The sequence below is a fragment of the Strongylocentrotus purpuratus genome, unplaced genomic scaffold (genome assembly GCF_000002235.5).
Source record: "Strongylocentrotus purpuratus isolate Spur 01 unplaced genomic scaffold, Spur_5.0 spur5_scaffold_2, whole genome shotgun sequence".
In the NCBI taxonomy this organism is placed as follows: Eukaryota; Metazoa; Echinodermata; class Echinoidea; order Camarodonta; family Strongylocentrotidae; genus Strongylocentrotus; species Strongylocentrotus purpuratus.
In genome coordinates this window covers 11684336-11745283 of record NW_022145605.1, presented here as the reverse complement: position 1 = coordinate 11745283, position 60948 = coordinate 11684336, and the positions used below count along the sequence as shown (strand labels likewise).

Below are 60948 nucleotides of genomic sequence, written 5' to 3'. Positions count from 1 at the left end.
GAGTGTCTGTACATTATGCCCAAGGTTACTTCATCTCAGATCTCTCACAACCTGAAGCTGCAAGCAAAGGTAATCATGATGACTTGTAAATCAGGTAGTTGTGCTAAAAATCCATCTAATGACATTGTGGACTTTTAATAATAATAATAATAATAATAGCCTAATAGTCCACTCCAAATTTTATTAAACCAAAACGGAAATTATGTAATTATGAAATTATGAAATTATGAAATTATGTAAAGTACATTCAGCATGTTTGACCTTCTTTTCATAAATTAATAGGGTAGTGTCTAAAAACCCTTCCTATCTGATATGTGCCATTTGATGCCTATTTTGAGATACCGAGGACTTGTAAAAATATACCAATGAATCTCATGACTTATTATTACTAAAGTGATTTTTTTAATATTGTTGTATCTGAATTATTCATCTCTTTTTTAATTTATACATTAATGTATTAAAATCAACTGCAACTAAAGGGTGTGGTTATTACACTAGTACTATAAGTTGTGATCTGAGTAATGTTTAATTTGTAAGAATTAACATGATAAAACCACACATGTCACTGCAAAGTAGATCTATAACAAGATTTTGATCTGCATAGTGCGTTAACAAAAGTTTTTGAAGCGGTATTCCATGACATAAAATAAAGGCACATGATTATTGCATTGTAAAACCATCCATCTCCCATTCAAAGTTCATTAATTCCTTCATCCATCCATTGTGTAATCCTTATGTTTTAATCTTGAGTTGCTTAGAATAAATATATGTTCTTGCATAGTATGTTAAAAGAGTTTCTATAGTGCTTTACATTGAATAAAATAAATTGACATGATTATTATATTATATTGCAATCCACCATTCATTATTCACTCACTCACTCACTCACTCATTCATTCATCCATCTACTGTAAAAGTAGAAATACTTGCGGTACATTCATTTTCGCAGATTTTGCACTAATATCGGCAAACGCAAAGTTTAGAACTCATGAAAATATAAGCATGACTTTTTATGCATGTTCTGAACAGGCTGAATTGAGTGCAACACACATTTAAGAACCTGCGAATATGTTTCGAGGTCGCTCAGCACGAAAAATTAATCATGCAAAAATAACAGCGTTTACAGTATTCATTCACCCATTCAGCAATCAATCACTCTAGCATCCATTGCTCAATCTTTTCATTCAATCAGATATTGCCACTGTTCAAACAACCCAACTTGAAGCGCTCCAGACCCAACCACTGCCCTGCTGAGCTGAACGTTTCACCTAGAGAGTGTAAACGTAGACTTCCCCTGCAAGCCTCTCTGCGCCGTTACTTCGAGGTGCACTGACGACCAGATGAGGTTTCTAGAAGTAGAAACAAAAGTGTAAAGTTTCAACCGTATGCAAATTAATAATGTAATTATGAATTAATTTACTTGCACATTATCAAAATATCTGGATCTCAAAGATCTCATTAGCATAAACAAAATATTATCTGTGTTTCTTTTCGTTCACATCCTCCCACAATAAAGAAAGAAAGGAAAGAACAAAAACATACATGGACAGGTAATCAAAAAAATTATGTTTTGAGGTAAACAACTAAAAGAACACATTCCATCACTAATATCCATTACTGTCATGCTGTGGATACATGTACCGGTATTTTGATCTTTGGTGTAAATGGAAATCACTGAGACACTGAAGGCCTCTAATTTGAAATTACTTGGAAGTCAATTTTCTCTAAAAAAAACAAATCTACCTATTTGAAGCGGGACTGCACTACTTGAAGCTACTTGCGTCCTCTATATAGCAAACAGTGCCTAAGCGGTAATCGTTGGTACCCCATAGTCCCCTTTTTCTTATGTTTATTGAGAGCTGATATGATGAGATAACCACCTGTCAGTGACTACGCAGGGAGGTCTAATCCCTCCTGGCCAAACTAGTGCAGATAGGCTTTAAATAGAACCACATCTCACAGCAATTTGATAACATCAATTAAACATAAGAAAGAAAATGCAATATCATGGTTCTACTTTTGGCTATAACAAACATTTTAAACTAGGAATAAGAAAAATGTATGTGATCAGACAAGACATACCTCACTAAATCTCCATGTTGTCAATTTGGAACCGAATCGTGATCCACCCTGTAAAAGATAAAATGTAAAATAAGTTATGTCAATAATAAAATGATGTCAATATGAGCTTTTTGTTAAATTTCTGTAAAAATCCTGATTTTGATGAATTGATGGAAACCAATGTACATTCGGTATACTTTATTTTAATTGACAAAAAGATGTTTCACAAATTCAACTAAATCAATGCAAGTATATTTCAAACTAGCCAACAACATATCCTCTACTTGAAATAACATTGTAGACAAAAATTGTATCTTAATTCTCACAAATGTCCTCAGCGGTAAATAATAATTTTAAAAAATAGACATTTCGCAAAGTGGAAATGGATGGCCAAAAATAAAGACACAAAACCTGATGGTCTATCTTAATTCTGCTTTTCACAGACACTGAATTTGTTTTTTGGGCACTATATTTTATAATGACAAAGAGATGTGAGGAGGTAAATCTTTGCTTCAAAGATTAAAGAAACAAGAAAATGGAGAAGTGCATTCTTCAAATTGTGCACGCTAAGTCAAATCATCATCTTATTTGTCTTATTAGATCTATCAATCTAAAAGTGTTGAATAAGTGATAATCAACTTACTTCATTGCTTGATAATACGCTGTATGCCTGCAAAACAGAGAAAAATGTATAGAAATAGCATAACCTTACACAATAGCCATAAAACACAGATTATAATATAAATATTAGACTGGCATTGTTGTTAATAATAATTTTAACTGTTTCTTATAAGGGCACTTTATCAGTCAAAACGTGCCCAACCAGAGCACTTACAATCCGGACACTGGATTCTGTCACTGTTCTGCACTTTGCAGTGCACACTCTCCACTCCTTGGGAGCATTCCAGCCAGTTGCCCTTTCACGGACGCTCACATGTTAATCCAAATACATTGATGTCTGCATCCTATTGGTAAATGCATAAAATAAACATTACACCTTATCATGACAAATTTTGGCAAAAATCAAAAACAGTTTTAACTGTCCTTTACAGATTCCGGAAATATGTTCCTGAAAATGCATGATTTAATTAGACCTATTTCACCATGGAAACCTGGGTAGTGAGAAGGGGAATGTAAAACTCACCTTTTCTGTAGGGCACGGTTTGACGAGTGAGAGGAAGTCACATGACCGGGTCACATTGCCTGTTCCAAATGATGGACCACCCTGATAGACAAAGATGCTTCCCTCTTCAACTGCAAGGAATAATACACAGGTGACTCATAAGTTCATTAGGCTCCCCCAAAAATGATCTTGTAACGCAATTTGCGACCGACCCCAAAATCTTGAAATCTACGGTCAGCTTTGAAGAAAAAAAAAACTTTTTTTTTTTTTACCGAAAACAAATATTAATGCATAGATATCAGCCCAAAGAGGGAGAAGGACCAAAAAAAGTTTTTAAAAAAAAGAAGAAAATTCTGACCGACCGACCCATGTTTTGGCACCTAAAGGGCAATACAAAATCTTTTTTTTAGGCCTTATAAACTGTATGTGAGAGAGTGACCATTGCAAACTGAGAAGCATCCAATTCTAAACACAATAAACTTCTTTTCAAGAGGAATTGACAATTTGCTTTTTCAGAAGAACCATCCTCTGAATATATCAATTACACAAGATAAAGAATGTACTCCTTTAAACAGTATGGATTTTAAAGTTGTAGAATAAAAAAGACGGCTGGCACTTAACCTTTAGAAATATGCCTCTGCTTAATTTCCCATCAGTTATCAAATTATCGAACAAGAGAAATTTTCTCAAGCAAAATTCTTTAAAGATATCTGCTATACATTGCAGAAGGTGAACTATCAAGGTGATAGAACCCTAGGAATACTAGGAAAACTGTTCAAGAAAGTTGGATATAATATGTGGTGTTATCAAATATTGAATCATGTAGTGGACATCAAACATTATGTCAACTCTGGTTAATTTCTGTTAATTTACCTTTGAATAGTTCTTCACTGATGTCTTCAGTTCGAAATGGAGCACTGACAACCAAATCATCTGAATATTGAACATATGAATGAGAAAATCATAACATCTAAATATATTCAATGTCATTACAAAGCAAATATTCAACAGTTGATGACTATAATCTCAAATTTGTTCACATCTTCACGTTACAAAAAAAGAAGCTACTGGCAGACAAACTGGATTCTACATGTACCATGTCTCGGAAAGTGTACTAAAGAAAACACAATACTTTTAATGGATGCAAAAGAAACATATACTGCAAGCAAGCAAGCAGAAGAGGGAAGGAAATTGAATAAAAAAGGTCAAGAAGAAATAGGATTTAAAATAAAGGAATGCATTTTTGTTAGACATATGAAGCCTGAAATAGATTTCAGAGCATGGGATCCCAGATCTATACACCTGGGGGTGCTTCACAAAGATTCTAAGTCAAACTTAACTCTAAGTTGGATTTAAAAATTATGGAGAGTTATTTGTAGCCTGATAATGAAATATATTCAAAAGCAAAAATTCAAGTATTCTAAACTTTTCATAAATTCCACATCAAGAACATGAAACCTTCCATGATAATAGAAAATATGAATGGTTTGAATCAACATTTTGTGGCTTTTTAAATAACTTTAACAAAATATTTTCAAAGATGCTAACAGCTTTCCATAATTGTTAAGTCCAACTTAGAGATAAGTTCAACTTAGGATCTTTGTGAAACACCCCCCTGGAGTCTGGCATGGATGCAAGTCAAACAATTAGAATACAAAGTAAATGATCTATCTGCTTGTGTTGGGTATGCATTTACTTGTTCTCAAGGATAATATTTTTCCCCTTACCTATTCCATCTCCTGTCACATCCTGGAACATGAGCTCTCCTCCGTATCTCCCATACTGTCTGTCGCCCTCATACATTGCTATAGGACCCAGGGAAACATCCTCACGATGATCAAGATGAAGCCTTATCAGTCTGCTAGCAGTACTGGAACCGGATGGATGCAGAAGGGTGGAGGGAGAGCTGATGTCCAAGTTGTATAAAGTGACCCGTCCAGCATCGGTCAGCTTGACTGGCACATCGAGAATCTCCCCATCAACATCTGGTAAAAGATAACATGGAGTAGTGCTTTAGTACGACAAGTTTTTCAAAGAATTTTACGGCAGCCATTGATCATAATACAATTATCAGCATTTTGCAAACAGTTTTAAAATAGAGACTAAAAGTTACCTAATAAAAATAGAACATCAATTTGTTGACTTGATATACATGTACATTGTATATATGATAACCACGCAGACTTATACATTTACACGTAAAAGATTCCATATATCAAAAGTATAGTCGCTGCCGGCCTGGCTACACCATCAATAAAATATGGTAGATCTGTATTACAGTCACACGCTGATGCAAGTGATTGCACATGCTGTACAAAAACTATTCATCATACTAGATATAATCCTTTGAATGAGATCAATCAGCACAGTCAATTTTAAAGCCCCTCTGCACTTGTTTGGCCAGGAGGGATTAGACCTCCCTGCATGGTCACTGACAGGTGGTTATCTCATCAAATCAGCTCTCAATTAACATAAGAAAAAGGGGATCATGGGAGACCAATGGTCAGCGCTTAGGCATTGTTTGCTATTTTGAGGGCGCAAGTAGCTATAAGTAGTGCAGTGGGGCTTTAAAACTCTACCTTTTGTGTTTGATCCAACGGCCAGGACTAGACTGCCGTTCCCAAAGGGGTCCCCGACAGCGAATCCTGCTCCCAGCTTCTGGAAGGTATCTTGCCCCTTCAGCACAGCCAGGAGAACGGGGGAGGGCCCGGCAGAGAAGATGGAGAGGGCGCCAACACTCTGAATGTCATGGACCGTGTAAGAGCAGTTCGGACTAAGGAAAAGAAGTCCAGGACAAGAAAAATTAGAATCATTCAGAAATTCAAGATAGACATCTAGGATTGTAATTGTAATGAAGGTGTTTAGGAGGACATAAACATTAGCAGGACTAGGTAAAAATGAAGGGCACAAAGCTATGAACTGCATCAAAACAAAATCAAATTAAAAAAAAATGACAATCATTGTTCCAAAAAAAACAACTAATTATACAACATATGCAAGGACATCACTACAAGGTTCTTCATTTACAAGAAAAACAAATTCAGTAATAACTTTTTACTAATTAATTTCGGCATTCACAGGCTAAAATTATAGAGCTATATCGGGAGCTCAATAAAAATGGTTTAATAATAATAATAATAATAGCTAGTTCTTATATAGCACTTTTCAGGACCGAAGGCCCTCTCAAAGCGCTTTACAGATATATATATATATATATATAATTAAAAATTAATTGAATAATTTATTAAAGCTTAACCCTTTAATATCATACTCATACAGCATGAATGTAATGCGAAATGGATATGCACATTTCTTGTGAACTGGTATTTTGACTCACTTGACGCATAGGCGATATGTTGGCTGGGAAACAAGAAATAAGGGCTTATGACGTGGTGTTATGTGCATCAACATTTTATGGCCAAACCATCCATATTCCTGAAAGATAAAGATAAAACAAGATGTATAATTGTCTTTTGAATACAGTTGAATACAGTTGAATACATTTGAATAAACCTATTGATTTCAGAGAAGTCATGTGTAGGTATTCAGATTTCTTGGCTGCTTGTTAATTTCTAAATGCATGCACATGAACGTACAAAATCTAGAACTTGGGGCTGTTTTTACCCAAGAATCACATTTATTGTTCTTTGATAGCAGAGACCAGTGGCATATCATTCTATTGAGCATGTTTGATGAACATTATGTTTCGTAAATCTTGGCAGCCTCAACCATTTGCACAATCTTCAAACTTTAATTTCTTCTGATATGCTACATTTTCCACACGTCTTACGCATCACTTGACACTTAACACCCCTATTGATGGTAAATGTATCAACATTTCATGGATATTGTCCACACAGAGTGATGACGTTGAATGAGATTTTGTTTACATATACTTCCATTCTTTACAGATAGCTAACACATCCAATCGTTTTTTTTTATAGGTTTATTCAGCACTTACCTGATCTCCTTTGTATGTGTAATTCATATCCTTCTCAGTGAGGTGTACACCGACATAATCTGCACATGAAAGATACATGCACTTATTATAGTGCAAACTGATATGAATGTATACGCTATCTTTCCTCAGCTTCGCTTCAGAATTGCAGGCAGACACAATTACATTTTAAGTACTCGCTTTGGTTCATGATCACAGTAAACTAACAACTAAACTTTCAAGCGTAGACTCACTTTGGTGGTTTAGCCCTGCATAGAGGATAGACACCATACCGGCTTGAGGAAGACCACTGGCTGGAGCGTATGGTGACCCTATCAAGAGGTCAGGATGACCATCATAGTTGAAGTCTCCAGTAGATAATGACCAGCCAAAGTTGCAATACTTCAGCTACAATTTGGAACAGACAGGCAATTTTCACAGGCAACGTTTTGTTGTGCTGGTTGTTACAAATGTGGCACAAAGTGAACTCATATTTTGGCTATTAATAATAAATAATGAGAATGTACTGAAAATATAAACTGACAATGTATACTGTTCAGATAGTCTCTTCTAACAAGTTAACAGTACATACATGTCATATTGCATTCACTTTATCAGAAATATCCATAATGTGACACTTAAAATGAGTTAAAATGAGCTGGAACAAGACAGGCTCATTCATACATGCTGCAGTAGAACGTCAAGGTCAAAACAAAAAGAAATAGAGGTAAAAATGTACTTCACATCTGGGCCCTGTCTCATTGAACTTGATACCAATAACAAGTAACAATAAGTGTTAAAAGCTATTGAAATTGTGGCATTTGTTTGGTTGAGAGCAGATTTGTCACAGAGATTTAGCATTTGTTATTGATAACAAGTGTTATGAAACAGGGTCCTAATCATGCATAGAGAAGTGGGTATGGGTAGATACTTCATTGCTCACAGCAACCTTTTACTTTTCATATTCAGGTAATTTGATGTAGTGGGAAAATTAGCATTTCTTCTGATTTTCATTCCAGAATGATGGAAGTAAAGCCATCATCAAAGAAAGAGGATTATAACAACGGATGTTGAATTAGAAGTAAAACTCACCGTGCATGTGATCGTGACGTCTGGAGACAGAGATGACCAACCTGTCTTACTTCCATAGAATATGTACACTTCTCCCTAATAAACAGAAAGATACATTTTAAACATAGGCAATAAGAATGAAAGGAAGGATTTAAATGAATGAAACTGTTCTCCTTGTGTTAGAGAGTGGCTTAGAAATACTCTTAATATTTTGAACATTACTAGAAAAAGTTTATCATTGTGTGATACTGTGACATTTTTAGTACACATTATGTCCACATCTTTGTGCAGGGCTTTCTAGTGTTTGTGATCTTCAGCAAGATTCAGTCATTTCACCGTGTATTTCACGTTTTAAAAGCCTTTAACATACTGGTCTCCTACACAATCAATATTTGAGGATAATTTCTAGACATCCCAAAATGTAATTCAACTACAAACTTAGCAGATTATAAGTAAGGCATGGATATTTGAAAATCTAGAAGGAAAAAAACATCATGTGTTTGAGAAACTCTGCTTTTGAAGAGGGCATTGACCCTGTAACCATTCTCTGCAAATAATGAGAAGGGAATGTGATACAGGTCCTTGTTTCATACTTCAAGGGGGTGGGGTGGGGTGGGGTGGGTTGGGGGTGTGTCTTACATGGTATGTTAAGTTCATGGAGAGGGGAGGGAGGGGGGTGTGTCTTACATGGTATCCCATTAACGGTACACTGACAGGTTGGGGTGGGGAGGGGGAGGGGGATTCTTACATGGTATGTTAAGTTCCTGGATCCCACTGACGGTGCACTGACAGGTGGGGAGGGGGAGTGGGGAGAGGGGAGGGAGGGGGGGGGGGGGGTTGTGTCTTACATGGTATGTTAAGTTCCTGGATCCCACTGATGGTGCACTAACAGCAATGTCCATGATACCATCCAGATTGATGTCCAGGGCTGCTACATCAGTACCAAATTTATCTCCTTCCTGTGAAAATAAAAGTAACGATTTGAAATATCAGAGAAAACACAAAACAGTCAAGGAATACAAACTGAAAACATGTACATGCAGTGTAACTAAGAATCACACAAATATTACTATCAACACAATGAATCATGTGATTTTCTGAAGAATCTTCTGCCATTGGGAGAAATTACAATTCAAATATTTACAATTCACTTTTTTTCCTTCAAAATTTCATGTATGAGTACATGTGTCAGTACAAAAAAATGATTATAAAAATCTCCCCTTCTGATCCCATCTTTTAATTTCAGGATATAGAAATTAGTGGAAAAACAGAATACACTATGATAAGCCCTTAGTTATTGTCTGCTTCCAAATGAGGTGACAGTGTTCTCACTGCTCTCAGACCAACACTGGTTTACATCCTTTTTTTCGTGAAATTGTAATGTACCGAGTCTAGAGAATGCAGACTAATCCCTCTTTATTGCCGTCTGGATTAGTCTACACATGATAGGCTAGAGTTTCAAAGCCCATGCTATACTATTATACGTGTCATGATGTACCATAAACCGGGCTCGACACTAGCAAGCACCCAGGACACATGGGCACCCGAAATCTAGGTCCAATATGCACATATTCAGAATTTCCACCCAAGGCTCACTGCATATAAGCCCTCAAATTTCAGAACGAACCCCCAACAGAGAAAGTTATTGTGGAGCCACGCTATAAATCAGAGTGACCGTACCAGGTAAAGCTTCCCATCATAATACATTTTCCCCAGTACTTTTTTCTTGTTAATTGAAAATGTAGGTATACCGGTAAGCAAAAAAATATGAAAGAACATTGCTTTAGTAAAAGGATATATACACCTTACAAAGATAAATACCCCCGCCCCCCCCCCCAAAAAAAAAAACTTACGTTGAAACCTTGAAGAATGACATCAGCCTCCTTATCCAAGTCATGTGACCCATTATGTAAGACCTGGTTAGTTCCATAGATGACGTACACCCGTCCGGTCTGGGCCTGGCCTTCCTTGCCATATCCAGGCGCTCCTAAGATCAGGTCCTCGGTTTTGGTTCCGTAATGCTCTGATTTTGTCATGCTCCTGTTTTTGAATAGGTAGTCAAATGACATAAACGTGCTGTTAGAATAATCAACCATGCCTCGTTTCTTGCCCATACATCATCTTTAGTTAGTTCACTAAAAGATTTTGCATTTTGATGATTTATATTTAAACCAAGTAAGAATTTTCATGTACTTAAGTTATGTCATAAACGTAGTCACAGTAGCTTAATTTAATTCCAATTGCAATATTCATAGCCATAGAACAAGAAATGATATGGATTTTCATTTGCCACATACGCGTACACATTTTTTTCAAAAACCTGTAATGTACCAAGGACCAAGCATTTGGAATTCTCTTCCCTGAATTAAATCAAGAACAACAGATACGAGATCATAAATCTGCTTACTGTCCAAGCCTTGCGTAAGGATCTCCGACATGGAAGGTTGATGTTGGTCTCTCATCCTTTCCTGAAAGAGATTTGATTCTCCTTTCCTTTTCTCTGACTCTCTCACTGATGGTCTGCAGCTGTTCCTGTCATAATTAAAACCCAAATCCATGATTTTATTTTCAAATATAAAAAGTGCCTTGCCTCAATATGACTTCAATGATCTCAGATAGATACAGTACCAAAAACTACCTATTTAATGATCAGGACCGCCAAATAGGTTACTACCTTTCAATAATGAATAAGATAAACTCTACCAAATGTGGAGATTTCAATGAAATTATACAAATGCACTTCTGAGTAATAAACTAAAACAAGGAGTTACTGATGGCGATGCATGTACACTGTTATCTAATCTATGATTACTGGTTCAAGCAAGATCAATTGACATAATAACTATTTAACACAATTAATTCAGAAGTTGGTATATCACCCTGAACAAAGACATTTTTTGAATAAGTCGAACATTAGCTTTGTTACACAAATAGAACAAGAGCCTTTCTTGATGAGAATCAATCACAATTTAATCAATCAATCGTAATCTTACAATCCACTATCTGCTACGAACAGATTTGTGATTGAAATCACTCTCAATCAACTTGCGATCACTATTTTTTAAATATTTTTTTAAAATTTGTTTTATTGATCATTCATAATCACATTTGTACAAACAATCAAAAGAGAAATTACAGTTAAAACAAAAAACAAAAAGAGAAAAAACAAAAACAAGAACACAGCAGCAATACATTATACCAGAGCGATCGCTATTGTTTATAAGATGGAGCCCATTATACCTTGACCGAATCGGCAGGTGACAGATAAACCCCTCTGGTTGACGAAGTGACCTTTACGTCCTGCTTGTCCAAGCCATGGAGGTTGATCTTGCTCCGGAGACCTTGCAGTGGTGTCTTCCTTCTCCCTGGTGGCAGGGGCTTGGTGGATGCCGTAATCCGGGAGCAGTTGATGTAGATGGGGTTATTGGGTACATCACAAACACTGTAGATAGGACAGCACAGGTAATATAAGGCCATCCAGGATTTTACACACATTAAATATCATCATCATTCCAAATTTCCAAATTTTAGTTCTTTGAAGAAGAAAATCATTCAATATTACAAAGACGAGAGATATATTCATTCTATATTTGGTATGTATAACAAATTTTATACTAAATAGCAGTCAATGCAACATCTGTTTGTATGAACAACAAGGAGAGAAATGTTAAAGTGTTTTGTTTTATTTGAGTTAAAGAAAGACTTCATTTCATTGATTTGTAAAATGTTTTGTTTGACTCAATAAAATAGCCTTTGAAAGGTTAAAATATTTATCCAAAAAAAAAAAATGTTTGTTGTTGATGTTACTATACTGCAAGACTGGCGATGTCTTCCTCTTTACATAAGTTGGGAGTTGTGCACAATTAGACAGCAGCAGGTTGCGCCACTAGCAAGATCTTGAGCCCTCATCACCCCCCCCCCATCCCTTCTCTGTCTTTAAAATACCTGGTAATGCATATACATGATCATAAGAAATTTATCAAATGAGAACATAGAAAAATAGGTCTACATCAGAGTATAGTTTTCTCACAGTGTTGTAATGTCTATAACTACAGATAATCAGAGCTACCAACCAGTACAGATTTCCCCAAAATTGGTACGGAAATTAACGATCATTACAGCAGTACGGAATGTTGTCTAAAATTACAGATTTTGGGTTGGGTTTTTTGGCGTAAATATGATTTATCATAGCGAGTTCTGTGCAGTATGGCAGCCATCCAACACTCGCTGAAAAAGATGGAAAATTATCTTAATATAAACCAAATTTTCATGGAAAACTGATGTGTTGTGATAACCTAAAAATCAACATTCATCAACTTTGCGTGAGTAAAATCAGCGCAGTGTTGGCGTGCCGTTTTTTTAAGATCCATAGCACCGCATAGGAAATTACTGATTTATTCCCCAAATTACTGATCTTGAGCCTTGTGATTACTGATTTTCTGTTTTAGAGGTGGCAGTTCTAAAACCCAACTGGATCACAGACAAATACCAAAATCTGCTGCATACTATCTGTGACTCACTCAGTTCCGTTCTCCAGCATATCAATGGTATCATGCCACAATCTCTGACTCCACGATGCCATGTCATCTACACCCCCAAGGAAATAGGACTCAAACTCCTCCACCATGAAAGGCGACTTAGAAGAGTAGTCCATGTAGAGCTACGGCAAACAAGAAAGGAAGATGTGTCAATAGTATCTTAAAGGGATTAGGTATCTTTATCTCAGATTCTGAATTGAAATCCTGGATTAAGCTCATGCTGCAATGATAACTATAAACCTTTTGGTCAGGCAGGAACCCCATGAATTTTACAAACCGATCGTCTGTCTGAATATCAAGATATTTATGATTTGAAATCGAAATTTCAAAACCATTTTCCTAACATTTTTATAACATTACAGTCTATTGGGGAAAATGAGTATGGTAAAACCGGTCACTCAAAGATTTCTACTTTTGAGGCACTTCATGATCATTTTGAAGCGCAAATCTTTTAGGGCTTCAATATTACACCATATCACAGACACTGATAACACATAGGGTAATGCATCTCAGATTTAACATTGTTAATCGATGCCTTAATTTAAAAATCAATCCATTTTTTTAGCCTGCATAGTTTGGAATAAGACATTATTCTTTATATTATCGAATCCAATCCAGGAATTTATTAAGCGCTGATATCTAGTTGCCTATGCGCTGCGGCCTTATCGCCTGCAAATACGGTAGAACTATGGTATGCATCTGAAGAGTCTATAATAAGAAATTGAACACATGATTGAAAAATAGTAAATTTATTACCTTGGAAAGTGCCAACTTTTCTCCTAACCTGTATAATGGGTATAGATAACAACATAAGTCATTTACAAACAAAATATTAAATGTCGGCACGTTGCATTTTGTACAAGGCATTCATGCATAAAAAAGTGATAAATGTTACCAATATTATTATTTGCACAAGAATACTACAAAAATTAATCTTCTAGTAGAAATGTAGGATCTATATTTATTTTGTATTTGCTTCACTGCATTGCTATAAAATGATTTAGATTTTACTAATCTCCAATCTCCCGCTTGGAAATCTATTTTCATCGATAATAATTTTGTGTATATTTATATGTACTATCTATATTGATTTTAGCTTCACTGCATTGCTCTTAAATGATTTAGTCTTTACTAATCAACAATTTACAGCTTGCAAAAGAAAAATGGTGAATAATCCCTAAGCATATCAAATATAGAAAATGAAAAACTGATGACAGTTCTGCATCAAATCATATGATTGGTTATGTGTAATCACGATGAACAAGTCACACTTCATTCGGGCGAGATTTAACCCCTTCCTTGCCTTGTTCAACTAAAGCAACAAGCAAGGGATTGCTACAGTTGACTTCAGTCACACTGTCAAACCTTGTGGCATTCTACAATTTCGATCCAAGGTGATTAAAGAATTAAAAGAAAGCCATTTTTACCTGGCAAGGAACAAAATTGCTGTGCATTCTACGATGACATCCTCTTGCAATATGACTGTGTTGTTGTAATATATCTTATATATTTCATACAAGTCCTTGACTGGAACATACCTGTATGTTTAGAAAGATAATGATGTTCTTATAACCGGAAGTATATGGTTTAATGGCAACCTACTAGCAAAGTTCTTCTTACTCTACCATGAAACAACGACAGAGACTACAGCATTTTTCTGAATCTTAGGTAAAGTTAAGAAATGAAAGAAATATAAAAAAGAATATGAATTTCAAATTTTAAAACATGAACAGAAGGTTTAGTTTGCATAGTTTACACACAAAATCTTTTCAAACAAAATGTCCTGAAATAGTTCAAATAACGTAAAATACACGATCTCTTGTGCATCAATATTATAATTTTGTAATTCTATATTAATTCCTTGAAATGCTAGAGCGCCGCAGTGGCTGCCTTGCTCAAGCCAGGGTAATAATCGGGGCAGCGTCAGGAGCATCACAACGTGACGGACATGTGCGCTATATAAGAAGCCACCATTATTATTATTATTATTATTTAGCTATTATGGGGCTTATATATCTCTTTAAAGGTAATACAAAGTTTTGGTATGGGGTTATGAATTTGGTTCAAATGAACATAATGGAAGCATATGCGATTTTACAATATTCAATGATCATTGTCGCGATTGGAATCGAGTCTAAAGTGATGACATTGTAAAAATTAAACTATTTAAGTATATAGCTCCCTCTCAACACTGATATTACTTTAGCTTTAAAACAATGTTTCCTGCTACAAATTTGTATAATTCAAATTTCTTGAAAGCAGAAGTGTTTTAGGGGCTAAATTTTCTAGTGCTTATAGTACATCGACAAGGGCATTCAAATATATCAACATTTTAAAGAATTACTATCCATTCAATTTTCAAAATTTCCAAAAACTTTGCATTACCTTAAAAGAAATCTTACCAGTTTGTCAAAGTATCAATGTACTGTAAATCCAGTTCTGCTTCAGATAAAACATCTCCTCCTGCAAAAGATAGAGAAAAAATATATGTTCGCTGTCTACATTCCTTTTATTTGGATTTTTGAAGACTATCACCATCAATCATAAAAAGTCCAAAACAAAATGTTGTGAAATATATGCAAGATGTTGTCACTCCAATTTACAACAACAAAAAAACAGATAATCTCCAGCAGAATGGAAGAAACCGACTTGAAGCATCTCTTTGATACTGCGAATTACAAAATAAAAGTAGAACTACCACCTTAAATAATGACCCCCCCCCCCCTAAAAAATATTCATACTATAGATGACATAAGCTGTCAACAGAAATCAGAGGGGAAAAAAGGAGAAAAATGGGGATTCACAAAATTCATGGAGATCAAGAGTAAAACGTTCAACTGCGATCTGGAAGAAGATCACCTTTTGCAGACGTAAAATCAGGTCAAATGTGGTTTCCCTAGCATTAAAAAAAAAAAAAAAATTAATAGCACTCTGCATTCAAGGAATAGATCCTACACCTGGGTCAAGGGTGGTAAATGTAGATTAATGACTTGCCAAAGGACATTGGTGCTATGGCAGGGATTGAAAACTAACCTTCATCACCTACACTGTGGGCATCAGGGAAAGAACCAAAAAAGTTGATCTGGAATGAAAGTTGAGAAAGCAATGCTGAAGTATAAAATGACAAATTTCAATCACTCTAGAGCATACGTTTAACCAAGATATAAATAAATCAGCAATATTCAGGAGGATGTCACAAACAGGGGTCTAATCGCTTATGCAAACAAAACTCCCTTATTTTTAATTCTTACTCTTAATTATATACTTTCCCTGATGGACTTTCTAAAGCTCTAGGATGACAATTTAGACCTTTTCCTATTTAAAAATCTTCAATGAACAGTAGTTGCAGTCACTGCGGCACTGAACATGCCAATCATTCAGTGGACATATGCTGTTTGGTCACAAGACAAAATACAATCTACTGATTTCTTTCTTCTAGGAAACATAAAATTCCATGATTTTTCCCTGATTTATTTATCCCCGATTTCCGGACAAGAAAAAAAAAGTGGACCCTTCGTCCAGGTTGTTCTGATTTATAGCTGCAGGGGTAAAAGTAAAAGTGAACGGGGGAAGAAAAAAATAATAAAAAATCAGGAAACCAATTTAAATCAGGTAACTATCAGGCCTGAGCTGGGAACCCTGACAGAGATTGTACTTCTTCATGGTCTTACATCTCCCATTGTTGTGAGGAATCCCTGGTCAATGCCCAAGCTGTGCCAGGATACATCAGCTACCTGGTGAGAAGCAAACCCCAACAAGAACACCACAAGCTTCTTGGCGTCCTACACAGGTGAGGGATATACATGTACAGAATGTCATTAGAAAGAAATCAAAATCATGTGCAGAGGGATAACATCAATCTGTGGTTCAATGTTCACACTGAGCACTACTGCAATCAGTGATGTACATTATGCATAATGCAGTATATTGTCCAGCCTCACATAGGATTTTTTTTTTAAATAATAAATACAATTGTGTTTAGTCTGCTCTTTATCAAACAAACTAATATTGAGGTCTTCCTTTCTTGTGCACAGCAAATCCTCCAGGTATAATCTGTTCAATTGACTTACAGGCTCTGCTTCATGCGGCATCAAGATTATCCTCATCTTCACATACACTAGAAATGCAACAATGAGCCTTATTAGTTATTGCAACAAAAACTTTTAGGATTTTCCTTTTCATCCTCTTGTGAGGAGATTAATTTGTGGATTCATGTACAAGTCATGCACCTGTCGACCAAAATGTACAAACTGCTGCAGTCCCATTAATTTCTGAGAGATTATGGCTTGTATGTGGACTATGACTATGTCAAGCAACTCTTGAAGTCTGATTCATTTTGTTAGAGAATTTGGCCTTTCTTTGTCCAAATGGGCTTTTAAGTGATGCATTAATTAAGAAGGCGCAAATAAATAAAGCATGTGTGTCCAGCTCTTTGTCACCACAAGAAAAAGATTACTTTTTGTTTTATTAGATTGGATTGGACAGGTACATTAACAGGATTGAAGCCTGTATTCCTAAGGGGCGTTTCACAATCGTCCTAAAGTTGGACTTAACTCTATGGCAAGCCGTTCACGCCACTGTTTGCTCTTGCCATTTACTGGCATTGGTCTCTACAGGGATGTACAAATCATGGTTACAAATCTACAGAATTTACATTTTTTGATAATTCATTATTGAAGGAAAATATATTATCTGAAGATCATAATGGTGAGAGCAAACAGTGGCATGAACGGCCTGCCACAGTTAAGTCCAACTTAAAGTCGATCTTAATCTTTGTAAAACACTCTCCCGCAATGGCTGATTAACAGGTCCATGCTTAGGGTCTTGGAGTGTTGTTGATCTCACCTGACTCCATGGCTGTGGGTAGTGATCCCTGATATACTGGATGGTGGTGGTCAGGAAAGGGGCCCAGTGGGTGTCCTCCGATACACTGTGGAACTTGCCTGTGTAGATACAAAGGTGATTCAAAGGCAGTGAAATAGCAAGAGTAACAACCATATAATGAAGGACCAATGTAGAGCAATCCAGTGACATAGACATGCATTCAGATCTATGGAATGGAGGGGGGGGGGGGGTGCTGAAAAGATATCCTTCCAGTTCTCTAACGAAACGAATTGGTGTGTCTAGACCACTGATGAGTTCATCTTTAAAGCATTACAAAAAATCTTTAGGCAATCGGGGGAGCACTGTGGTATATTGATCGCTATGCCTCTCTCTCGAGCATATAATAGGTCCAGAGTTTAATCCTTGCCCGGTGCTAACATCCTCAGACAAGGTGTTTTGTACACACACATTGTTGCTGTCTTGATCCAGGTGTATCCAGCTGCTACCCAACAGATTCTTGAGCACGTTGAACATCATTCACTGTTGCCGCTCAATCAATCAGCATACCGAAAATTTCACAGTACTGAAACAGCACTTCTTAGGATAAAAAGTGATCTTCTTATGTCAATGGACAACCAGAAAATAAGTCTGCTGCTTCTCCTTGATATGAGCAGTGCTTTCGACACAATAGATCACTCATTTTTACTGAAAACTCTAAGAAGCCATTTTAGGGTTGATGGCAAGGTTATCGAATGGATTGAATCTTACTTGTCAGATAGAAAACAGAAAATTGAAATTGATAACGTTGTCTCTGATGTATTCAATGTGCCTTTTGGCGTTCCTCAAGGGTCGCGATTAGGCCCTCTGTTGTTTACCTTGTATACAAGCAGACTCCTTACAAATATCCATACAGAGTTTCCTAGTATTAGTTGTCACTGCTACGCAGACGACACCCAACTATACCTATCTTTCTGTCCTAACACACCGGCTGAAGATCATTGTATTTCTGAATTAGAATCATGTGTTGTTCATATTAAGATTTGGATGTTGCAAAACAAGTTGATGTTAAATGATAACAAAACAGAACTTTTGGTCATTGGTACTCCACGCCAGGTTTCTAAATTTAGGTCGCGTAGTGTATCAGTTGGTGACTCAACCATAACCCCATCTGATACTGTTAGAAACTTGGGTGTGTATTTTGATACCCACCTGAATATGGATTCACATATCACTAAAATATGCAAATCAGCCTATTTCATGATTTATAATTTGAGACGCATTCGAAAATACTTTGATCAGGACAGCATGAAAACTATCATGCATGCATGTGTTACTAGTAAACTAGATTACTGTAATAGTTTATTGTATGGATTGCCAGACTCACAAATTTCCAAGTTGCAGCGGGTCCAAAATACATGTGCACGACTAATTTGCAGCCTCCCAAAATTCTCTCGAATAACCCCACTTCTTAAGGAACTACATTGGTTGCCAATTCGCCAGAGAATTACATTTAAAATTTTAATGATAGTCTACAAAGCTCTAAATGGTCAAACTCCTAATTACGTTACTGAATTGTTGCACATCAAGTCTCAAACCCATGGTCGTAACCTTCGTAGTACACAAGACATATTTATGTTGCAAATACCCCCATATAAAACCAAAGTAACCCTCGGGGACCGGTCATTTCTCTGTGCTGCCCCTAGATTATGGAATAAATTACCACTAGAAATAAGGAAAGCCCCATCACTAGATAATTTTAAATCAAAACTGAAAACTCACTTGTTCATATAGTATGTATAGCACAGCATTTACGAGCTCTTGCAGCGCAATAGAATATATTCACATAGTTATTGCGCTTTACAAATGAATATTATTATTATTATTATCAAATGGGTACCTAACCATACTAGGGATACAAAAATATAAAAAAATGTTTGATTATTATTATTATTATTATACCGGTAATAATAATTGCAGGGCCCTTAAGGGGAAGGGTTGAATACTAATGAGGCTATCTTGGGTAATCAACTTTTTAACTATCATGAATTTAAAATGCTGCTTTTGTGGAGATTTGGAGGGGGACAAAAAAAGTGCAATTGAGCTTCCATCACGTGAAGGCTAAAACAAGTATTCAATGATGAAAAAGAGTAATCAGTATTTCATGATATATGGGAATATCCCTCTGTGGATAAAACAAAATGAATGTATAGATGTCAATTTATAATTCAAGGGGGGATTATAGAGAGGAGGAATATCTTACCTCCTTGGCAAATAGTATCATAGTAGGCATCTGGGTAAGGGTTGCCAGCTTGGAAGGCATCTTGATTGTCTAAAATCAGCTGAAGAGACGTAGTTAAACAAGAACAATAAAAAGATAATGCAATATAACTGAGGAGTGTCTTAATCAGCTGCAATTCATTTTATCTGGGATAAAAACAATAACAAATCACCCCCAAAAAGGAATAATTACTCAATTAGCTGGAAACAAGGACCAAAATGATAAAATGTATATATATATATATATATATATATATATATATATATATGTAAACAGGTAAGAAGTGCCTACTCTATTTTACAAGATGATCACAAATGAGGACTTTATCATTCCAATGTTCAGCAATCATGCCTTCAAATACAGTACTAATCTCTTGACCTCTGACTGAAGTACTGCATGAATTTGTTTACTTAGACTTTGCCTCATGATCAAGAGTGCCTTCACCTCCAAAGTTATTGCAGTATATCATGTGAAATTATCTGAGCTCTTTTCTGCTTCAGTCGACTTCTGAAATACTCAGCTGACTGCTTTAGTCAACGTTTGTCACACATTCAGATTCATGAAACATTATGCACATAAGGCAATACATGGAGTCAGCTCCAGACAAATAAAGCAAAGTGCAACAATGTTGATCTATGAAGTCATGATCATGCAGTTGTAATTTTCTTTCATCTGTCAACATTTAAGTTAAACATATTTTTTGTTAACTACAGTACAGGGTTTGTACAACAGAATTCTTTATTTTTTTAATCAATTCTTTTCTTCAATTTTGTAAATAGCACACTCATAAAAGAATTGTTTTGAACTAAAAAGAATCCCCATGGCAATATTTTGAAACAAGAGGAATGAGATGAACAGAGAATGGGAAGACACCTCATACAAACTTAGCTGCTGTAGTATTTGTAATTAACAATTTATATAAAAATTAACAACTTCCTTATAATACATTGTAAATGCAAGAAAATACTGTACATGCTTCGTTCTTGGGGAATGCTAAGCATCTACTTTGCACCCCCATCTCATTCCATGCACCTTTGAAATGTCTGTGTATCTCTGACATAATTTCTGACAAAGATGAAGAAATTGATGTCTAAAATGTTGATGGCTATTTTTTTATATGTCTGTTTGGAGCTAGATGGACATAATTAGCTCATTTACTTTAACACAGAGTTAACAGCTTTCTGGCTCAGAACAGACTAGATAACATGGTTGGCCTACCTGCTTGTAATCGATGCTTCCTCTTGTATCCCTGAAATATTGTGTTGCTCTGTGGGCTGAAATGCAAAATTATGATGGTTATAGTTTAATTCTTATCTTCATCTCCCGAGTCTACTCTCAAGTCTCAACTTAAGAAGAGATGAAATGAAGAGGAGATGAATTAAAGATCAAGAAGTGTTTAACATGAGATAGATCGAGAGTTATATCTATACTGACACTGTACATGTAGATCAACCTAGACAAAAAAAAATTCTTTGCTTGATCAAAAGGTGTCGTCCATTAAGTGACACATATATATATATATATATATATATATATATATATATATAGGATAGGCACAAGTCTGCACAACTGGCAAGCAGAAATTACCATAACGGCGGTCAGCTAGCTAGGTCCTAGGAGGGTTCCGTCTGTCTTGGAGGAGACGAGCGTCAAATTACAAAATATGTTTTAAAACTCCAAGCCGACAGATTTTTCTGTCTACCGGTAATTAAAAAGGCTAGTACTACTTACACAGAAATAACCGTCTGATATGGCCCATTTTTTAAAATAAAACTGACATTTGTTGACATTCCCCATAGGCCTAGAGGCGATACGTTAGAGGAGCCAGATGCAATCTCAGCGGAACAACCGTCGATATCAGAGACTGAAGCTTTCGGTCTAGATTCTAAGTACTACTACTCTAGAATATTAAATACAAGAGGTGGTCCTTCCAGATCTGTGGTCAGACTCAGAGATAACAGGATAATGGTCAATACAGAATCGAGATCGAGATATAATTTAACAGCTACAGACTAGCTGGACAAAGAACTTAATTCCTAGGTCTATGACTCGAGTAAGACTCTACCAAGAGTAAGACTAAGACTAGTAGTAACTAGTAAGAGTACTAATAATAAGTTAAGCAGGTTAACAATAACATACGGAGCCCCGGAAGTGACATGGAGAAGAAAAAAAAATTCTCGTTTTCCTGAGATAAATTCTCGTTTTCCTGAGATAATTTTTCGTTTTCCTGAGATAAATTCTCGTTTTCCTGAGATAATTTTTCGTTTTCCTGAGATAATTCCCGTTTTCCTGAGATAAATTCTTGTTTTCCTGAGATAATATTTCGTTTTCCTGAGATAATTCCCGTTTTTCTGAGATAAATTCTCGTTTTCCTGAGATAAATTCTCGTTTTCCTGAGATAATTTTTCGTTTTCCTGAGATAATTCCCGTTTTCCTGAGATAAATTCTCGTTTTCCTGAGATAATTTTTCGTTTTCCTGAGATAATTTTTCGTTTTCCTGAGATAAATTTTTGTTTTCCTGAGATAAATTCTCGTTTTCCTGAGATAATATTTCGTTTTCCTGAGATAATTCCCGTTTTCCTGAGATAAATTCTCGTTTTCCTGAGATAATTTTTCGTTTTCCTGAGATAATTTTTTGTTTTCCTGAGATAAATTCTCGTTTTCCTGAGATAATATTTCGTTTTCCTGAGATAATTCCCGTTTTCCTGAGATAAATTCTTGTTTTCCTTAGATAATTTTTCGTTTTCCTGAGATAAATTCTCGTTTTCCTGAGATAAATTCTCGTTTTCCTGAGATAATATTTCGTTTTCCTGAGATAATTCCCGTTTTCCTGAGATAAATTCTCGTTTTCCTGAGATAATATTTCGTTTTCCTGAGATAATTCCCGTTTTCCTGAGATAAATTCTCGTTTTCCTGAGATAAATTCTCGTTTTCCTGAGATAATTTTTCGTTTTCCTGAGATAAATTCTCGTTTTCCTGAGATAATTTTTCGTTTTCCTGAGATAACTCCCGTTTTCCTGAGATAAATTCTTGTTTTCCTGAGATAATATTTCGTTTTCCTGAGATAATTCCCGTTTTTCTGAGATAAATTCTCGTTTTCCTGAGATAAATTCTCGTTTTCCTGAGATAATTTTTCGTTTTCCTGAGATAATTCCCGTTTTCCTGAGATAAATTCTCGTTTTCCTGAGATAATTTTTCGTTTTCCTGAGATAATTTTTCGTTTTCCTGAGATAAATTTTTGTTTTCCTGAGATAAATTCTCGTTTTCCTGAGATAATATTTCGTTTTCCTGAGATAATTCCCGTTTTCCTGAGATAAATTCTCGTTTTCCTGAGATAATTTTTCGTTTTCCTGAGATAATTTTTTGTTTTCCTGAGATAAAATCTTGTTTTCCCGAGATAATATTTCGTTTTCCTGAGATAATTCCCGTTTTCCTGAGATAAATTCTTGTTTTCCTTAGATAATTTTTCGTTTTCCTGAGATAAATTCTCGTTTTCCTGAGATAAATTCTCTTTTTCCTGAGATAATATTTCGTTTTCCTGAGATAATTCCCGTTTTCCTGAGATAAATTCTCGTTTTCCTGAGATAAATTCTCGTTTTCCTGAGATAATTTTTCGTTTTCCTGAGATAAATTCTTGTTTTCCTGAGATAATTTTTCGTTTTCCTGAGATAATTCCCGTTTTCCTGAGATAAATTCTCGTTTTCCTGAGATAAATTCTCGTTTTCCTGAGATAAATTCTCGTTTTCCTGAGATAAATTTTCGTTTTCCTGAGATAATTTTTCGTTTTCCTGAGATAATTCCCGTTTTCCTGAGATAAATTCTCGTTTTCCTGAGATAAATTCTCGTTTTCCTGAGATAATTTTTCGTTTTCCTGAGATAAATTCCGTTTTCCTGAGATAATTTTTCGTTTTCCTGAGATAATTCCCGTTTTCCTGAGATAAATTCTCGTTTTCCTGAGATAAATTCTTGTTTTCCTGAGATCATTTTTCGTTTTCCTGAGATAATTCCCGACCAATACATGTTGCATAACTTTCGAAACCCCAGACATCGTTTGTTATATGATCAGCGCACGTCAACTCAATCCCAAGATGGCTACTGTTCATGATCGTAATTTCTTCATTTAAATGTATTTTGATCTTGGAATGACACATAAAGATATTCTGTTCATGCTTCTTCATCATCACGACATACTCCTAAGTGAAAGGCATCTTAAGCGTATATTAAAAGCCAATAATCTCCATCGTAGAAGATACAGCCGTTTGGATGATGTAGTACAATTCATCCGGGATCAGTTACAGGGTTCGGGACAGTTGCATGGATATAGGATGATGCATGCCAAATGTCAACAGAGTGGTCTTCGTGTTAGAAAAGAGGATGTACGACTTTTACTAACAATACTGGATCCAGAAGGTGTTCAGCTAAGGAAAGCTAGACGACTTGTCAGACGGGCCTACTTCGCAAAAGGACCAAATTACATTTGGCATATCGATGGGTATGAAAAAATTAAAGCCATATGGCCTGTGTATAAGCGGATGTATTGACGGATTTTCAAGGGAAATGATTTGGTTAAATGTGTACAGTACAAATAACGACCCAAAGCTAATTGGAGGCTACTTTCTAGATGCCGTGAAGGAGTTTGGTGGATGTCCCTGCGTCTTGCGTTGTGACCGTGGTACAGAGAATGGACATATTCGCGCTTTTCAAGAATTTCTAAGGAGTGACGTCAGGGGAGAACATGTGTACATAGAAGGAGCAAGTACCTCGAATCAGAGAATTGAAAGTTGGTGGAGCTTTTTGCGCAAAGAATGCACCCATTGTTGGATCGAACTGTTCAGAGATCTACTAGACAGAGGAAACTACACTGGAAGCTTCCTGGATAAGAACATAAGTCAGTTCTGCTTCATGGGTCTAATTCAGGTACAAATAAAATAAGCTATAAAAAAAAATTGACAACAAAGATGCAGTAAATTGATAATTATTTCTCAACGAGTTTTTAAGAGCCAACAAATAATATGTAATGGAAAAATAATTTGCAATCCATCTAATATGCATGAAAGCACGAGAAAAGTGCATCTGGCTTGGCTTTTAAATTTGATTACTTAAGACCATGCAACTAGCATATATAGGACTACAACTTTGATTCTAACTACGTCAAGAAGAACTTGACCAGTACCCACAAAATTATCATAGGCCAAAATTGTGCTGTTTTAACCCTTTTGCAAAGAAGACAAAACTAGATAGGTGAACTTACTTGAAAATGAAAATTTGTTAAATGAGTCTTAAAATGTGATGGAGGAGTGGATCTTTTAATGTACATTGTACTAGGTTCTATTTTTGACCACTATTATAATGATGTATACTAAGTGGAAAAAATGATCTATCACTCAATGATGTGCTATGAATATTATATAGGCCTATATATATATATATATTAGATAGCTTAGACAGATTCAGCGATCTGATTGGTCGACAGCTCAAAATTTGCGGGAACTTGCAATCGTTAATATAACGATAATGGGTTTGCGCGCGCGAAATATGTAAATCTGCACATTATACACTATACGCTTTAAATAAAATGCGCGTGTTGTGCTTCAAATACGCTTGATATAATTAGCTTGCATGCGCGCTGATAAAAAAAATGATGTCAGTGCAAAAGTCATCAATTAATAATAGTATCAACAGCTAAAAAAAAAATATAATAAAATAAAAAATAAACTAGAATTTAAATCGTCACGAGGACGATTAAGGTGGTCTGTCTTCAAGTCTTATGATAGATTATAATACTTACTATATTGAGAAAGGGAGAAGTTATATAGACATGTAAACAATGATGATCATCATGATGATCATGATGATGATGATCCTGATAGTAATGGTGATGACGATGTTGATGATGATGATGATCATCATGATGATGTTGATGATGATCATCAACAGACCATGATGACATCTGATTGAAAAAAATGAGGGAACATTTAGATAGCATATAGTCTCAGCTACAACATACTCCAAAATCAACAAAAACCAAACGGAAATAACGGCGATATTGCTCGCAAAAGACAGGAATGTAGAATCCAGATTTGAGAAAAAGTCATCTCCCATAGGGACTACACTCAAAAAGTAATGGATCAAGTGATAATAGGGGAATAATAAAGTAAACATGGTTGTTTATAACATTATTTGTGATTCTACGTGTTTTAATAAGCAAAGGAAAAGGTACAGTGAAAGGTCAAAAAGAAAAAAAAGTGAAGAAAAAAATTGTTGGAGACGCCCGGACTCGAACCAGGGACTTCGAGGTCGGAAGTCAAGTGCGTTACCGATGTACCAAAATATTTCCCATAGAGATTACACGTAAACGGAAAATGGAATTATCAAATCCCACTTTGTAAGTGAAATATGAGCATGATCCCGGCATCTGATCGAAAATTAAAGGGCACACTTACGATAGCATATTGACTCAGCTACAACATACTCAAAGCTCAGCGTAAACGAAGATAAAACGACGGAGATATTGCTCGCGAAAGACAAGAATGTAGAAACCAGTTTTGAGAAAAAGTCATGTCCCATAGAGAATACACGCAAAATGTGAAAAATTGACATGCCTCCTTTAATCGCAAAAATACGCCATGATGCCATTGTTCAAATGAAATATCGTGTGAAATACATTCGTAGAAAATATTCTCAGCTAAAACATATCAAAATTTGAAAGAAAATTGATCAACATTTACAGAGATACAATCAATTTTCCAAAAATCTGCTAACGTCATAATATGCAAATTGAAATTTTAAGTTCGGAGGCCATTATGATGACGTCATGAGTTAATTGAGGGTCAAATGAGACATGAAATCATATCTCCGACTCATGATCTATCTAAATATGAAAAAAATTGGGGGTATCTATCCATTCTGAAGAGTTAAAATGAATTTTGTATAGGCTTGTTTTTGCACATGTAATGTGGATAGGGATAATGCAGATCCGCGTGTGCTGTAAACTTTGACGGACGCTCATTGCGTTATCACTGGTCAGAAAAAGGTGAACAAGGTATCAAAATGCTTGGAAAAATGTGGTTGATATGATAGAGAAAATTTGGCGTTTCCATGTTGTAAAATGTCAGTACGCGCACTTACGCGCGGAAACGCGCGCAAAAAAGTGCTCTCGCGCAAAATCTTGAAAATGCTTACAATTGCCTGAAACGTGTGCAAAAAAAATTTGGAACGAATTTGAGCATTTTAAAATTTTAATGCGCGCGTACGTGCGCGTCGAGGTGCGCGCGCAAATTTTGTTGACATTTTTAGTTGAACTTTGACCTGAAGTTGATGTATACCAAATATGGTTTATTTTTGAAGACTCGTTATCGAGATATGATAATGACTTGATTTTTACAAAATGGCGCCTGGATGACGTCACGATGACCCCATGAACTTGAAAAAGGTTTCGGGAACTTGATATTATAGGGCCTAATGACTATCAGAAATTTGAAGGAATTTGACCAAGTCGATTTCGAGTAAACGTATACACAAAAAAAGTGTACGGAAGAAATAAAAATAAATAAAGAATAAAGAATAAAGAAAGAAAATTCTAACGAAATCAATAGGTGATCTGTCATCGACAGACCACCTAAAAAGCTATCTATAAATATTGACTGGCAGGTGTCATATGAAATGTTTGGATCCCTGAAGGGAAAATGTAACCCCTTGGGAAAATAAAACTCCCTTCAGGGATCAAAAAATATTATATAACACAGCCTGCCAATCAATAAATGTATAATATATCACAAAATGTTCACAGGAACAAAGTTCCGACGAAATGCAGTGTTAAAGATGTGTTGAAAAAATTTCACAACATCATATAGAATACACGAACGATCGAGGAGCACAAGTGTAACTTCACAAGCGCTTTCAATTTCATCTCTTTAGCCTGAAGTGAGCAATTTACTATTTTGACATGATGTTATATACATGTACAAGTATAATATAGTAATATTCAAATGAGGACAATGTTTGTGACAATTTTAATCTTAGATTAAGTGTTGTACGTGGCCATCTTTCAGTGGCGGATCTACGGGGGGTTTAGGGGGTTTAAACCCCCTAAACCCCCCCCCCCCCCCCCCTTTGGAGAAAAAAAATGTGGGGGGGGGGGGTCGCATTTAGTGACCCTATACCCCCATTGGACAAAGCCTGTTTTTTTTATGTGTGTCGGTTTGCCGAGAAAAAAATTCGCGCCTCCAAACCCCCCCCCCCCCCCCCCCTTAGCAAAAAGCTAGATCCGCGCCCGCGCCTGTCTTTACACAAAGATTCTGTAATGTTTCCTGTACTCATGGGAGTAACAAAGATGGGTGTTTGTAAAGAAAGGAGATGAAAATATGGAAGGATATTTTTCATCATTAAAGCTGCATAGTCCTAAGGAGAGAGAGAGAGAGAGAGAGAGAGATGGGGGAAGGGGACAGGGGAGAACAAAGAGGAAAAATTAGTAAAGTTAGGAGGAAAATTGGTGTGGAGGACTACGGGTAACGAGGGGAAAGAGATATGTATGGAGTATCGTTTCCTGCATTATATAATTCAAATATATCAATTTTTTTTATATAATTTTACATTATGTTTAAAGATTTAAAGAGAGAATATCATGATATCACGTCACCTGAGGAGATTAAATCGAAAGCGCTTGTGAAGTTAAAATTGTGCTCCTCGTTTGTGTATTCTATATGATGTAGTGAACTATATTGTAACGATTTTAGACATCATTAATTTTAGTCATTTCGCACAATAGATGTATTCCTTGTTTGTTCTTATAGTTTGTCTTTAGTAGTACAAAGTTTCCGTCTGTTGATCTTGTGAGAATCTAGTCCTTGGCTCACCTTGACGGCTATACGACTCTGTTTTCGGTCTTGCCAGCGCGTCAAGATATTTTCGACCTAGAGTAAATCTAGCCTCGAACGTGTTACATAATACCAGGGTTGGGGGGGGGGGGTGGGGGATTGGGTTTTGACAGACGTGTATCAATCAGATATGATTATTTACGTCTGGGACCGACCTTTAACGTCACCATCCAAAAGACGTGACTGGAATTCGAACCTGGGTCCGAACAGAGTCAGTTTGTAGGCTGATGCAGAGAGCTGACAATGAGCTTTACCGCTCGACCAACTCAGTCCTGATCCCTCGCTCGGCACTATAGTCTAGTTCTGGACCTTATTAGAGTTTTTTTTTCAATAACCCCCCTGTTCGCTCCTACCCACTAGATGGCGCCTTCCCCACCGATTCATCCACCCCATCGAGATGATTAAAAACTAATTTAAGCATAGGATCTTTTAATAAATTGCGAATAAATGTTTAAGCGAGGAATTCACTCCCCTTTACCCTATCGTTCATTCATCCATTATTGCATTCTGGTTATTCACTGTTAATTTAAATCTTCATTATTTTCACAGACAGAACTTGACACAACAGTTGAAATGTGGAACTCGCATATCATCAGGCCCTCCAATAACCACCGGGTACCCAGCGGACGGCCGATGATGATGTACTACACACCAGAGCTTTGGGGTACAGAGGACAAAATTTGCGGTGTTGATGATGCTTATGCTAGCGTATGCCGAGGTGAAGCTGCATTTCGTTCCACCAGACCATGTGATGAAGATTTTAGAGTATGTAGGTCAAAGGTCAAGGGTCACACAGGTCAACTTATGAAATTCCATTTATTGACCTCGTTAACGCGATATCTCAAGAACCACTTGAGATATGAACTTCAAACTTGAGCTGACTAGATTTTTGGTGTAATGAGGTCAAAAGTCATAGGTCACAGAGGTCAATTTCTGAAATTACTGGTTTTATAAAGGCGGAGGCATATATAGGAGACGCAGTCGCATTTGTCTTGTTATATAATAAAACAATTATTATTTTTTTTCCAAATTCATAGTTAATTATCATTCGTTTTATCTGAATACAGATCCGGATGGATGACCAATGTCGTAGAATTTATGTAACAAAGAAATAAACAAGATTGAAAAACAATCAAATACATTAGAAATTGTCAAAGCAATGAAATACATAAGAATAGAAATGGAATTTCAGTATTTTACTTTCGAATAATATAATTGATCATACGGTAAAACAAAAACATTTGTCACCAATATTTGTTCTAGATCTGCATTCTTTATTGAATTATCAACAAAAAATGTACATCTGAATTATCTCATTATGATTTTTGTTTGTCCGTATTTTATCATATTTCTCCCATAAAATCTCATTCAATCACATGAATACCGTAATTATGTTGAGAGTAACATCTAAATGCGTGCATCCACCAACATAGAGAAACAAATTTGCGTTGAATCATCAAAAAGTGAGATTTTAAAAACAATTGACATACATGTAATAAGACAATTGGTGAGAAGTGACTATCATACGTCAAACACGTGACAGAATTGTTAATTTGCATAAAAAATAGTCCTATTTAATGACATTCAAATATTCATAACTCTGTTATTTATTCATTTCTTTATTTTTTATCCGGTTTGTCTCTGATTTTTCTGCTTCTAATGAAAGTATGATATTTTTGGACCAGAGTACCCCCTTTAAGAGTTGCAAACTTTTAAATCCTAAGTAATTCTGGGGATCCTTTCAAAATGTGTAGTTATAAATGTTCAAATTAATGTGAAAAATCGATCTATTGTATCATTAATTATTCTATATTATTTCTTTAGATTGACTGCAGTTCCCTCGTCCAGATGGATGATGTGAAAATGAGAAAGTTCATCCCATGCTATGGGGATCGACTAGCGGCAGTTGATTTTGCTAGGCGCAAGAAAAAGGAAACTGCAGAGCATTCGACATCAAGTTTGCTGGAAAGACTCCGAAGAAAGATAGGAAGAAAGAGAAAATGTAACAATTCTGGCCCCTCAACATACCCCACAGGGAATGTAAACGCTCTGAAGCAAAATAGACGAATCGAACTAGGTTGGATGGACTTTGATCATTCCACCAAAGAATTCCGTCAAGTACGGAGTAATTCTGGAGGCGGGACCCGCCAGCTGAAAGTGAAGAAAGAATACGGTGTGAATAAACTCTTAGAATTGTCAACAGCATTATTCTTCCCAGGTGGTACCTCCAAAAGGGGCCGTCAGGAAGAATTCGACTTATCAATGCAAGATTTTAGAGGCTGTGAGTTGGGAGAAGCTACCGTTGGAGAACTCTATGAAACCACTAGCGTAAAGATGTTAAGATTGTACCTATGTTCAAAGAAAAGAGACCAGCCGGAACCAGACAACCAAGATGAAGTCAAACTGGTTGAGGAAGAGAGAAATAGTAGGCCTACCAGTTCATCTTCTTTGTACAGCACTATTCCTTATGGTGCAGAAGCAACAAAAGAGGACGTCATCGTGGTTGATTCGTCCTCATCAGATACAGAAATTCTTTCTGGGATTTCTGTTGAGATTCAACCTTCCCGGCCGTCGGACACAGAAATTCTTCCAGAGACTGTTGTTGAGATTAACGATCCTGGAAATTCGTCTGATGAGCTTCCACAGATTTCATTGACGCAACAGGAAATCCAACCCTCATCGTCTAACTCGCCTCCAAATAACAATCAGATAGATACAGCTCACACGTGGCCGAAAGATTCACACTGTAACATGAGGCTGCACCGTTCAAGCGGAAATGATTGCCATTTTCAAAACCCCAGAAATTATCAGCCAGCCCTTAAAAGTCACATTTGTTGATGAGGCTGGGGTTGATGCCCAGGGTGTCTCGAGAGAGGCCTACACAGCGTTTTGGCAGTCGTTCTTTGAAACATCAGCAGATGGGGAATATTACAGGATCCCGAGTCTCAATCCACATTACGGACTGGAGGAATGGCAGGCGATTGGTCGCATTCTAGCCAAGGGTCTTCGTGACCACGATGTGTTTCCTCTCCAAATGGCACCTGCTTTTTTTCAGGCCCTCGTATTTGGAGAGGAATCAATTTCCCCCGAAGACCTCACTGATTCGTTTTTGAGGTTCTTAAGTGATGTAGACAGTGCAGCCGTCAGAGCTGCTATGGCAGGTCACCTTTCAGATGATGAAAAGGAGATATTTGAGGACCTCCTTGATAGAGAGGGAAGCCATACGATTCCAGAGGATGACCAAGTTCTACCAGTCATACGGCAACTAGCGCACAAGTGTATGGTTCAAAACAGCAGCTACGCACTGCAAGCAATGGGAGGAATAGTTCGGGATGCTCTTGCCAACTCGTTCCCTAGTGTCCAGTCAATCAAGAACTTGTACGATAGGTGCAAACCTACGCCAAAGAAGGTTTGTGATCTCTTCGTTGCAAACCCCATGACCAAAGAACAGAGTCAGTCACTAAGGTATTTGATGCAATTTGTACGTGCCCAAGACAACGAGGGTCTTGGAAAATTGCTTCGTTACATGACTTCCTCTTCTATTATGTCAGTGAAGTCTATAACAATTGAATTTAGAGACATGAGCGGGATTGCCCGCAGACCGATCGCACATACGTGTGGACCGGTGCTCGAGTTGCCCTCCACATATGCATCCTATAGAGAGTTCCGTAGCGAGTGGCAGCCTGTACTCTCTTCGGGGTATCTTTCAATGGACTTTGCATGAGTTTAAAGTATCATGTTCAATCTGAATAATGATGTCTGTACTCTTATACACGTACCTACTTACACTTAAATTGACTACTGGGCCCTCGTTGTACTTTCTATGTGGATCCTCAAATTGGCAACGCTGCTTCAAAATGGCTGATTTTGTGGACAACTCTCCATTCACTCTGTACATAAATTTTCCGATTTTCACCATTACTTCTCATATTTTTTATTGTCTCCTTCTGACTTTGACCAAGGAGATATCTCCTTGCTTTGACATAAATGTGGTGTGAAATATATTTCCCCATATGTTGAGCTCAGAAGGAGGTAAGATCAAGGAGATATTTGGTCACTGTAATATCTCCTTGGTAAGATGCACTTTGAAAGATAATGGAAGAAATCTGAAAATTTGTGTAGAAAACGAATGGAGAGTTGTCCACAAAATCAGCCATTTTGAAGCAGCGTTGTCAATTTGAGGATCCCCATAGAAAGTACAACAAGACTTTTCAAACTTCCATAACTCTCTTATTTTATAACCGATTTTGATGAAACTTTTTTTAAATGTTCCTCTCATTTTACTCTTTCCTATAAGATTGACTCTCTCCTTGGGTAATGGTTTCCTTTAAATCTGTGCAAATGTTAGTATAATAGCAAACCGTATGCAGTCAGACATTTGAAGCTATGAAGCTATATATTCATAGAAAATGTTTGTCATTTGGTGATGAAATGTCCAGAATGGTTTTTGTAAAATAATTATTCCTTATTTAACAAAGTTCATTGATACACTGTGTCAAATGATTATGTTCTTTTTGACCTAACTTCATTTTTTTTTTTTTTTTTTAGCGGAAAGCCACCGCGGTTCTAATGTTTTTCGTAACTATACTTCATTTTATATTTGAGCAGAAAGCCACTGCGTACTTTCTTGACCAAACCAAGGTCACTGTAATATCTCCTATGACCAAACCTCCTTTTTTGTTTGAGCGGAAAGCCACCGCGTATTTATTTTTTTTCTTGACCAAATTTCATTTTTGTTAGCGGAAATTAAGCCACTGTGTACTTATGTTTTTCTTGGCTATATACTTCGTTTTTGTTTGTTAGCAGAAAGCTAACTTACTAGGTCCTACTTATGTTCATCTTTAACAACATTCATTTTTGTTAGTGGAAATTAGCCACCGCGTACTTATGTTTTTCTTGACCGCTATTCATTTTATTTGTTAGCAGAAATCCATTGCGTACTTATGTTTTTCTTGATCGCTATTCATTTTATTGGTTAGCAGAAAGTCATTGCGTATTTATGTTTTTCTTGACCAAACTTCATTTATTGGCGGAAAACCACCGTGTACTTATGTTTTTCTGGGCTATACTTCGTTTTTATTTGTTAGCAGAAAGCTAACTTACTAGGTCCTACTTTAATATGTTCATCTTTAACAAAATTCATTTTTGTTAGCGGGAAGCCACCGCGGTACTGATGCTTTTCTTAACTATACTTCATTTTATATGTGAGCAGAAAGGCACTGCGTACTTTCTAGACCAAACCTCCTTTTTTTTTGTTAGCAGGAAGTGACTGCGTACTTATGTTTCTCTTGGCCAAACTTCATTTTTGTTAGCGGAAAGCCACCTCGTATTTATGTTTTTCTTGAGCAAAATTCATTTTATTTGTTAGCAGAAAGCCATTGCGTACTTAGGCTTTTCTTGACCAAACCTCTTTTTTTTGTTAGCAGAAAGTGACTGCATAGGCATACTTATGTTTTTCTTGACCAAATTTCATTTTCGTCTTGGCTATACTTCGTTTTTATTTGTTAGCAGAAAGCTAACTTACTAGGTCCTACTTATGTGCATCTTTAACAAAATTTATTTTTGTTAGCGGAAAGCCACCGTGTACTTATGTTTTTCTTGATCGCTATTCATTTTATTTGTCAGCAGAAAGTGACTGCATAGGCATACTAATATTTTTCTTTACCAAACTTAATTTCATTTATTAGCGGAAAACCACCGTGTACTTATGTTTTCTTGGCTATACTTCGTTTTTATTTGTTAACAGAAAGCTAGCTTCCTAGATCCTACTTATGTCCATCTTTAACACCAAAATTCATTTTCTTTGCTTTTCAAAAGCTTCTGCATACTTATGTTCTTCTTGACGATATTTCATTAGTGAGCAGAAAGCTATACATTTACTGCATATTATATTCTATGATGTGATCACCACTCGAGTACTTTTAATGACAATTCTTTAAATATTTGCAAAAAGTCACTGTATACCACTTATTATTTTTTTTACCTCCGGATCAGTATTTTTCTATACCAAAGTTTACACTTGCATGAATTCCATTTTAGAAGACAACATCAATATCAGCTGACTCAACTTTATGGTTTTTAAATGTATACTGACAATTACCGATTAAAGTGCAAAAGGGATCGAGATACCTAACATTTCTTTGTTCAGAGATTATGCCACATTACCACTGTATGTAATAATAAACCCACTCTCTTGGATTGTTTACATGTATTTATTGACTTCCATTTTTTCACAAGAAAAGTGTTATTAGGGCCAGTGGAAATAAGAAGATTGATGGAAAGTGAGAGCAAAGAAATTGGAGAGAGAGAGAAAATTAAAAGGAGAGGAGAAGAATTAAAGAACAGAGAGAAAAAAGGAAGTGATGGTGAATGAAAAAAGTTGATAATTCGGGAGAATAGAAAGAATTTTATATAGATAGGAAGACATACGAGGGAGAGTGTATAACAGAGGTACTTACGCAAAGAAGTACACAAAGGACAAGAGAAAAGATACCGATAAAACGAAAATCGAAAAGAAAGAAAGAAGAGGGGGAAGATGCCATTTATTCTGGTATCACGCTCATCTAATAAAATGAAAACAAATTAGAATGAGAAGCATGGAGTTGGGGGCAGTGGGAGGGTATGTGCCTTGAATTCTGACTTGAAGTTAGATTGATTTTTTTTGCTGTCAATTCAACATCTCGCTGCCCATAATTAGGTTTCAGTTGTATATAGTGCAAGTGAGCGAGAAAAGTTGGAACTTTTTTAGTGAAAGTATGGGGAAAATACCTATTATTTGGATAGCAAATCTGATTAAAATGTGGTGGTTTTATGGTACAAGCGAGCAAAACGAGCGAGGAAAAGACAACGCTTCTTAGTGAAAACGTAGACAAATGTATAAAGAAGGCTACATGTATATTGGAATTTACAAATCTATTTTAACCTGAGAATATATCGACATCTCATTGCCCAATCGACCAGTTTCATAATGAAGTCAAATTTAGTGCACACATCTTTTTAAGTGCGTAGTGACAAACTATTCAATCAATAATTGTTCAAATAACTGCATTTCAATAGTGAGAATGTAAATTGCATACATTAGTTGTTGCTATGTTGGTCAAGTTCTAAACAAATTATAAAAGATCAAGAAAATCGGGAAATCTATGAGGTTATATGCGACCACCTATACAATAGAATACAAAAGAATATAGGAATTTCAATTTTCGCGGAGTTTTGATGAAGGAATCGAGCTGTAGAACACAGAGATTATTTGCAATTATTACGATCAAGAGTGCATCAAAATAAAATATTCTGTTTAGTTGAAATGTCATATTTTTCATATATTATTTTGCATTCTATTGTATAAGTGGCGCATGTGACGTCACAGATTTCCCAATTTTCTTGATCGATTTTAATTTGTTTAAAACTTGAACATTTCATAGCTTTCTTATTTCATATCCGATTTTCCTCAAACTTTTATTAATCACTTTGTCTTATTTGTCTCCTTTTATTAAAATATAGATATTCTTAGGGTGGCCTTCCCCTTTAAGGCCCTTTTGGAATTGATAATTATCTTCATAAATATATCGAATTTCGACAATTGAATGTTGAGACCTACAAGGTGATGTGAATAACTGAATACCCCCCTAAAACTGGATTTAGGCCCTAGGCTGACGGCCGTCGGCCTCGTGGGCTGTTGTAATCGGGCAGTCTGTTAATAAAGTGTTCTTGAATCAAGATAGATTTATCATCCAAATTGGAATTGTACCTAAATTTGTACGAGTAAGACTAGTGTCTTTTATTTGTTAATTGCGCTCTTCGCTCGCTCGCAATTTACAGTAAATATATATGACATCGTACTCAGGGGGGGGGGGGGGCATTCAGATGCCAAAACGTTATAAAAATAGAAGAAAATTGTATTTTTTCAATTCATTTTAACTGTTCATTTTACAACGGAAATTATCTCAGGAAAATGAGAATTTATCTCAGGAAAACGGGAATTATCTCAGGAAAACGAAAAATTATCTCAGGAAAACGAGAATTTATCTCAGGAAAACAAAAAATTATCTCAGGAAAACGAGAATTTATCTCAGGAAAACAAGAAAAAAAAAAATTCTCCATGTCACTTCCGGGGCTCCGTAATAACATGTTATTGTTAAGTAATAATTAAGTTCAAGATAATTTTGAGATTACCATACCAAAAAGTATAGATCTAGGTCTATGTCGAGACCCGAGACTTGCCCGGTGGCTGCGCGCTGCGACCTGTACGTTGCTCCCACGTGCCCGGCGGCGAGGCGTAGCAATAGCCAGGCCGCGAATTTTTTTTCCGTACTCGAGAGAGCAAAAATCCCATGTGCGCATGCGCGTGGACTTATGATTTCTCTGCTACTTCCCATACGAAATGTACATGTATTCGCATGTACTGTGCACGATTCGCGTTCTACGAGTAAACGATGGCATAGTAGTCTTCAAACACAGACTCTGATTTGCCAGTTTGACAAATCAATATGCGTATGTGTCGCGATGTGCTTATTCAAGTCTGTGTAGTTGTATGATTCAGACCCAGTAGTGCATATGGAAATACATTGCAACTTGTATAGAATGGTATAGTAGTCTGCAAGCACAGACGCTAATCTGACAGTTTGACAACATACTAGTAGTGTGCTGAGAAGTACTTTATTCAAGTCGCCAACTTGTATAGAATGGTATAGTAGTCTGCAAGCACAGACGCTAATCTGACAGTTTGACAACATACTAGTAGTGTGCTGAGAAGTACTTTATTCAAGTCTGCGTAGATGTATGATTCAGACCCTACTGGTGCGTGCGTTAGAAATGCATCTCAATGTGTAGAGTTTAGTATAGTAGTCTGCAAGGACATAGTAATATATTGTGTATTGATGAGTAGTGATTTTATGCAAGTTTGTGTAGTTTAATGATTCCAGACCCCATGGTAGGCCTATGTATTATTCTGTCAAACTGTCAAAGGAGAGTCTGTGCTTGCATACTACTATGCCACTCTATAAGTTGAGGTGCATTTCCAATACACGCACCAGTAGGGTCTGAATCATAAAACTACTCAGACTTGAATAACACTATTTTGTCAAACTGTCAGATTAGCGTCTGTGCTTGCAGACTACTATGCCACTCTGCAAGTTGAGATGCCTTTCCAATACACGCACCAGTAGGGTCTGAATCATAAAACTACACATATTTGAATATAAAGCACTACTCAAGACACTATGTTGTCAAACTGTCCGATTAGCGTCTGTGCTTGCAGACTACTATACCATGCTATTCAATTTGGGATGCATTTCTGTAAGCACTAAAATGTCTGAATCATACAACTACTCAGACTTGAATACTAGTACTATTGCTACGCACGATATATGCGTAATTGTTTTGTCAAACTGGCAAATCAGAGTCTGTGTTTGAAGACTACTATGCCATCGTTTACTCGTAGAACGCGAATCGTGCACAGTAGATGCGAATACATGTACATTTCGTATGGGAAGTAGCAGAGAAATCACAAGTCCACGCGCATGCGCACATGGGGTATTTGCCCTCTCGAGTACGGAAAAAAAATTCGCAGCCAGGCCTAACACTAAAAACAGACGTAGACTCCTGGCACAAGACGTGCAACAAACTTTGGAAGTGATACAACAAAAAAAATACAAATTATATATTACCTATTTCTATATGGGTTGTGATCCCACATCCAGTGACATCATGACACATCACAGACAGAATGAAGATTAATGAGCAAATATTCATACTTTCTATCAGTTTGTTTGCTCTGAGCTCTGCGGAGTCTTTCTACTTTCTCTAACTTCTAAATCTAATCAGCTAGCTATCTAGCTCTCGATCGATCGCACACACGTACCGTACCCTGCCCGGTTTCCGCCCGATGGGCAGTTTTTCTCAGGTAACTTCTCTGGAAATGAATTATACAGGCGCTAATGTATACCAATTTGTTGCCGAAATTCTAGCAAATCTAGCTATGCCATTCTTACGCCCGAAATCATAAGCGATTGTCCGTAGCGCGCCGTCTGCGTGAGGCATTTTCCTTGCCTAATTCCGCCTAGACCCGCCCTAATTCCGCCCGATGGTGGGCGCGCATCAAAAGTATAGAAAAAGGAAACATCTCGGGTACACGTTAGGCCAAATCAAATTGCTTCGATCCCCAGTAGAATTCGATCTACATTTTATTTTGATAATTGATATTTCTTTCTTTATTTCTTCCCTTGCCTCTGTAGGCCTAATGCAAGTGCACTGTTATTTATCAGTTTCTGATCTGGAAAAACAATTTTTTACTGCCTTTGGAAAATCCTGCGACTTGTCTATGATGTTTTAATAATGTGTTCAGTCAAATCTTCAGTGTTCTATCGCTAATCGGGAGAGGGGAAGAAAAAAAAATCCACAATAACAACATTTTGTCCAAAAAAAACTACCACTATTAAAGTAAACACTTTGGAAAGAGAGTAATGGCACTTCATTTTTTTAATTTTTTTTTTAAACTGCAAATTATTCTCGACATCTCTCAAATCTTGATTTAAAAATAAATTAGCGTATATTTTTAGGATATTGGTTGGAAAAGCATAGCATTTTCGTCATAGGAATTATCATCATCGCCGACATCGACTTAATCATCATCATTACAATTTTAGGGTAGGCCTATGTGACGCAAATGTGGTTTCCTGTTTGATTATTTGTTCAAGACTTCAAGTTGTTGTGCTTTTTGTTTTCTAGTTTTTCTAAATTATATGCAGTAATGTATTTTATGCATTCAATAATAATAGTTCAACTTGAAAGATAAAACTTTCCGAAATGATCTTGAAAACGAAGTCGTCGATTCACTTCCATGGGGGGGGGGGGGGGAGGGGGGGGGGGGGGTAGTGAGCACATTTTTTTTTTTTTGATCCTCAAAAAAAATTCAATTTGCACCCCCCCCCCCCCTTGAGCGCCAGGGGGGGGGGCCCAACCCCCAAAAAAGGTAAAAATCACGTGATTTTACATGATTTTTTTCTCAAGGGGGGGGGGGGCCGGGCCCCCCGGGATCCGCCACTGCCCCCACCCCCCCCCCCCCCCCCACATTTTCTACATAATGCTACATGTTAAATTCATCCATTCATCTATTTATTTATTCAATATTCATTCATTTTATTGCCGAGAGATATTTATGTTATGGATAGAGATGAAAAATGTTCACCTTTTATTCGCCATAAAACTTTCGCAAAACTAACAACGTAAGAATCACCTTAGCAATTTGAAAGGCCTGACAGGCGTATGCCCTTAATGTATTATTTATACTACTCTTTCGATAGCCATTCATATAGGTTTATTTCACATGAAACAACAGACTGGGATTTTAGTTTCTACCCCTATATTTATTTTATTCACAGTCAACTGAGGGAAATTTATGGCAGCGAAAATGTCATGATTCATGTTGGTCATGTTGGTAAAATTAGATAACACACAAACAATTGAAAAAAAATTGAAAAATAATTATAGCCTAAAGCATAGAAGTATTAAGAAAGAAGGATATAAAATTGAAGAGGGAGACTAAAAGAAAAATGGGGAAAAGGAGGGGTGTAATCGAAGAAACATCCTGTATCGTATTATAAACAAGCACTCTTTTCGCTACAAAGCCACGACGCTGGATTAAAAGGCGACACAACATGAATACAAACTTTTTGCAAATCTATACCAACCCTGGCAACTTTTTTAAAAGCCGGACCTATTTTTTGTCATTGGGATCACTGTCGGAGAACCGAACTTCAAGCATTTCTTAATATCAATCATATCTAATTTTGTCACAAAATTTAACTTAATTCATGACTAGTAGGCCTACATTAAATTACAAATCAATAGACCACATCGTTACCCGAAATTTTCGGTTGCTCGAACGAACGGCCAAACATCATTGCAACATTCTTCGGGGGGAGGGGGGGGGGGGGGGCTTCAATCCCGGCCTCCCACCTTATTCGCCTATCATAATAAGGACAATAATTTTACACCCCAGAAAACTACTCCCAAGGATAATTACCCAAATGACAATTACCCCTCGACGACTCAAACTACGCCCAGAAAATTACCCCCGATGACGATTACCCCCATCTCTGAAACTTAACCCCTATATAGGACATTGACCCCCCCCCCCCCCCCCCGGGACAACCAAGAACAATACCCCCTGTTCATTAAAGGGGAAGTCAACCCCGATAATAAGTTGGGTAATTTTTAGGGGGAGATCATTTTCAGGGTGGGGGGGGGGGGGGTAAAATTATTATCTATCCCAACATCGTATAAACGATGTTCACACAGGGAAAATTTTCTATAAACATGTTTAAAACTGTTGAGTTAAACACGTTTATACTAATCATCTCTAGATACGATGAATTTTAGCTGTGTGTGAAAAGGCTGCATGTTATTGCAATGACGACCTTCGTCATTGCCTTGTTTTCGTTCACATTCTGCCCCATAAATATTCTTCTTATCTTCGTCAGAAAATCGCATTCGTTTTGCACGTAGTGCTTGTTATTCCTAGTTAGGTGCTTTTCTCATGTCCATTTCCTTTCAAATTTCGTATGGTCAAGGGTGAGTTTATGTTACCCCTGGGGGCAATATGTCTTTCTACACAGCCATTCTCAATGTTTTCAAAGTAGTAGGCGTCATGATTCTCAGTATCATTATATGGCTGTATTCCTCTTTTGTTATGTACATAACAAAAGAGGAATACACCCTTGACCATTTTATTATTGTTTTGGTTTCGGCCAGGAATACAGACTGGTCAAATGGCCTAATCCATCAAAGTTATGAGTCATGTTTCGGGCTATACTGTAGGACTGGTAGGATTTCCCTGAATTCAAGTTCGGGGGGAACATGAAAGGAAGTGGACCTGTTGACCAATGGGAATTTAATATTGTATGACCCTTCCCACTTTCTCAAACTGTTGCCCACTGGCGTACCTATGGGGGGCAGGGGGCAGAGTGCCCCCCCCCCCCCCTGACGGGCTCCAGGGGGGGAAAAAAGAAAAAGGGGAAAGAAAAGAAAAGAAAGGAAAGGAAAGAAAAAGAAAAAAGGAAAAGGGAAGAAAAAAGGAAAGAAAGAGAAAAAAGGAAAAAAAGGAAAGAAAAAAGGAAGAAGAAGAGAAAAGAAAGAAAAAGGGAAAAGAAAAGGAAACGAATAAAAATGGGGAAATTTTTTAAAAAAAGACCATGGTCGTACGCACCAGGGGGGGGGGGGGCAGTTGACCCCAGATATTTTGAAAACGTACAGTTTTTTTCCTGAAAATGTAGTGTAGGCCTATACCAAATCCTTCAATTCTACTTTTGAAAATGCAAAAGTACCCTCTTGACCAGTTCGGTCGCTCGAACTCCCTTCACTCCTTTTGCTTTTGAGATTCTTCGAAAACTTTTAACGCATCTTTCCCCCTCCCCCACCAGAAAAATATTCCGCATACGGCCCTGAAAAAGTAAAACAAATGAAAATAGGAAAATATAAGTGATATAACAAATTCGAAACTCTTCGCTGGCGCGAACTGCTTGCTAGCCTATTTTGTATTAAATGTTTTCACTTGCTCGTATGGTGGCCCTGAAGGGACATCGCGAATAGACTAAATCGTGAAAAATATGCGATAAAATTCACGATATCGTCAATTTTATCGCATATTTTTCACGAAGAAATTCACGAAATTGACGATATCGTGAACTTTATCGTGAACTTTTCACGATGAAATTGACGATATCGTGAATTTTATCGTGAAAAGTTCACGATATAAAGTTCACGATATCGTCAATTTTATCGTGTACTCTATCGTGTACTCTATCGTGTACTCTCCTGACGGGCGCTTCGTAAACAAAACCAGCCCTAGCTGGGGGAGACAGAGAGAAGGAAAAAAGGGAAAGGGAAAGAGAAGATAAAAGGAAAGAAAGAATAATAAGAAGAAAAGAGGGAAACGGGGGGGGGGGCGAAGGGCTCTTGCCTCCTCCTCATGCACTCCCCCCCCCCCCCCCCGCCAAAAAATAAATAAGGAGAGAGAGAAGGGAAAGGGAAAGGGAAAGAAAATATAAAAGGAAAGAAAGAAGAGGAAAAGGGGAAGAGGGAAACGGGGGAAGGGCGAAAGGCTCTTACCTCCCCCCCCCCCCCCCCCGCCAAAAAAATAAATAAGAGAGAGAGAGAGAGAGAGAGAAGGGAAAGGGAAAGAAAGAAGAGGAATAAGAGGGAAACAGGGGAAGGGCGAAGGGCTCTTGCCTCCTCCCCCCCCCCCCGCCAAAAATAAATAAGAGAGAGAAGGGAAAGGGAAAGAAAATATAAAAGGAAAGAAAGAAGAGGAATAAGAAGGAAAGAGGGAAACGGGGGAAGGGCGAAGGGCTCTTGCCTCCTCCCTCCCCACCCCCCGCCAAACAAATAAATAAGAGATAGAGAGAGAAGGGAAAGGGAAAGGGAAAGAGAAGATAAAAGGAAAGAAAGAAGAGGAAGAAGAAGAAGAAAAGAGGGAAACGGGGGCGAAGGGCTCTTGCATCCCCCGCCCAAAAAATAAATAAGAGAGAGAGAGAGAGAGAGAAGGGAAAGGGAAAGAGAATAAAAAAGGAAAGGAAGAAGAATAAGAAGAAAAGAGGGGCTCTTGCCTCCTCCCCCCTCCCGCGCCAACAAATAAATAGGAGAGAGAGAGAGAGATAGAGAGAAGGGAAAGGGAAAGGGAAAGAAAATATAAAAGGAAAGAAAGAAGAGGAAAAAGAATAAGAAAAGAGGGAAACAGGGGCGAAGGGCTCTTGCCTCCTTTCTTTTCTTTCTTTTCCTTTCTTTCCTATTCTCCCTCTTTTTCGTTTTTCTCTTTCTTTCTTCTCTTTCCCTTTCCTTCTCTCTCTCTCTCTCTTATTTATTTTTTGGCGGGGGGCGGGGAGACGAGGCAAAAGCCCTTTGCCCCCGTTTCCCTCTTTTCTTCTTCTTCCTCTTCTTTCTTTCCTTTTATCTTCTCTTTCCCTTTCCCTTTCCCTTCTCTCTCTCTCTCTGATTTATTTTTTGGCGGGGGGGGGGGGAGGGGGGGGGGCAAGAGTCCTTCGCCCTTCCCCCGTTTTCCTCTTTTCTTCTTCTTCCTCTTCTTTCTTTCCTTTTATCTTCTCTTTCCCTTTCCCTTTCCCTTCTCTCTCTCTGATTTTTTTTTTTTTTTTGGGGGGGGGGGGGAGTGAGGAGGAGGCAAGAGCCCTTCGCTCCCCCCCCCCCCCCGTTTCCCTCTTTTCTTCTTATTATTCTTTCTTTCCTTTTATCTTCTCTTTCCCTTTCCCTTTTTTCCTTCTCTCTGTCTCCCCCAGCTAGGGCTGGTTTTGTTTACGAAGCGCCCGTCAGGAGAGTACACGATAGAGTACACGATAGAGTACACGATAAAATTGACGATATCGTGAACTTTATATCGTGAACTTTTCACGATAAAATTCACGATATCGTCAATTTCATCGTGAAAAGTTCACGATAAAGTTCACGATATCGTCAATTTCGTGAATTTCTTCGTGAAAAATATGCGACAAAATTGACGATATCGTGAATTTTATCGCATATTTTTCACGATTTAGTCTATTCGCGATGTCCCTTCAGGGCCACCATATGCTCGTCCCCCTGAAAAAAGAAAAGGATTAGTATTGCCTAGAATACAATTGTGCCTGCCCCAAACTGCAACCATGGCAACAATAACACACAATACAGTGCGTCCCAGAAAAAGCGAAACCGAGAAGTATCGATGTTTTATCATAACTTAATCACAACCATAATGAATGAATATGTATCATTCATTAATTATAGTTGTGATTAAGTTATGATAGAACATCGATACTTCTCGGTTTCGTTTTTTCTGGGACGCACTGTATATGTAAATGTTGCTAAAAGAGACTAATTCATTTTTCTAGCTCGCTACACTCGCTCGCAAATAAAATGAATAGACATTGCTTTGGAAACAATTGTGCCCACCCTTGACCTGCAACAATATCATTAAAAATGGAAGAGTTTTTTCGCCCTCTCGCCAAAAAGGAATTTAATCGCGTTAAACGCGATTGCGTCCATCCTGACCTGCCCCAATAAAAACAAGTTTATTTATTAATTTCTATTAAAAGAGATTTTTTTTGTTTTGCTTGCTCGCTATGCTCGCTCGCCAAAATGGAGTTGCCACCGCTAACGTGTCCGCCCCAACCTGCAACAACCAGTTAATAATTATGTACCAAACGTTATTCAAAGAAGTTTTGGTGTGCTCGTGCTCGCCAAAACGGAATTAACATCACCTTAGACATGGTTGTGTAAGCCCTGCCCTGCAAAACAAAACACAAAAACACAAAAAAAATCTGAAATTTATGAACCAATTATCATTACAAAAATTTTGCTCGCTCGCCAAAATAGAAATAACACCGCTTTTAATAATCACGTCCCTGACATGGAACAATGAACCCAAGTTTAAATACCATATTTTCCCTATAAAAGAGAAGTGATTTTTTTTGCTTGCTCGCTACGCTCGCTAGCTCGTGGAATTATGTGCCCACCACTAACCTGCTACAATATCATTAAAAAGAGAAATGTAGGGGGTTGCCTGCCCGCCAAAATGGGATTGACATTGCCTTAAACATGATTGTGCCCGCCCCCTACCTGCAACAATGAAACAAATTTTATATAGCAATTCATTGAGAGAAAGATGTATTTTCGCTCGCTAGCTAAAATGGGTATAAAATCACCCTAAACACAATATTGTTCCCGCGCACTGCATGGGACAATTGAACCAAGTTTAAGTGGCAATTATTAAAAAAGAAGTGATTTTTTTCTTGCTCGCTACACTCGTTTGCAAAGAAATGAAATTAACGTCGCTAACAAGTGAATGTTCCCACCCCCAACTTGCAACAATACCAGTTTATATACCAAACGTTACTTAAAGATTTTTTTTTTGCTCGCTCGCTCGCCAGAAGTGAAAATTAGCATCGCCTTTTTTGTTTGTTTCGGTCGCTTGCCCCCCCCCCCCCCCTGACGGAGCACCCCAGGTACGCCACTGCTGTTGTCCAATAACATTTTAGGAAAGTCCTACACTGGTCCATGTATTGTAAATGTGGTATAAGTGCGTGTAAGGAGGAGAGCTCCTCAGAAGAATGATCGGCGAAGAATAATCGACGGAGAAGAGTTGACAAGAATAATTGTTAGAGTCGGGTTGAGAATCGAAATGTAGAACTCAGACTTTTAGAAGAATTGAGAAGAACTATATCAGTCAGATTGAGAATCAATACCGAGAATAGTGACAGAGCCCAGAACTAAGAACTCAGATTCCGAAGCGGAATCAGAATGGGAACATTGTGATTACTGAGCAACACTAAGACTCTAAATCAGAATACAACTACAAAGCATCGTTCTTCGCTAGTCGATATAAAGGGGTGTTGACGGCCACAGAATGCTGAACGAAACTTCATAAGTCAATGACAGAACTTCATTGATTCAACAAGTTGCAGTGACGGTGTTCGTGGTGATTGCCTAATCATCTGACGTAGCTAGGGAGTTGCAACTGGACATCCAGAGGACGACAACCACGATCGCACTTCGAATCGGATCCAGTTCGTTGTTGAACTTTTAGAGAGCTCTCGCGCGCACCCCCTCGCTTGATTTAAGTAGCGGTACCGTGAGTAGATTTAAAATGAGATTGATATTTTGCTGTTTGATTTGTTGTTGATGATGATGAATGTTATACTTATATATTTTTTAAAGGACCATGTATTAAGTAAATATAATTATACTTCCTATCGACCATTATTTAAAAGTCTACTTACCTCAACATAAGACGTGAGAATGTGTGGTGGTCTATGTGAGTAAAGCCAGTCAATCCTTTGATAATTATTATTACCTGAACCCTGGCATAATAATTTAAAAGTGGTTTCCCCTGCCACTATGCCACGGGTTACATATCAATAGTCATATCTATCAATAATTCTATAAATTCAAATTATGAAGTCATTGACAGTTTCATATTATCTTTTGGATATATAGGCTTGTGCAATGCTGGATTAAGAACAATGACTAAACTTCTAGACAAGGAAACATATTTCAGTAAATACATAGGACTGCTACAAAGCTACTGAACCGCAGTGCAGTGCACAGCGCAAGTTGAGCAATGCAGATGACGTATCATGACGTCATATAATCATGTTGATTCATGTTCATACGCTACCATAGAGATATATACTTAGTATATTAGTTCAACTCCGCTTCTGCATCCGTCTAGCCATGGGGAGATTTTGGAGGGTCAAAAGTGCACACTGCTTCCACTTTTCATGTATTAGCCTATGAAGACGACAAATTTTTAGTGCACCAGCGAAATGGGGATTTTGGACTGCGCGTAGCGCGCAAAATATTTAAATTAAAATTTTGAATATTCATGACTCTTTTCCACTTATTAGCATATTATCGCAATGAAAAAAGACAATGCGCATGCGTTACTATATCGACATAATCCTTAATTGGGCTAGCCTTTGGACAAGGCCTCGCGCGCTGCTTGTCTGCCGAGCAGGGTCTGAAAATAGACTAACGCAGTGTGGCTTTACAGCAGTGATCGCTGGACCGAGCCGCTTCAGCGGCTTGGCCTTTGCTAAATTGCGGAGCTCATCATTATGTGCATATGCATGAGGGTCTTACATATACAGCAGCTAGTGATGATCGTGGCCAATCCTAATTGTTTTAACCGCGCGGTGTTTAAAATGGCTTCGTCCATGAAATTGTGGGGGAATCGGTATTCAAATGTACTTAAAAAAAAATAATAATATCTAGTTCAATTTCGAATAAAATATGAATTTATCAAAAACAATATTCTACTTATTGACTAGGGTATTTATTATTTTGCTACTTTAGTAGATTTATAGTAAAATTTTGTTCCCTTGTTTTTCATTTTAACCTACGCATAGTGGTTCGCACGATCAGCTGGTCGGAATTGTTATTGTACAACACTCGAATCTGTGTACGTGTGAAAACGATGCGTTCATGGAGCTTTGAATTTGCAGGGCTAGCTGCTGAGCTAGCTGCATGCAAGTGAATTAAAATAATGAAAAGGACATCAAATTCTGGTAATTCTGCTTAGGTCTATAATGTAATAGATGTGCAAAAAAGGGTAGATATCTTCTATGCAGTACATTCTGCATGGTTCCTGTGCAAGAGTTTTCCTAGCTATTTCTTATACTGAATATATCATTTTATTGTGTGTGACAAGTTTGGTTCACATTCCTTCATTAAAGAAATAAGAGGTGAAACGATAACTTCAATGGACAGTGCAGTGCGGTGTGAGTAGTACCTCCCGGCCCCCGAACTCTGGGCAGCTTCGGGAGTAGACGCCGATGGGGATGGTGTGCTGGCAGCGACTGTGGTCGTCCGCACAAAGAAGTCCTTGCACAGTGAAATGGCTTGAAAATCGCAGATTTGCCATAACCCGTTGGAAGATTAACAAATACATCTTCCCCTTTCACTGCTGATTTTATAGCTTTTGATTGTAACTCCTTAAAAGATGATAATTTCAACCTTTCGACCGCATATCACTATGAACACGGCTTGAAAATATCTTAAATTATGCTTGTCTTTTCCTTACCGCTGGAGACTTGTATATGCCTTGTTTATAACTTATTTTGATTCTCTTTAACGCTTCAAATTGTCAGATAAAAATAAGATATAATGACCTTTCAAAGGTATTTAACGACCATCGATACTCCAGACCTACAGGCAAACGATCTAGATGACATATTTTATGATCCCACGGGGAGTGGAAACCACTTGCACTTTTGGTCAGCTAAACGTGTATTCTTCGCTCAAGGCCCTAATTCAATTCCAAATTTCCAACGTTAAATTGCACAAGGGTTCGTATATATCTAATTTCTGCAAAATTCAGAATAAACAATAATATTATTTGCGGAAAATAACCTCGTGTCAAGTTTAGCTGAATGTATTATGTGATGCTCAAAAAGTTGTAAAACGACTTTGAATTAAAGAGAATGTTTTTTTCTTCTTCTCAAAGTATGTGTGTTGATATGCAGAGAACATTTTGCCCAGGCCTTTATGATTAATCGTACAACGGCATAATAATTATGTGCACAATTTATCATTATGAATTATGAAAGCTGCTTCTAGCCATTTGACACCTTCTTCCCTATGTATTTCTGATACTCTCTATATTTGATTGTTTCGTAACATGCAAATAGTTGAAGGGATTATACGAAAATCATTTGCATTTTTCTTCCTCATACTTACCTTCGAAATATGGGTTTCCAAACGTTTGAGTAGTCACTAGTGGGTGATTTCCTTAGCAAATGATTGAGTTTATTAGTTTTTTCATGTTGTTGGCATATCAGACCCCCCCCCCCCCCCCCGTGCACCCCTTCAATAGAATGCTGCCATACGCCCGTGCTTCCCTATTGACTTTACACCCATGCCTATATTATTATTAATGCGTTAAGTGTGAATGATCGTTAAATGGCATTTTGTCGGTGTTTGATTTATTTCAAATTGCTTTTATGCAGAATTCTACCTATCTCAAGTCCTGGCCATTGGATGAATTCGCCTCAATATGCATGATAATAATTGTAGAAATAATATTAATGACAATGTTAAATTAGTAATAATAGTAATGATAATGATAATAATAACTACAATAATAATGATGATGGTTAAATAATAATAATAATAATGATAATAATAATTATAATAATAAGAATGATAATATCATTACTAATGAAGGAAAAATGTATACAACGCAAACACTTATAGTACGCCATCTATCTAGGAAACTATTCCGGGGCGCATTATGAGACAAGAAGCACAAGAATTCAAAAGGAGAATTACAGTAGGCTAGAGAGAATATTGCACAATTGTGTTGAACTAAATTTATGTACTGCATGCTTTTGAAAAGAGGCACGATGCAGGAAATGTGTCCTAGTAGGGTGGCGCCCTCTCGAGGATATTTGCGACTAGACAACCATCAAGTCATATTTTAGCAGCGGGTACCGCGTAATGAATCCGAAAGCAATCGAAATGACTGGAAAGCATCAGTCACAGTTGAAAAGCAAATTGATTTTCGGGGAAATGTTGATTAAGAACCACTTTAATATTTAAAAAAAAAGCTTACTCTGAAGAACAAAAAATAACCACACTAAAGCGATTTGTGTGTGTTTTATTTTGGGTCTACTTCCTTAAATTTCAAAAGCTAGTAATCAAGATCAAATTGAAAAATACTTTGCAATGACATTGCAACACAAAGTAAACAAATGCATTAATAGTTGTAAGTCACTTAAGGAGAAGGTTGAGTTCTGGGAAGAGGTAAAAATAATTTCTGAGCGTTATCATTGTATTATGCAAGTGGGGAAGAACATCAGATAAACAATGTTCAACTTTATCTTTAAGTCTACACATGAATAACACTTTTCAGGGAAACTGTAGGCAAAAGTGAGCGTTACAGATTTTGTTAAGGTTTGCCTTCATCGTGATATATCAACACCCACCAATAAGTGGATGGGGGGATGTTTCAAATTGGAGAGAATATTACCACTCATATTTGTATTCGTTATCAAGGGAAAAATTGTAGTTACAGTATTAATAAAGTTCAAAGCCATTTTCATATCTCATTTCGAAACGCGTTCCCTCAAAATATTCTTGGGGCAAGAAACCAGGAGGCATATCGTGCAGGACCTGGGGCTAAATACATCAATTTGCAAATCCCTTCGCAAAAGGACTGACTTTAATGCCACTTTGCTTAATTAAAATATGTAGAGTCTTATCAATTGCAATAATTATTATTAACTTTAAAGAAGCTTGATAAGTTTGCCAATTTTTTTAGTAGTTTATTTATAGAATTGAATATATTTCGTTCATTCCGACAAGCATTATGGGGCACGAAAAGACAAATTACAGCGAGCCCATCGCGTCGCCCGAATCATGAGGTGATGTGGTTGCCCCCCCCCCCAAAAAAAAAAGATGTATTAAGGAGTTCTCAACCCCGAACTACCCCCTTCCTGTATTTTACCCCTACGGCTAGAATAGAGGGCGGTGTCCCATGTCCCATTCTGATAAGTTTTTCCATCAGTCATGACAAAAAAGTTATATGAGATAAACAAACAATATTTTAGATAACGGGTTTTGAGTTTAGTCCTGAAAATTGGGAAATGACAATTATTAAAACTCTTTCGCTGTAAATGATAATGATTACATCATCTGAAAATATCATTTTTATGTAGAGAAATACACGATAAATGAAAAGAACTTTCCCCCAACTCTCTAGATTACCAACCCCATGTACACTGTACATTCTTCATGCAACTTACAATTCATGCGTCCATTAATTGGATATAATACCATTTTTTTTACCAATGATGTTGTGCTCAGCATTTTTCTTTCGACACGTTATATATTACTATACTTGTATAGACCAAAAAAATTGTACATATCTCTTGAATGCGAGAAACATAGTTTCCATGTTTGAGAAGGTACTTGTGACAAATGACCCGAGGCATAATTATCGCAAGACATGACCACTCGATGGCAGCTCAAACGATTCCGTCTTCAAGAATATGAAATTGCTTTCATGATATAAAGTGACTCGGTAACATTGTTGAAGGTTGATAAAAAAAAATGGCATAAATGTTGTATGCAATTTTACTCATTATATTTCTTCTACTGCATGTACTAACCCTCTAAACATGCACAAAAATCCTGATTTTGTTTTCAAACCACAAATATACTTATAGTCTTCTTTAAAGGCATCACTGTGCATCACCCTCTAACAGTAAATTCTCCCAACCTCATACAGTATACAGTGATGTGCCGCTCTAATGGGTTACTTTTTTGCAAAAAAATCCCTAAACATGGAACATAACTTTGTGCTGCAAAATCCCTAAAAGTGCCCCAACTTTTCAGATCTTGGCCTTAAACATGGGGAAGTATTTTCTTCAGGAAAATATATCATTCATAATATCGCTAAAGTGAAAATTGCAGATGCAGAATCCCACAAAAATAATTGAAATCAATTCACTTGTTCATGCAAAGTCCTCGCCGATGGTCGCACAGATTTATCAATATCGTTAATTTGGGCTTCATGCATTGACATGTACATCACAAAAAAACAATGAACATATTTTTGTAATTTTTCTCCAAAAAAGCAGCCCTGCGACTTGGCCTATTTTCGTTCCTAGAGATGTGAGATAATCAATATAATTAAAAGTGACAAAACAAGTAGACCTAGCAAGTTGGAAGAGAACCGCCTTGGAAAATATCCACCACTTTCAATAAAATCGTCACACCCGGTCGTCCCAGTTTTATTATAGTAAATTCAAGAGTAAGTGAGCTCTTTCCAGATGTGCTGCTACTCGCCATGGGTGCTGCTCAATCAGGGACCGCTCGCTATTCATAAGGACCACATTCCTATAAGGACCGCTATTCATAATTTGAGAAAAGGGTTATTATTCCTAAAGACAGCTATACATAATATGAGAAGAGGGTCGATATTCATGATACAAAATGGGGTCGTTTATATTCATAGGGGTCTCTGTTCATAATACTAGAAGAGGGTCGCTATTTATTATATACGTATTATGAATAGCAAACCTAATTTCGTATTATGAATAGCGGTCTTTATGATGAGTACAGTAGTTACCCCCTCTAAAAATTATGAATAGTGCCCCTTCTTCATGTTTATGACTAGCGACCCCGATTTTGTATCATGAATAGCGTTCCTTATGAGAAATGACCCTCAATGTGCATTATGAAAAACGACCCTTATCTCACATTATGAATAGCGGTTCTCATGCCTTCGTGAATAGTGACCCCCTTTTCCTCGTTATAAATAGCGGTCCTTATGAATAGCCGTCCTTAAAATGACTAGCAAAGTTACCCTGTCCTCCCCCCCCCCCCCCCCCTCACCCAGCGGGGAGGAACCCTGAGCCAGGTGCGGATCAAGCCGGCGGCGAGGGAGGGGCAAAATATTCAGCCGATTGGCCAAATGAGCGTGGGGGGGGGGGGGGGGTAGCGAGCACAAATTTTGTTTCAGTGGCTCAACAGGGGGGGGGGGAGGGGGTTTGAGCTCTACTTTTTTTAAAAACTTAACATCCCCCCCCCTCCCTTTGGGCAAACAAAAATTGCCTATTTTTTGGGCCAAGGGAAGGGCCCCCTCCCCTGGATCCTTCACTGTCCTGAGCTGCCCCGTGAGTTTCATGGACAACGCAACCTAGTCTATTTCTATCTGTACAATGTTCAAGCATATATACCTACATTCAATTTCACTGAAACATTTCAAAGTCATTCTGAAATGTTTTCGGCCCTCTTGTTGGCCCTATAAACTTGATTTCTAGAAGAACCCCTGAGTGGTCCTCCTGGAGTTTGGGAAAGAATGCAACCCAGGTTTCTGCTCGATTTTTGGTACTTTTACTGAAAGTCGAATTCGCTTTTTTTGCTCTCACTAATATTGTACAGTCCATTTATATAGAAAGCATATACATTAAATTTCACTCACAAATATCAAAGTCATTCTAAAAACATGTCTCAGGCCTTGTGTAGGCCCTAAGCTGGATTTCTAGGGGAATCTCTGAGTGCATGGAGTGGTCCCATGGAGTTTGGGGGAGAATGCAACCCAGTTTTCGTATCAAAATCTGTACTTTTACAAAGTCTAATTCACTTTTTATTGCTCTCACTAATGTTGTACAGTCTATTTCTATCTGTAATATATATAGAAAGCATATTCATTAAATTTCACTCAAAAATTTCAAAGTCATTCTAAAAACATGTCTCAGGCCTTGTACAGGCCCTAAGCTGGATTTCTAGGGGGAATCTCTGAGTGCATGGAGTGGTCCCCTGGAGTTTGGGGGAGAATGAAACCCACTTTTCGTATCAAAATCTGTACTTTTACAAAGTCTAATTCGCTTTTTATTGCTCTCACTAATATTGTACAGTTTATTTCTATCTATGATATATATATAAAGCATATACATTAAATTTCATTCAAAAATATCAAAGTCATTCTAAAATGTGTCAGGCCTTGTGTAGGCAAGCTGGAGTTCTAGGGGTACCTCTGAGTGCATGGAGTGGTCCCCTGGAGTTTGGGGGAGAATGCAACCCACTTTTCGTATCAAAATCTGTACTTTTACAAAGTCTAATTCGCTTTTTATTGCTCTCACTAATGTTGTACAGTCTATTTCTATCTGTAATATATATAGAAAGCATATTCATTAAATTTCACTCAAAAATTTCAAAGTCATTCTAAAAACATGTCTCAGGCCTTGTTGCCCTAAGCTGGATTTCTAGGGGGAATCTCTGAGTGCATGGAGTGGTCCCCCGGAGTTTGGGGGAGAATGCAACCCTGTTTTCGTATCAAAATCTGTACTTTTACAAAGTCTAATTCGCTTTTTATTGCTCTCACTAATGTTGTACAGTCTATTTCTATCTGTAATATATATATATAGAAAGCATATTCATTAAATTTCACTCAAACATTTCAAAGTCATTCTAAAAACATGTCTCAGGCCTTGTACAGGCCCTAAGCTGGATTTCTAGGGGGAATCTTTGAGTGCATGGAGTGGTCCCCTGGAGTTTGGGGGAGAATGAAACCCACTTTTCGTATCAAAATCTGTACTTTTACAAAGTCTAATTCGCTTTTTATTGCTCTCACTAATATTGTACAGTCTATTTCTATCTATGATATATATATAAAGCATATACATTAAATTTCACTCAAAAATATCAAAGTCATTCTAAAATGTGTCAGGCCTTGTGTAGGCAAGCTGGAGTTCTAGGGGTACCTCTGAGTGCATGGAGTGGTCCCCTGGAGTTTGGGGGAGAATGCAACCCACTTTTCGTATCAAAATCTGTACTTTTACAAAGTCTAATTCGCTTTTTATTGCTCTCACTAATGTTGTACAGTCTATTTCTATCTGTAATATATATAGAAAGCATATTCATTAAATTTCACTCAAAAATTTCAAAGTCATTCTAAAAACATGTCTCAGGCCTTGTTGCCCTAAGCTGGATTTCTAGGGGAATCTCTGAGTGCATGGAGTGGTCCCCTGGAGTTTGGGGGAGAATGCAACCCAGTTTTCGTATCAAAATCTGTACTTTTACAAAGTCTAATTCGCTTTTTATTGCTCTCACTAATGTTGTACAGTCTATTTCTATCTGTAATATATATATATATAGAAAGCATATTCATTAAATTTCACTCAAAAATTTCAAAGTCATTCTAAAAACATGTCTCAGGCCTTGTACAGGCCCTAAGCTGGATTTCTAGGGGGAATCTCTGAGTGCATGGAGTGGTCCCCTGGAGTTTGGGGGAGAATGAAACCCACTTTTCGTATCAAAATCTGTACTTTTACAAAGTCTAATTCGCTTTTTATTGCTCTCACTAATATTGTACAGTCTATTTCTATCTATGATATATATATAAAGCATATACATTAAATTTCACTCAAAAATATCAAAGTCATTCTAAAATGTGTCAGGCCTTGTGTAGGCAAGCTGGAGTTCTAGGGGTACCTCTGAGTGCATGGAGTGGTCCCCTGGAGTTTGGGGGAGAATGCAACCCACTTTTCGTATCAAAATCTGTACTTTTACAAAGTCTAATTCGCTTTTTATTGCTCTCAATAATGTTGTACAGTCTATTTCTATCTGTAATATATATAGAAAGCATATTCATTAAATTTCACTCAAAAATTTCAAAGTCATTCTAAAAACATGTCTCAGGCCTTGTTGCCCTAAGCTGGATTTCTAGGGGGAATGTCTGAGTGCATGGAGTGGTCCCCTGGAGTTTGGGGGAGAATGCAACCCAGTTTTCGTATCAAAATCTGTACTTTTACAAAGTCTAATTCGCTTTTTATTGCTCTCACTAATGTTGTACAGTCTATTTCTATCTGTAATATATATATATAGAAAGCATATTATATTCATTAAATTTCACTCAAAAATTTCAAAGTCATTCTAAAAACATGTCTCAGGCCTTGTACAGGCCCTAAGCTGGATTTCTAGGGGAATCTCTGAGTGCATGGAGTGGTCCCCTGGAGTTTGGGGGAGAATGCAACCCAGTTTTCGTATCGAAATTTGTACTTATACAAAGTCAAATTCGCTTTTTATTGCTCTCACTAATATTGTTCAGTCTATTTCTATCTGTGATATATATATAAAGCATATATATTAAATTTCACTCAAAAATATCAAAGTCATTCTAAAATGTGTCAGGCCTTGTGTAGGCCCAATGCTGGATCTCTTTAGGATCCTGTGAGCGGTCCCCAGGAGTTTGGGGGAGAACGCAACGCATGTTTGGCATTGACCCTGCTGGTAACATTAAGATTATAATTAAATGTTTTTCATTCCAAATTTGCTTTCCCATGATATAAAGAAATTTGTTATTTACATCAATTGAAAAGCCACTGTGGGAATACTTCAACAAATGCCGTATCAAAAAGTTTACCATCGCCTTGAAAATGAGTTTGTCTTGCAAACCTTTCTTGATAGAGAGTCTTTTGATGCGTTTATAACAAACTACTGTTAATTGATAAGCCCTAATCCTATCGTGCTGAAATTTAATGATCTGAATCCTAATAAGTATTATAACATTACTGTAACATTTTCATTAAATTAAACATTGTTTTTATATTTTTTTTAATTGATTCATTTAATTTTTTCTACGCCCTCTATCATCAATTTACTCTTCTAACTATGTATTATTCTGTCAAAGGACCACATATTTTGTTTTAATTTAGTTTTTAAAGTCAACGTGTCTTATATGCTCCATCTTATATTCAATTTATTTGTTTAGGTAACTCAAGCGTGACAGAATGGACACCCAATCCTCACATATTTATGGATTTACTCTTTATTTTTTTATTTTTTTTATAGTTTATTTTGCGGAAAGTTTTCCCCTAAAGTGCAAAAATTAAAATTATATGTTTTGAAAACCTATGATATAATGTATTGGGGCAGGGCTCCCCGAAATGGAGTGCATTGTGATACTTTTGATTCACTCTCCTTAAGGGCTCATCTTTGATTTTTTTTTCTTTTGTAACTATGCGGGTATTATTTGTCAGTGCTTTCATGGGCCATGAACAAGCGCATAGCTAGGATTTTATTTTAGGGTTTCGAATCACTTACAGAGTGCGCGAAGCGCCCTAGCTCCTGTGCGAATGCTGAAGCTTTGAAGTTTCATTAAACTATAAACTGAAGACGATTCGTTGTACCGTCCTCTACTTTTAATCCTTTTCTGAATGTTCAAAAACAATGTTTGATTCATTGTTATGCAGTGGCGTAATGAGTAAAAACTTTTTTTTTTTTGGGGGGGGGGGGGGCAGAACAAAAATTTGCATCACCATCCGACTCTTACATGTTGCATGCCTGTAGGCCCCGCGGAACGTTTTTTTCAAAGTGGGAGAGGAAGGGGCTAAAGTGTTTACGACCAGGTAGAGTGAAGCGTAAATTGGCGTGGGGTCCAGGGCCCCTAATAGGGTCCAGGGGGGGGGGGGGTGTTTCACAAAGATCCTAAGTAGAACTTAACTTTAAGTTGGACTTAAAAATTATGGACAGCCATTGGAGTCTTAAAATGAAATATATTCAAAAGCAGAAATTCAAGTATTTTAGACTTTTTATAAATTCAACATCCAGAACATGAAATCTCCTTGATGATAGACAATATGAATGATTTGAATAAACAATTAATGCCTTTCAAAATAACTTTTACAAAATATTTTCAAAGATGCTAATGGCTTTCCATAATTTTTAAGTCCAACTTAGTGTTAAGTTCTACTTAGGATCTTTGTGAAACACCCCCCAGGGGACAGAGCTCCAGGAAGCTAGGGGATTTAGGAATTTAACGGTCGGGTGAGCATTCAGAGGCCCGCCTTAGGGCCCTTGGTGGGGTCCAGGGGGTGCAGCACGGGGGTGATACAAAATTTCGAATTTTTGTTTGCGCTGGGCTGGGCTGGTGGCTATAGAATTCAAAGCTCGTTTCACAATTACATTTTCTAATAAATGATCATGATGCATATTTATTCGTCCTCTTACTTTTTTTCTCTTTTCTGTCTCTCTCTCTCTGTATTTTCTTTTCTTTTTTTTTCTTTTTTTGTAGTAGCATAAAAGGACACGTATCGCATCTCCGATTTATCTATGTATCTACCGGACCCCGTGCAAGGAAATGATTGATATGGCGACCATGCCTTTTTGCCTTGCCACATGTTCTTCAACGCTTTGTAATATACTTCCTTTCTACGTTTATAGAGAGCTTTGTACAATCACTAACAAACCTTCTTAGAACATATCATTTTAGCAATTGGAGGAACTTTAGGGATGTTCCATTTGCTTCCTCCTCCACCCCCTCCCCTCCCCCTCTTATAGTATACCTGCTTGATGTTATTTTGTGCGCTTAGAAACAGTATGTTATGTACTAATAGAGGACTATTTGAGACCAATGGTTATTAAAGTTAAAGTATACATGATGTAGCACATATCAAATACACCCAAGGAAAACAAAAACAAAAACAAACAGAACATTTCACAGACAGTGATGAATGCATATGTCCGAGTAATATATGACAGTCACGTATATTATGTATCAGAGGCTCTGCGTGGCTGCACAGACTGGGATTGCAGGCTCGCAAACAAGAACATCTTTCACTAACGTGTAAAGGGTCATTTTGTGACTATACGTAATTATTTTGGTAATACATTGGTGAGGAACTACAAAATTCCTGGACTTTGTCAATTAGAGAGTATTACAAAAATGAATGGTCAAAGTGAAACTACAACTACACTACCTAAAATAACATACATAGTATTTGTAATAAAAGTAATAGTGTTACTAGAGTACCAGTAGGCACATTGACCTAATTATTGTTATTATTTATATTATAATTTTATTATCAATATTATTATTATCACTATTATTATTATCATTATTTTTTTAATTATTATTATTATGATTGATATTATCATCACTATTATTATTAGTTGTAGTAGTAGTAGTAGTAGCAGTAGTAGTATTATCATTCTTGTCATTAATACTGTAGTGTTATCATCATAATAATTGTTTAATTGTTATTAGCACTACAATGGTAGAACAAGCACTGACACCCAGTAAACTAGTTCATGTAGCATTTTTACTACTACTAGTATTGGTTGTGAGGGAAGTAGAATGGTAAAAATGGTTTGTACGTATCATTCGTGAAAACTGGAAAAATTCACCTCACTAAGATATTTTGATTGGGGGGTTTCCATATTCAAGCTTATAAACATTGATCTTAATATTTACTCGATTCGTGAATGATTTGTGGAAGCATTCTAATAAAAAAAATTAAACTGTTTCTATCAAAACCAACTTTATATCAGGGTGGACTTCCCCCTTTAACTGAAAGTATCACCAGAGACGAATATTAATGACTCCCAAATATCAGAAGCATAACTTTAATTCCATTCTAGTTCGTTTATCAGAATAAATGCTATAATCTTAACATAAATACAGTAGGATATTGAAGTCCTGTTCAGTCTCCAAAAATAAGTCTGATTGAAACTAGCGTTGGGCACTGAAACTTTAGGAATGGAATGTAGAAGGACATTTGACCAATTTTATTGTTCACTTGGGATATAATGGGATTTGTGGTGAGCTCCCTCTCCCTCTCTCTCTCTCTCTCTCTCTCAACTTATTTTACAATACTTCTTTTGATTTCATGCTCTTTCCGTCCATGCTCTTTCTTATCCAGCTCTGTTCTTTACATGAAGTTGTGCAGATATATAAATATGTACAGTGATGTGGAAGATCTAATCTATGTGTACGGTAAAAAAACAGAACAGGCGCAATCCTAGCCCAACTATGTTTTCTACACCTCCGGTGATTGCACTATATTTCAGTTAGAATTTAGTGGCATAATATGTTGCAGACATAATGGTATATTTATTCTAACCTCTGGTTTTACTCCCAAAATGGAATTCTTTGATGCCATTTCATTCGACAATGTATATCAAGACTAAATTTATTAATGAGTCATCATTCGTTTAATTTTTAAACGGATGTCATATTTAGACACGTGACGTAATCAAGTGGTATAATCACTCGATCGGGATGTAAGATGGTAAAATGTTAATTGTTATCTCTCTTTATCTCTCTTTTCAGAAAATGTATTTTGTTTATTGCGTTTTCTCTCTCTTTCATGTCTATCTTTCCATTGTTGTTGTTATCACTGGACGTGGAGGCCTGGCCACCCATGCTCTTAATTACCTACACCACTTGTGCCAGGAGACAATTGTGTTGTAATGGATGATTCTCTGCTTTGTTTTTGCAAAAATATATATACAGCAGGGTAACTACCTCGGTATCTATAATTATAAACGACACTGGACAGATGTTTGAACAACAGCGATACAGAATTACAATGATTTTATTCCAAATTCCATCACTTTCTATAATTTCCTTGTTCGTGCTAGTCTTCAACACTCATTTTTGGTGTGAAAACAATGCAGTAAATGGAAGCCAGTTGAATTCCAATTTCCATGCCGGTGTTGAATTAGCATTTTAGAGGTGTCTTTTCTAAGACTTTCTAAGACTCCGAGTTGATGTTTGGTTGTGCAATGTTTGAAACATCAGGGGCCTTCTGTCAATTGACAATTGAACAACGATTTCATTTTAAGATCTCCAGTAGCTGATAATACTAATGAAATGAATATACATTGTAAGCATCTTCTCCATTTTATATATTAGCCCCATATCAAGCGATGCGATTATAGCCTTGCAATGAGAATACACGCTATTAGTGTACGGTACGTGTACCTACTTAATGTACTCCTATGATACATAATATGCCATGTCCATTGGAAGACAAGGAATTGACCCCTAGCTGCCACATTCCTAACGTGTGGTCAGAACAGGAATGTGGCAAGGGTCAAACCCTTGACCCCCGATGGACATGGCATGTGTCTGAACGTCTGAACATTGTATGTGCACTGCTTGGAAATGGCCACACACTCTGCAAATTATTCATTGAACAACTCAATATCAATTGTGAGCATATTGGAGGCAATACTGAAGTAATTGTTTCTTTGTTTATATTTTGTTCTGTGATATAATCATAAAATACAAAATACAGCATGAGTTGACTTTGTTCAGAGTACGATTATGCGAATTTAAATTTGGTTTCGAAGTAAAATTAATAAGGACATTCTGAGACATTTCTACCAAATCACTTTAATCCTTTAATTATGTACTTGCAATTCTGCATGTATTTCAGCGAAAGCAATGTTTATGTAAGAATTATGAT

General features: G+C 37.0%; 2 protein-coding genes across 2 annotated transcripts; both read right to left on the bottom strand.

Moving 5' to 3' along the window:
- Window positions 1-221: 221 nt before the first annotated feature.
- LOC115918823 (phosphatidylinositol-glycan-specific phospholipase D-like) lies at window positions 222-8242 on the bottom strand. The gene is made up of 11 exons (XM_030991663.1): window positions 8214-8242; window positions 7376-7529; window positions 7146-7204; window positions 6522-6619; window positions 5764-5957; window positions 4912-5169; window positions 4058-4117; window positions 3206-3315; window positions 2705-2731; window positions 2083-2130; window positions 222-1349 (listed from the first exon to the last, which is right to left on the bottom strand). The coding sequence occupies exons 2-11, from the start codon at window positions 7410-7412 to the stop codon at window positions 1269-1271; spliced, it is 972 nt and encodes a 323-aa protein (XP_030847523.1). The 5' UTR covers window positions 7413-7529; window positions 8214-8242; the 3' UTR covers window positions 222-1268.
- An 801-nt stretch (window positions 8243-9043) lies between these two features.
- Window positions 9044-39207, bottom strand: LOC115926364 (phosphatidylinositol-glycan-specific phospholipase D-like; the record flags this gene model as incomplete). Its single annotated transcript, XM_030991024.1, has 14 exons — window positions 38374-39207; window positions 21051-21106; window positions 19815-19893; window positions 17576-17673; window positions 16402-16512; window positions 15764-15812; window positions 15133-15193; window positions 14158-14268; window positions 13487-13514; window positions 12713-12852; window positions 11433-11634; window positions 10600-10724; window positions 10046-10232; window positions 9044-9151 (listed from the first exon to the last, which is right to left on the bottom strand). Coding segments are annotated over exons 1-14 (1440 nt in total), but the record flags the coding sequence as incomplete, so codon positions are not given.
- Between the last annotated feature and the right edge of the window lie 21741 nt (window positions 39208-60948).

Excerpts from the sequence above, each read along its gene's own strand:
- LOC115918823 (XM_030991663.1), bottom strand. The coding sequence starts at position 7,412 with ATGGTGTCTATCCTCTATGCAGGGCTAAACCACCAAA. Across the intron at positions 5,170-5,763 it reads CGTTGGATCAAACACAAAAG|ATGTTGATGGGGAGATTCTC; the intron begins GTAGAGTTTTAA and ends ATCTTTTACCAG. Across the intron at positions 2,131-2,704 it reads GCGTATTATCAAGCAATGAA|GGTGGATCACGATTCGGTTC; the intron begins GTAAGTTGATTA and ends TATCTTTTACAG.